The following is a 68,600-nucleotide window of genomic DNA, read 5'->3' as shown; positions in this document are numbered from 1 at the left end:
AAAGCCAGAGAGCCAGAGGTCTTCCATCTGCTGATTTACTCCCCAGATACTTGCAACAGCCAGGGCCCCCTTTATAATATGAGGAAACCTTTTCTTTTTAAAAATCTGTATTTATTTTTCATTTGAAAGACAGGGTGACAGAGAGAGAAGGAGAGACAGAGAGAACTTCCATCCACTGGTTACTCCCCAAATGGATTCAACTGCCAGAACATGTCAGTCTGAAGCCAGGAGCCAGGAGCATTTCCTGGGTCTCCCGCATGGGTGCAGGGGCCTAAACACTTGGACCACGCGCTGTTGCTTCCCCAGGCACTTCATCAGGGAATTGGATCAGAAAGTGGAGCAGCAAGGACACAAACTGGCACCCTATATGGGATGCTAGTACCACAGGTGTAAGTCATGGCTCTTTTTGTTTGAATTTTTTTAGACTTATTAATTTATTTGAAAGGCAAGTTTACAGGGGAAAAAAAAGAGGGAGAGAGAGAGAGAGAGAGAGAGAGAGAGAGAGAGAGAGAGAGATTTTCCATCCAGAAATACAGGCAGAAGTTCAGAATTCCCTCCTGGTCTCCCAGGGAGGGAGGTGAGCAGCCGGGACTCCAACTGGCTGCTTAAGCAGCTGAGGCACAGTCTAGGCTCTTTTATTTTTTTAAGATTTGTTTAATTTTTATTGGAAAGTAAGATATACAGAGAGAAGGAGAGACAAAGAGAAAGATCTTCTGTCCATTGATTCACTCTCCAAGTGGCTGCAACAACCGGAGCTGAGCCAATCCAAAGCCAGGAGCCCAGAGCCTCTTCCAGGTCTCCCACCTAGGTGCAGGGTCCCAAGGCCTTGGGTCATTCTTGACTACTTTCCCTGGCCACAAGCAGGGAGCTGGATGGGAAGCGGGGCTGCCAGGATTAAAACTGGCACCCATACGCCTGTGTCAGCCTGCACACATGCACTGTGGTTATGCAAGATGCTGACATTCAGGGAAACTGAGCCAAGGGAATATTGGCACTCTGTACTTTGCAATGTGTTTATGAATCTAAAATAATGCCCCTTACCCTCAAAAAAAAAAAAAAGAATTAAGAGTGAACCTAGTGTTGGGGAGATCTGTGCACTGCAGATAAGCAAGAATACAACAAGGACCAGGTCATGGCTCAGCAGGCTAATCCTCCTGCTCAAGCACCAGGATCCCATACAGACATTGGTTCATGTCTCCACTTCCCATCCAACTCCCTGCTTGTGGCCTGGGAAAGCAGTAGAGGACGGCCCAAAGGCTTGAGATCCTGTCCCTGCATGGGAGACCCAGAAGAAGCTCCTGGTTTCAGCTCAGCTCAGCTCCGGCCGTTCTGGTCATTTGGGAAGTGAACCAGTAGATAGAAGATCTTTCTCTCTCTGTATCTCCTTTTCCTGCCTTTCCAATAAGAGCAAATAAATCTAAAGTAAGAAAGAGAAGCAACCGAACCATCAAGCAAGAACACAGCAGTCCTGCTCCGGTACACTCAGATGGTGCTGGAATTCTAACAAAGACCTGACCAGGTACTGGGCACACATCTCGGGAACCGGATGTGTAGTTTTTTGTTGTTCGCTTCTGTGTTGTATGGAAGACAATGCAGAATAATGAGAGCAGTGTCTGACAGAACACTGAGTCTACACGTGACACTCCCAGCCAGGGTGACACACACAGCCCCAGCACACAGTTCTGCCTTCTCAGATACACTGCCTTGCTTCCTCAACAATACTGACTCCCTACAGGCTAGCTGGGGGTTCCTCGTTCTTTCTCATAAGCGCAACACCATTGCCATGGTAACTGTGATCCAAATATAGAAGGGTATGTTCTTTTATACCTGCGCATTTAGAATTTCTAAGAACTTTTTTTCCACTTTGCTTGAAAAGTACAGGGAAAGAGAGAGAGAGAGAGATCTTCTACCTGCTGGTTCACTTCCCACATGCCCACAAGCAACAGGAATGGGCCAAAACCAGCAACCCAGAACTCAGCCGAAGACTCCCACGTGGGTGGCAGGGATGCAAGTGCTTGAACCTGCTGCTCTGCAGGGTGAATGCTGCCAGAACGTGGTTGGGCAGTGGAGGGGCCTGGAGTTGAACCAGACACATCGGAGTGAGGTGTCGGTGTGCAAAGTAGCATCTTCACTGACATGCCAAAAGCTTGTTCCTATCTGTTATTTCAGGTTTTCTAAGAAACTAAGAGAGAGAGAGATTGGTGCTCTGTTGCTAGTTCGATCCCCAGCAACCAGAACTGGCCAGGCTGAAGCCAGGAGTCCAGGGCTCGTGAGCTGGACAGGAGATCCATTTCCTGACCCCATGGCTGCAGCCTCTCGGGGTCTGCATAAACAGGATGGCGGCCAGGACCAAGAGCAAGACCTGGGCCCAAAGCCCAGATGTTTAATGAGGGATGTGGTTGGCCTAACTGGCATTGTAACTGCGAGGCCGAATACCTACGTGATCATACACATTTTTAAGATATCACAGATTGTGGGCCCGGCGCGGTGGCACAGTGGTTAAGGTCCTCGCCTTGCACGCCCGGGATCCCATATGGGCGCCAGTTCTAATCCCGGCGGCCCTGTTTCCCCTCCAGCTCCCTGCTTGTGGCCCAGGAAAGCAGTTGAGGATGGCCCAAAGCTTTGGGACCCTGTACCCACGTGGGAGACATGGAAGAGGCGCCTGGCTTTGGCTCGGCTCAGCTCTAGCTATTGTGGGCACTTGGGGAGTGAATCATTGGACAGAAGATCTTCTCTGTCTCTGCTCTCTGTATATCCGCCTTTCCAATAAAAATAAAATAAATCTTAAAAAAAAAAAAGATATCACAGATTGTAAACGCAAGCCAAGCACGTTCCATGGCGCTGTGTAGCCTGCTCCGATTTGTGGATCAACTCCAGATTCTGCCAAAGCGTCAGTGACTCATTCCCAGGCAGATGTCTGAGCGCAGCTTACTCACGGATGGAAACTCCGGGTGCGTGGCTTTCCTCATTTGCAAAACAGGTGGCACACACGCCTCCCTCACGATCTTGTTAGATTCGGCACAGCACCCAGCACCTAAAAAAAAAAAAAAAAAGACATTGAGACATTGGAGGATTTATTTTTTTCAAGGTAATTTTTTATAACATCTGCTTCAGATGTCTTTTTCATTAAAAATCCTCCGCCAGCCCTCCACTGGACTCTGATGGAAGTGGCAGCCTGACCAAGGGTCAACCAATAGTTGGGCAGACATTGCAGAAAGCTTGGGTATGGAGCAGTGGACCTCTCCCAGGCCTCATTTCCGAGGATCTCATGGAGCCATCCCTCCTTGCCATGGCGGGGGGCAGGTGCTAGGGGACACCCCAGGACTCCAGGCCAAGCGGAAACCCCGCCCTTGGTGGCTCACACTGTGAGTTCAAGTGAGCAAGCTCACTTCCTGGATCCCCTGTTTGCTGTTCTAGAAAACTGAGGGGCCAAGAGAGGGGAGAGGTTGCCGCTGTGAGCCCTTAGCTCCGGACACGAGTGGGAGATGACCAGAGGCCAATGTCCACGCTAGGCCAGGGCTATTGGTGACTCGCCTAGGAGGCAGCCAGCCCCGGAAAGAGGTCCACTCACTCAGCTGCACCCTGATGGAGCTCCAACCGGGATGCTGGGTAGTGGGGGGTGTCAGGAGGCGTGGCCACGCTTCTCCGCCTCAGGCTCCTCCCCCTTTGCCCCCAGCACCTTGATTTGCACCTGTCTTGACACCAGTTCTTTTCCACACAACAACCTCAACACGCCCGGTATCTCTCACTTGCCCCTCCAACAGTGGTCTTCCTGAGCGGTGCTGGGCAATGCGCAGAGTTTGGGGGGGTCATTTCTGAACAGCACAGTAAAGGACGTTTTGTGGTTGAGGCTTGACCGTGGGATCCCTCCTGTGCCGGGTCTCATCCCCCACCCTTTGTCTGAGGCTTTGACAGAGTGGCAGGTGCCAGGAGGTGAGCTGTGCCCTCCCTGGGCATGTCCCTCGCCTCCGTGGCTCACAGGTCCCCTGACATGTGCAGTCACGCCCAGTCAGAATGAGATCACGGAGTGTCACATCCGCGGGTGAGAAGAAATGCTTTTCTGCTTCCCTTCCCCTTCCGGTCTTGAATTCTTTCACTCTGCGCCTAGGCACGTGCCCTTGACGCCGAGGGCATTCACGTAGGCGTGGCCACAGTCACCCCTGGAGAGGAACAGATGGTGTGGCGAGGCAGTGACGTAAGGGAGCGGGGCAGCGCGGCAGTCTAGTGGCCAAAAGTGCTTGCCTTGAATCCTAAATGGACGAGGCTTTGTGTCCTAGCAGCCCCGCTTTGCATCCCGTCCAGCTCCCTGTGTATGGCCTGGAAAAGCAGTCGAGGAAAGTCCAAAGCCTTGAGACCCTGTATCCCCGTGGGAGACCTGGAAGAAGCTCCTGACTCCTGGCTTCAGATTGGCTCAGCTCTGGCTGTTGTGGCCACTTGGGGAGTGAATCATCGGATGGAAGATCTTCCTCTCTGTCTCTCCTTCTCTCTGTATATCTGACTTTCCAGTAAAAATAAATAAATCTTAAAAAGCAAAAAAAGAATTGGTCCAGGATCGCTACCAGGACTCATCCACTCACTTAGCCAGGCCTCCCTGTGCACCTGCTGGGGCAGGACAGACAGCATCCCCGCCTTCAGGAGTCGACAGTCCAGCAGGGAAGCTAGGCAGCACACAGCATGAACCTGTCAGCACTGCCGTCTGTTACAAAGTCATGGGCACTTACTGATTAAGATGCTGGGTAGGATGCCCCCCTCTCCCACCTGGGCATACCTGGGTGTGAGACCCTGTCCTGCCCCTGATCTCAGCTCCCTGACAGTGCAGACGCTGCGAGGCAGCGGAGTTGGCTCAAGAAGCAGGGTTACTGCCTCGCCCAGCAAGTGGGAGACCTGGATTGAATTTCTGGTGATCCCAGGCTGTTGTGGGCATTCGGGGAGTAAGCCGGCAGGTGGGCTCTCTCGCTTTGGGCACGGGATGGGCATTGCGGCCCAGCCAAGTAAGCTGCCCTTGGAATGCCCACATTCCATGTGTCAAATTTCTGGTTTGAGTTCTGCCACCTCTGCTTCTCATTCGGCTTCCTGCTCACACGCCCTGGGAGGTCGTGCATGAGGACTCAAGTGCTTGGGTCCCTGCCAGCCGCGTGGGAGACCCAGCTGGAGCTCTGGGCTCCTGGTTTTGGACTGGCCCGTTCCTGGATGTTACGGGCATGTGGGCGAGTGAAGCAGCAGGTACTAGGTCTCTCTCCTTTTCTCTGTTTTCTCTGTATCACGCTGCCTTTCAAATAGAGGCGAGGAAAGTAAATAAATAAACTTTTTAAAGGAGTCATAAAATGTTGAGCAGGGTAGGCTTAGGGCAAGTGTTGGCCAACTACAACCGGCGTGCCAAGTGCCCAGTTCAGTGTGTCATTTGTTCTTGCACCCTAAAAATGGTTGGCACAGAGTCAGATGACTACTATGCTGTGGCATGCAGGCAGTATGTAAAAGGCAAATGCCAGGGTGTGTATACACAAAGTTCTATTGGTGCACAGTCATCTTGGTTCCCTATTTCACATCACTGTTTCTGTGTTAACACAATAGGGTGGGCCCAGAGTGATGGCTCAAGTGGCTAATTCTCCTCTTGCAAGCACCAGGATCCCATATGGGTACCGGTTCATATCCTGGCTGCTCTACTTCCCTTCTAGCTCCTTGCTTGTGGAATGGGAAAGCAGAGGAGGATAGCTCAAACCTTGGGACCCTGCACCTGCATGGGAGACCTGGAAGAGGCTCCTGGCCCCTGGCTTTGGATCAGCTCAGCACTGGCCACTGAAGCCATCTGGGGAGTGAGTCAACAGATGGAAGCTTTTATCTCTGTCTCTTCTTATCTCTGCAAATCTGTTTTTCACATAAAAAAAAAAAAGATTGGCAAAAAACACACAGTGCATCAAGCTAAAATAATGCCCAGTTTGCCCTTCTTCCACAGATCTCCCCCTCCAGCTTAGGGTATCTGGAGTGGTAGTGGTGGTGGAGTGTGGTGTTCTGGCGTTTCTCATTGACGGGGCTTTGGGTTTAGGGGACAGCCGGAAGCAGTGTGCGTGAAAGTGAGGAGTATGTCAGCCTGTTTCCACTGACTCCAGTGAGGCCCCCAGGCTGGCGCTGGGCACTTTATGAAGAGAGATTGGGGGCGGGGGGGATAACCGGTTTGGAGGCGAGAGCCCAGACAGCGCAGCCCAGGCTCCAGAGTGGGGTCCCTGGGCCGTGTGACACTGTGGCTGTGATGTCACGGCGAGAGAACATGATGAGAGGAGGCAATGACAGGACACAGGAGAGAGAAGGGGGCTGGCTGGTGTCCTGGGAGAACCGAGCGAATCCCTTCCCAGCACAGTGTCCCTGATGACCTCAGGCCAAGGATGGCCCAGGTGAGGGTTCCCAGGCCTCCTGGTGGGAGTGTGCCTGATGTGTTCACGGAGCTATGCCTGAAGCAGAGGGGATTCTGGGGCTGGTGGGGAGATGTGAAGGGACAGAGACGGGGCACCCATGTTTTATGAGCTTCCCTTTGCGGCTCCGAGGGAGATGGAGTTGCAGAAGGGCTCAGAGCCAAGCGAGAGATGGGTCCGACTCAGGCATTAGAGCTCACCCAGGTTGCAGGTGAGGACAGACGAGGGGGTAAGATGGGAACAGGGGCCCACCCCAGAAAGGAGAGGGGGAGTGGGGGCTGTGGGCATGAGTGAGATGGGCAGGCTCTGGACAGATGCGAAGGGGGAGCTGACAGTCTTCCTCACTCGCGCTCTCCTACACAGAGGGCAGCGTCTCCTGAGAAGCTGAGCCGCCCCCAGCTTTCCAGCAAGATGCCCAGGGCTCTAGCCCCAGCTCTGCTGCATACCAGCCATGTTCCGTAAGCTGAATGACGCAGTCTCACTCTCTGGCCTCGATTTACCTATCTATATAATGGGTCCATTAACAGGGCAATGCATCAATGAGATCATTGACCCAAAGCACAGACAAGGGTATCTAACATGCCAGGAGCCACTCCCCCACACATGGCAGCTCTGATCTTGAGGCCCTGCCCCCCAGCTGGGACTACAGGACCTGTTGGCCCAAGTCGTAGTCTCCTAGTGTCGGCTGGAAGGAAGCCGTCTCCCCATCACTCCTCCCCTCCTACACCCAGCTAGGCCAGTGCACATATGAAAGACAGCCTTGCCAGATCTGTTTCCTCCTTATCTGTAAGGTGGGCTTCCAAGATTCCCCTCCCAGCCCGCCAGGGGCCCCCCAAGGGTGTACCAGGTACCCGGCTCAGATGCCTGTGCTGGTGCCAGCAGTCACCAGCAGCACCAGCTACCTAGGTGTGCTGCCACCTTTCCTCCAGCATTTTGTTACAGCCTTTTTCAAGCTCTCAGGAACCTAGAAAACCACGCTTGCAAGAAGTGTGGGTGCAGCTGCCACCCAATTTCTATCATTAATGCTTTACTAAGAATGTTTGGCCACGCAAAAGTTGATGCTTCTATCTATCCATCCATCTTCCTTCTAATAATGAATGTCAAATCCTGATCCACTTCTGTGAATATTTGCAAAGACTGGGTTTATACTGAGTCCAACTTTAGTGCCGTTCTTCGTTCAACACATTCATTCATTCACCAGCCTCATCCTCACAGCTCCGCAACAGGCGTCAAGTGCTCAGGGTGGGACTCCCGCTTGACCTTTGCTTTCTAGGTGACGAGGATGAGGCACAGGAAGGCCAAGGCCCTTGGACTAGAGGTTGGAGTTTGGTTTGACCTTGGCCCATCAGACTCTGAAGTCCTGTTTCTTCCCATTCATGCCATCTCTCCTTCCTCAGACTGGGCCAAGTTAGCCACACAAAGGGTACTGCCAGCCAGAATGGTTAGGGTTTAGAATAGAGTAGTAACCTGGAATGGCAGCCTAATGGCTAAAGTCCTCACCTTGCACGTGCCACGATCGCATACGGGCACTGGTTCATGTCCTGACAGCCCCACGTTCCATCTAGCTCCCTGCTTGTGGCCTGGGAAAAAGCAGTCAAGGACAGCCCAAAGCCTTGGGTTCCTGCACCCGCATGGGAGACTTGGAGGAGGTTCCTGGCTCCTGGCTTCAGATCGGCGCAGCACCAGCTGTTCCAGCCACTTGGGAAGTGAATCATCAGATAGAAGATCTTCCTCTGTCTTCCCTCCTCTCTGTACATCCGGCTTTGCGATAAAAATAAACAAATCTTAAAAAAAAATTTTTTTTAATAGACCCATTTCTCTTCATTTTTTCAGCAATGTGCATTGATAAATTGGAGTATGTTAAAGCTGAAACTTTCTGTTCACTTAAAAATGCCACTATGAGCGTGAGAAGGCCAGCCTGAAAGCAGGAAAATATATTTACCATACATCCAGCAAATGGCTTACACCCAGCACACGAAGAGTAAATCCATTTAAAAATGGACCACCCAACAGAGAACAGAGTGAGACACTTGAACAAGCACCCCACAGAAAGGACACCCAAGCGGTCCCTATGCAAATGAGAAGATGCTCAACTTTGTTACTCATCGGACAAACGCAAATTCATACTACACGTTGTTGCTTCTACTCCACACCCATCAAAATGACTAAAAATAAAATCCCTGACAGTGCCAAGTGCTGGGGAGGGTGGGGAACCACGGAAATGTTCCCTCATGGCTGGTGGGAGGAGAGGACTCTGTGACCAATACCTGGGGAAACTCCTTATCAGTAACGACTACAGACAAGCAAGACTAGAACCCGTGACCCAGACATTCCCTGGTTCATCCTCAGCATGTGCATGTATCTATCGCCAACAAAGTATGTGTCAGGATGAGAAGGGGAGCAGCACTACTGGGCGCCAAGAAAGACAGACAGCACCAAAACGTAAGCAGGAGCACAGCAGCGGTGTCGCCACACCACGGACAACGCTTGGCAATGAGAAAGAATGAGGAGCAGTGCTGTGTCCAGCCCAGATAAATTTCACAATCCTGTTGCTAAGTGAAAAATGTTCTTCCTATCACATGCAAAAATAGGGGACGTGCAGCTACTGCGGCTGGGGAGGCAGTCTCGCTGTGGACTGGGTAGTGAACCCCAAGTCCTGTCCGAGTCAGTGCAGTGCTGTCTTCAGGACAAAGTGTTGGAAGGGCAGGAGGGATTTAGGAAAAAGTGATAAGTAAGGCTTCAGGTCTTCACCCCGCAGTGTTGACTGCTATGAAACGTTTATGTGGCCTGTCTTTTTTGTTTTTCTGTATATATATAAAATTTCCTAATGAAAAGGTTTGAATCATCTAAAATCAACTTACAATAGCAGGCTCATTGTAGCCGCATACAAACTGGGTAGACCAGATGTCTGGGATATGATGCTCATGAGGAGAGCCAGTTCGTTTTGTGTTGTTTTTTGTCTTCAATGGCTTATCTTTGTAATCTTATTTAGTCCTCACATCATAGTCCTGGGAGGTGGTGACTGTTATCATACCCAGTTGCAGATGGAAAAATTGAGGCACTGTGGGGTTAGCACCAGGAGTCTTCCAGTGTTATCTATGGGGGGTGTAGGAGGCTGAGCCTGTGGCCCTGGTATCCCATATGGGTGTCCGTTCATGTCCCAGCTGCTCCACTTCCCACCCAGCTCCCTGCTTGTGGCCTGGGAAAGCAGCAGAACATGGCCCAAGTCTTTTGAGCCCTCCCCCTACATTAGAGACATGGAAAAAGCTCCTGGCTCCTGGCTCCTGGCTCCTGGCTCCTGGCTCCTGGCTTTGGATTGGCTCAACCCCAGCTGTTGTGGCCATTTCAGGAATGAATCCATGAACAGAAGATCTCTCTATCCTTCTGTCTGTAAAATGTTAAAGATATTTTAGCGTGATCTAAGGAGCCTAAGGGTCCAAAATCCTTTTTCTGGTGAGGGTGAGTTCACTGCTATTTTTGTAACGACACTAGATACGCTTGCCCTCTCTTCTAGAAAGGCTACCTGGCCTGTGATGACATCACTACTCTGCTAGCACCTGACCTGTTATGACGTCATTGCCTGTGATGACATCACTGCTCTACCAACCAAGGTCATGTTTACATGAGCGTTCTTGTGTTTCAGTTCTCAGTAATACAAGATGCAGGCTACATGGGGGGGGGGGAGGGACCCTCAATGTTTTTAAAGTAAAATGCCTTAAAGTGAAATGTTTGGGAAACTCTGATGTTGCAATTTCGCACTTGCTTCTCTCACAAGGGAAGGCACAGATATTTTCAATTTTCAAACATCAGCCACACATTCATCAAAACCCTGAAATTGCCAAATTGCCTCTGCTTTCAGAACACCCAACACAGCTGCCTCCCGCGTTTGTCAGGCAAATATTTGTGTCTCCATTGCTCCCCGGCGGCAGTTCCTTTCGTAAGCCGTGTTTGGCCAGCCTGCCCTGGCTGTTTTAAAACACACACACACACACACACACGGGTTAGGAACCTTCCAAGCAGGGAGACCACCAGGACAAGAAAGTGCCATGAGGCTTATTGATGGATATCTGGACAGTGATTGGAGAAGGGTGGGTTTGGCTAGGAGCTGCCTTAGTTATTTTCTGAACTGTAAAGGAGATTGGAAGATGGGGACCAGAATCAAACGACAGAAAATACTCTTAGGCACACACACTCGAGCGGTACCGCCCCTACCCGATCTCCCCCGGTCTCTGAAACCCACCTAAGGATGGGACAAGTGAAACCCGGGGACCTTCCCGCAGTCGCCCTGGCGCCCGTCCAGACCTCGGGGCGGATCCCGCAGTTCTGGCATCAGCAGTGGCACCCACAGCGCAGCTGGTGCTCGGCCAGGCGGGTTCGCCGCGCGGCCGCGACCTGAGTCCTCACAACAGCCCGCGGGGGCAGCAGGCCGAGCAGCCCGTTTTACAGGTGAGAAAACCGAGGGCAGACCAGGTTGAGCAACCCGCCCTGGGGCGCGCGGCTCACCAGCAGAGCTGGGGCTATGTTTTCAGGGTGACTATGGGAGGACAGGGTCCGAGGAGGAGGAGGTTAGGTTTGGAGAGGGAGGAAACCAAGGGGCTAACCAGGAAAGAGCAAAGCAGGAGCGGCTGGAAGAAATGGGGACTCCCAGGGTGCGCGCACACCTGGGAATGGGGGGACGGACTCCTCCAGGGGCGGGAGGAGGCGTCTGCGCTTTGAGGTCCCCGCAGCTGAGGAAAGGGACGCCGGGAGGGGCTGGGGGGAAGGAGGGAAAGGACTCGCGCAACCTTACCTGCCCTCCCGGTGCTCACCTGGTGGCCAGCTTGGAGGTGTCGGCAGCTGCGGTAGTGGATCTTGCGTCTCCGGGCCCCCTGCTCGCACCCCGCCCTGGAGGTGGGGAGGGGGGCGGGTGGCAGACAGGTGGGCGTGGGGCGCCAGAGACCGGCCTGACCTGTGGGACCCGGGGCCCCAGCTGTCTGGGGTGTCCGTCACCTGGAAGCAGCCGAAGCTTCCGGGGCTGGGACGGGTTGTGGGCGGCAAGAGGCCTCAGCACCAGCAAAGTCATAAATACTGCGGCGGCGCTGGTCGCCAGGGGCCGGAGACGCGCGCGGGCAGCCGGCGCCCGGGAGGGTGAGCTGGGGACTGGAGGGCGCCTCTCCCCACCTCGTCCCAGCTCCCCGCCTCTCTCCCCACACCTCTCCGGAGGGTCCGGGGTGAGCTGGAGCAGGCGTGGAAGGGCTGGATAGTGTGTGCGCAGGGTCTGGGTTGCAGGTGATTGGGATCCGGGATGGTTTGGCGGCGGGTAGTGGGGCAGGATGAGGGCGCTAACAGCTGGAGGCAGTTCTGGGGCTGGGCAAGGGCGCACTCAGCGGGCAGGGTGGATGGGGTAGGTTTGGGGTTGCTGAGATCCACGGGGAAGGCTTTAGTTGAAAGTTAGAGGGCCAAGTGGCTTGCTAAGGAGCGGGAGAGAGGAGAAGGAACACCAGGAATGTCTTGAACCCCCACCTCCACCCCACTCACCTTTTCCAAACCTGCTCCGCGGGGCGGGGGCCAGGCCCCGGGGTTCCATCACATGCTGGCTTCCTTGCCGGCTGGTTCAGGTTGGCACCTGTGCTTGACGAGGCCGGAGGGGGCAGCCGCGAGTTTCGCGAGGTGCTGAACTGCCAGCGCCGGCCAACCAGCCGGCGCCACTCCGCAGCCGTCCTCGCGTTTGTTTTTCTCCAGCCATTGCAGAACCCACCTCCTCGCCTCCGCCGCAGGGAAGCCCTCCTAGCCTCTCCCTTCCCCGACCAGGGACTGACCGCCGTGCCAGATTTCCCTCCTCCTCCAGCCAGCCTCCTAGCCCCCTTCCTGCTGCTCCGAAGGAGTCTGCGATTTCATCAAGTCCTCATACACCCTGCTCTGCGCCCCCTGCCCTCCCCTACCACCATGCACCCCCTTTCTGGCTGGCATCGCCACTGGCCCTGCTGCTGGCTGCTCCTCCTTTCCTCTCTGGGATGCCAGGGGGCCCCAGACTACCCCAGCGCCATCCCAGAGCAAGTTCACCTGTCCTACCTAGGTAAGTGTCTCTCTTGGTGGTGGTTGGCTATGGAGGGACCTGGGAGTCCAGTGTGCATGGCGCCCTAGGCTGGGGGCTTCATCTTCCGGAAGCCTCTGCTATGCTCCTCTGGGACATGGGGTCCAGGCAGCTGTGGTTGCGTGGGAAGGGGCCACAGCGACCAGTCCAGAGTGAGTGCTTTCAGCCCTTCCAGAAGGGGGCTGCTGCTTGCGGGCCCTGTCTGTGGTGTCATTGCTCTGCCTCCCGCCCCCCCCGCCAGTCACGTGGGCAGCCCAGGTGGGCTCCAGACCCTAGATCGTCAAGGGGATGGGGGCAGGGAGAGCTGAGACTCTCCCACCCTCCACAGCCAGGCTGCCCATGGGTTTGAAGCCCACCGTGCCTGCTGTGTGGCACTGGGTGAGAGACTTGCCCGCTCTGGCCTTGGCCTGCTGGTGAGGGCACTGGAGCAACCACCAGGGCCCCTCGTGGTGAGGAACCGTGAGGTGCTGCCAGTGAGACAGCACGACTGAGCTGGCCTGTAGGAGCACGTGGGTCTCTGAGTGCCCTCGTGCTGCGCGGAGCCCCTGAGGACCTCCGAAAGATAGCGTGGGCCTGAGCCATGTCTGTGTTAGAAATGGAAACCAAGACGTCAACAACTCTGCTTTTGTTCCGTTGGGTAAAATGAAGCACAGTAAGTTTCTTCTGCCTTACCGTGCATGCTATTTTTGAAAAGAACCGTTTATTTGAAAGGCAGAGTGATGGCAGGAGAGAGGAAGAGAGAGAAGGAGAGAAAGACACTTCTGTCCACCGGTTCACTGCCCCAAATGTCTGCAGCATCAAGGCTGGGCCAAGCTGTAGCTGGGAGCCCAGAACTCCACTCAGGTCTCCCACGTGGCTGGCAGGGACCCACCTGCCTGAACCATCCTGTGCTGCCTCTTAGGGTACACATGGACAGGAAACTGGACTCCGAAGCAGAGCCGGACACACACCCAGGCACCCCGATACTGGACTCAGGTGACCCCCCCGTGGGTGCCTCTGGCGCGGGGCCCAACACATGCACCGGAATTTGAATTGTGGGTAGGATGGTAGAGGCACCTGCGGTCCTTGTATTGAAACTTTTCATTTCACACTCATTTAAACTTAGCAGAAAGGTGTCAAAAATAGGACAGAACCTTCTCGTCTTACCTCGCTCCCTCTCCCGTAATGTTAAACGGCTTAAGGTAACCACTGTGTCTACAGGCAGGAAACTACCCTTGGAACAATGCTGTTAACTGACCTAGCCGCCTTATTCAATGGCCACCGCTTAAAAGATGTATTCATTTATTATTATTATTATTATTTTGAAAAGCAGATTTATAGAGGGGAGAGAAAGAGGGACGGAGAGCGTTTCCATCCGCTGGTCCATTTCCTCCCAAATGATCACAATGGTTGGAGCTGAGCTGATCCGAAGCCAGGAGCCAGGAACTACCCCCTGGTCTTCCACATGGGTGCAGGGTCCCAAGGACTTGGGCCATCTTAGGCCTCTTTTCCATACCACAGGGAAATGGAGCAGCTGGGACACAAACTGGCGCCCCTGTGGGATGCCAGCTCTTGCAGATGGAGGATTAGCCTGTTGAGCTCCCATGCCGGCCCCAATTTCCATGAGTTTTTAACATCTGCTTTCTGTTCAAGAAACTGCATCTCCTTAGCCTGCGGTCATCTGCCAGGTTCTCATTCTCACGCTCCATTTTAAGATGTTGGTGTTTTTGTGCACCGAGCAGTCAGTTCCCTTATGGGGCTTGTATAAGGTTTTTCATGATTGCAGTGAAGTTACACCTTAGGAGCCAGACAGCCTGGATGTGGTGCTGGGCCCTTTGGGGCACTTGCCAGGAGAGGATTGGTCGATGTTGCCCACAGTGTAGCCTTGTATGCCGTGGACCCTGCTTGCTTAGCTCTGGTCTTGCTTATTTGGGACATGAGAAGATGACTTCTCAAATGCCAGGTCCCGCGGTTCTTGGCTGCCGCAGTAAGGGGCATGGTGTGTGCCCAGCGACAGCCTCTTTCTGCCTCTTTGAGACTACCCTGTCCCTCTTATTGATGATTTGCATTATGAATTCATGGAATTATTTTTTCCTCCATGGGTGGAAAGCTAAGCTTGCACTGATTTATTTCTGCTGCCCTTGGCATCCAGGCTTGGTCTCTTGGAATTCCATCAGATGGACTTCTGTGTTCTTTCAGCGAGTCATTCCTGCCCCTCGCCTGGGAGTGGCACGCTGTGCCATGCTCCACAGACCTCAGTAGGCAAAACGGGGCTGTACAGGAGTGTGTGCTAACATGCAAAGTCACATATCTGTATTACCCATGTCTCTGCCGAGACACTAAATGCCATGAAATTGATGCAGACACCTCTGATTTCTGTCCCTTGGCACCTGCAATACATTACTGGTGCTAAAACCAAAATCTGTGGATACCCAAGTCCCTTCTATAAAATGATGTGGCCTTTACAAAAGAACCCAGATACTTCCTTCTGCGTAATTTAAAATCACTGTTACAAGAGAAAGAGAGAAGAAAGCTAAAGAGCAAGCCATCTCTCAGGCACTGGTTCATTCCCTCCAGGTGCAGTGCTGGGACTGGGCTGGAGTCAGCAGCCAGGAGCCAGGAGCCAGGAACACCTCCCAGGTCTCTCCCATGTAGATGGCAGGAACCCAGTGAAGTGTGCCAACCGTGCCGCCTCCTGGGGCCTGCACTGCCTCCTAGGAAGCTGGTGCCAGGAGCCAGAACCGAGCTCCACATTGGGGCACTCCAACATGAAACGTTGGCACCTGAAGTGCAGGGCAGAATGTTGGAGTTCAATGAATCAGAGCGAGATGCCAAAGTGAGGGAAATGATTTTAATTTCTAGTCCAGGGGGCAACCTCTAGCCACAAGCAAGAAGCGCTTCAAGTGCAATAAGTGTGGGGTTTTTATAGTAAGAGAATCAAAATCTACGTGATAGTGAGCAAGTACATGATTAGGGGCTAAGAGTGACACAGAACAGAAAGCATGCGACAGGAATTTACAACGTGCAGGCTTGGGGTTCCTGATCATATCTCTTCAACGCAGAGAGTAGTAAAACAGCTTGCCTCCAAGGGAGCTGTCTTTCCCGTAAATCTCAAAATTCCAAGATTCTCCCTATCTCCTTTCTGCCTCTTGGTGTTTCAGGAAACATGAGCTTTTTCTCATAACAGGATGTAGGCGTTTCTTTGGAGATTCCAGACTTCCAGAAGCACACTCACCTTTATCATTAGCCCTGTCAGCAGAATGCCCATTCTCTTCCCATACACTTTAAATCATCTCAAGATGATTCCACAAGCATCACATGACGACACTTCCAGAAGCTCATGGAAGATGGAATGACAAGATGTCGATTTCCGGTGCAGAATTAGTTTTTGAAATTTCTGCGATTGGGCAGAGGAGTGTCTTTAAAAAGTTCAGTGGAAATGCATGTTCTGCTTTGAAAGGCAGAGTTATGGGACGGAAGGAGGAGTAGGAAGAGAACTCCCCCACTCACCGTTTATCCCCCAACTGGCCACAACAGCCAGGAATGGGCCAGGCTGAAGCCAAGAGCCTGAATCGCCATTTGAATTTCCCATGTGGTTTTGGGGCCCCAGGCACTTGGACCATCTTTTGTTGCCTTCCCAGGTACATTAGCAGGGAGCTGACTTGGAAACAGAACGACCAGGGCTTGAACCGGCACTCATATGGAATGTCAGTGTTGCAGGCAGTGGTTCAATTCCCTGTGCCTGATTTCAAATACTAGGAGTGGAGGTGGGGATCAAAGTAAAGTGTATTCCATTTTTCCATGGAGTCCCCTTGGACACTATCAATGCTATGTAAGCAGCTGTAACGATGTATTGTTGAGGGAGTCATGCCCTGGTGAGAAAGTCTGTGTGAGTTTAGCACAGATGTGATAGAAAATTTCCCCTCTGCAGTTTGCCATCTGCGGTTGCTTGGATCTGGGGCATGGACTGTCCCACCTGGTGTGTTGGTCCTACTGTGCGTACCAAGTAGGTTCTGGACCATCTGCCTGGCTCCCTGCGGGAGGCACCTGCTGCCTGGATGATAACATTTGTGCATAGCTTTTATTTTTTGTCTTTGGTTTGCTGTTTCCCTCTGGGATGCTGTGATGCTAACTGTTCTGTGATAGTGCTTGGTGCACCTGTTGCTACCCCGTGCTGAGCTCCCCCGACACACTGGCTTCCATTGATTATTTTTTAAGATTTGTCTATCTTTATTGGAAAGGCAGATTTATAGAGAGGAGAGACAAAAAGAAAGCTCTGTCTGCCGATTCACTCCCCAAGTGACTGTGACAGCCAGAACCGAGCCGATCCAAAGCTAGGAACCAGGAGTCTCTTACTGGTCTTCCATGCGGGTGCAGGGTTCCAAGGTCTTGGGCCTTCCTCTACTGCTTTCCTAGGCCACAAACCGTGAGCTGGTTGGAAAGTGGAGCAGCCAGGACACAAACTGGTAGCAATATGTGATCTTGGCACTTGCAGGTGGGAGATTAGCTGATTGAGCCATTGTGCCAAGCCCTTCCATTGATTGTGTGTGTGTATGTGTGTGTGTGAGAGAGAGAGAGACTCCCACCCTCACGCTGTGGGTAGCAGTCAGGATTACACAGAAGGAGACATCATCTTCCTCCTCTGTCCTCAGCTTCCCTGTCCCCAGTCTCCCTTCACATGACCCATCTCCCAGCCCGTTCCTCTAAGAAACCCGGCTCTTCAGTTGCTCGAGCAGCCTTTCCATATGTTCATAAAAAGTGGAATTAAAAGATAAGATTATTTGGATGTGCCAATTTTTAAAAATCATGCATTTTTTTTTCATAATACACATTAAATTTTGAAGACCCCAATATATGTATGACTTTAAAAAGTTTTATCACCCATCTTCTATTTTTAATTTCATTTTCATGAACTTTTCGAAGGAACCTTGCATTTCTTTTGCGCCAAAGAGCAGATCTCAGCATATTTCTTACTGTTTACTATGTCCAGGGCAGCTGACTGTGTGACTATACTGGTCCATACTTGGCTGTTTTCGTTTAATAATCTCTCCTGGAAATCACTGCATAGCAGTTTGGAGAGCTTACCCTCACTTTGTTTTTTTAAATTTTTTTAAATCTCTTTGTGTGGGTGTTTTTAAAAGTCGTTGTTCTATCTATGGGTACTGAGGCTATTAGCTTTATTTATTTATTCATTTTTAATTTTACTTCAGAGAGAGATTTTCCTTCTGTTGGTTTATTGCTCAAAAGTCTGCAACAAGCCTGGTCTGGGTCAGGCTGAAGGCAGGAGCCAGGAACTCCCATCTGGGTCTCCCACGTGGCTGGCAGGGATCCAAGCCATCACCACTGCCTCCCAGGGAAGGCATTTGCCAGGAGCTGGATGCCTGTGGGAAGAGGAGCCAGGACTAAGCCCTAGCCCTCCTGTTTGGGATGCCTGCATCCCAAGCTGTGTCTTACACCCAGTGCCCACCGCCCAGCTGCATCAGCCATATTTCTCAATTACAGCAGGTGCTGCCAGGAGCCATCAAAGGCAGGTGCATTTTTGAGTTGTTGGAGGAAGATCTGGGGCCCTGAACATAACTCTACACACTAGGCAGCCCGATTTTTGCAGTCTGATTTGGTTGCTAACATGGAGGAATCTGAAGCTTTCTCCTGGGATAGAGGAGGTCTCTGTGCACAGAGGCACCTGTGTGGCAGTCAGAGCCATCCCCTCGTGAGTAGTTCCTGTCATGCTGACTGAGAGGCTCTGCTGTGTGATGGCTGGCTTCGTCCCTGGTTGGCCTGCGGTCACCTGCGTTGGCAGCCCTTGAAAGGTCCCATGTGGAAGCAAAGCCTGCATGAGGACATCCTAACACGGAGGGTCCCAGCCATTTCCTGGCGCAATGCTGACCACATGGGACACTGCCCCAAGCGCTTTAGCCCTAACAGCTCTGTGTTTTTCTCCAGCAGCATTTGAGAGGCAGAAAGAGAGACAGAAGGTCCTATTTGCTGGTTTACTCCCCAGATGCCCATCATGGTAGATGAGGCCAGGCTGGGGCCATGGCTGGCACTGGGAGTTCATTCGGGTCTTCCACACAGGGGAGCGGTCATCACCTGTGCCTCCTAGCAGCTGTGTTAGCCAGGAGCCAGAGGCAGGATTTGAACCCCAGGCACCCCCATATGGGAGCCCGTAGACATCCACCTGCTATTGGTCCATTTTTCAGATGGAGAAACTGAGAACCAGAGAGGTGACTTGACTTGCCCAAGGAATGCAAATTTGGGGACTGTCAGAGTTGAGACGGGATCTGCCGCTATGCTACTATGAAATATCCTAGCTGCTTCTCTCCCCAGCACGCATGCGCACCTGCCTCACTGCCCTGCACCTCACTTCCACCCCCATTCCTTTCTGCGCAGGTGAGCCGGGCTCCATGACTGTCACCTGGACCACCTGGGTCCCCGCCGGCTCTGAAGTGCAGTTTGGGCTGCAGGTGTCGGGACCCCTGCCCTTCCGTGCCCAGGGCACGGCCAGCCCGTTTGTGGACGGGGGCATCCTGCGGCGGAAGCTTTACATACACCAGGTCACGCTTCGGCGGCTGCGCCCGGGGGTCCAGTACGGTGAGAGGGTCCCGGGCCAGGGCGGTGAGGGCAAGCTGGGAGATGAGGGATGGATTGCTGGACCCTGGGCGAAGGGCAGCCTGCTGTGGCTGATTCCTTTGCTCTCTCTGCAGTCTACCGCTGCGGCAGTGCCCAGGGCTGGAGCCGCCGCTTCCGCTTCCGAGCCCTGCAGCACGGGCCCCACTGGAGCCCCCGGCTCGCGGTGTTCGGGGACCTGGGCGCTGACAACCCCAAGGCCCTGCCCCGCCTGCGCAGGGACACGCAGCAGGGCCTGTACGACGCCGTGCTGCACGTGGGTGAGGCTCCGCACCAGGGTGCACCCAGGAAGGGGAGGGGACAGGGCCTGTGGGTGGTGTGAGCTGGGTGGGGGTCGCGGGGAGCATGCTGGCCCGGACCTGTGAGTGGTGTGAGCTGGGGGGTCACGGGGAGCATGCTGGCCCGGGGCCTGTGGGTGAGCTGAGGGTCGCGGAGAGCACGCTGGCCTGGGCCTGTGGGTGGTGTGAGCTGGGGGTCGCGGGGAGCATGCTGGTCTGGACCTGTGGGTGGTGTGAGCTGGGGGTTCATCGGGAGCATGCTGGGCCAGAGCCTGGGGCTGCCTACCCCACTAGTGGCCCTAGGCCATCGGTGGGCAAAGCAGAGCCAGGTCTGGTTCTCATTCTCCGCCTGCTCCCCTACCCGTCCCCAGGAGACTTTGCCTACAACTTGGATGAGGACAATGGCCGCGTCGGGGACAGGTTCATGCGACTCATCGAACCCGTGGCCGCCAGCTTGCCGTACATGACGTGCCCGGGCAACCACGAGCAGCGCTAGTGAGGCCAGCGGGCTGAGGGCGGGGCCTGCGGGGGCGTGGCTGTGTCGGGGCGGGACCAGGGCGGGGCCTGTGGGAAGGACTGCGCTGGGGGCGGAGCCTGCGGGGCGTGGCTGCGGCGGGGACGGGACCAGGATGGGACTGCACCGGGGGCGAGGCTGTGGTGCGGTGGGGCTCTGTTGGGGCGGGGCCAGCGGAAAGGCGGAGCCTTTGGGGCGTGGCTGCTGCGGGGGGCGGAACCTGCGGGCGTGGCTGCTGCGGGGGCGGGACCAGGGCGAGCCTGGGATGGGGCGGGTCCCGTGGGGGCGGAGCCGCGGCGGGGGCGGGATATGTGGGCAGGGCTGCGGGTGGGCGGGGCTCTGTTGGGGGCGAGGCCTGTGGGCGAGACATGGGCGTGTCCTTTCGGGGAGAAGCTGGGGCTGAAGTGGAGCAGGTGGGCGTGGTGCCCTCAGCCTTTCCCCCCATCTGCCTCCTGTATTCCAGCAACTTCTCCAACTACAAGGCTCGTTTCAGCATGCCTGGGGACACGGAAGGCCTGTGGTACAGGTGACGCATGGGCCTGACATGGAGGGTGGGAGAACAGAGGAGATCCCTGCACTCTGACCTCTGCCCTCTGCCCTCTGACCTCTGCCCTCTGCTCCCCTCACCCCCTCCCAGCTGGGACCTGGGTCCTGCCCACATCGTGTCCTTCTCCACCGAGGTGTACTTCTTTCTCCACTACGGCCACCACTTGCTAGAGAGGCAGTTTCGCTGGCTGGAGAGTGACCTCCAGGTAGGCGGGGTGGGGAGTGGGGAGCCCCAGCAGCCCCTCAGTCCCCCCCGCTGCCCTCCCCATCCCTTACTCAGGGCCTTCTTTTCTAGGAAGCCAACCGGCAGCGGGCAGTCCGGCCCTGGATCATCACCATGGGCCACCGGCCCATGTACTGCTCCAACGCTGATGTGGACGACTGTACCCGGCATGAGAGCAGGGTGGGGACCCCTTCCCCGGGGCAGGGGTGGGGGCTGCAGCAAGCCCCCCTCACTGCCCGGCTCCTTTCACCCAGGTCCGCAGAGGCCTGCGTGGCAAGTATGGGCTGGAAGACCTTTTCTACAAGTATGGTGAGTGATGCTCTCCACTGCTCCCAGACACCACAGCCCCGAGCCCTGAGCCCCCGACCTCAGGGCCCTGACGCCCACTCACTCTGTCTCAGGAGTGGACCTGCAGCTGTGGGCTCATGAGCACTCATACGAGCGGCTGTGGCCAATCTACAACTACCAGGTGAGGCACGCCCAGGGGGCTGGGGTCTGTGTAGTCGGGACCCCCCCCACACCGGGTCTGGCCTGGTGTGATGTCCCTGCCCCCTTGTTCCTGTGTGTAGGTGTTGAACGGCAGCCGTGAGGCACCCTACACCAACCCCCGAGGCCCTGTCCACATCACCACAGGATCCGCGGTGAGTGGAGTTGGAGGGGGTGCAGAGCGGGAGGGATGCCCAGTCGTGTGTGCATTTGTTTTTGTTAAAGAAATGTTACCTTTTTAAAAGATGCATTTATTTATTTTTTTAAGATTTATTTGTTTTTATTGGAAAGTCAGATATACAGAGAGGAAGATCTTTCGTCCATTGATCCAGTCCCCAACAGGCCTCAATGACTGGAGCCTCTTCGGGTCTCCCACACGGGTGCAGGTCCCAAAGCTTTGGGCCATCCTCGACTGTTTTCCCAGGCCACATGGCAGGGAGCTGGATGGGAAGCGGGGCTGCCGGGATTAGAACCGGAGCCCATATGGGATCCCAGTGCATTCAAGGCGAGGACTTTAGCTACTAGGCTATCGCGCTGGGCCAAAAAAATGTTACATTATTTTGTTTATTTTCATTTTATCTGAAGGGCAGAGACAGACCAATGGAGACAGATTTTTCCATCCGCTGGCTCACTCCCCCATATGCTCACAGCCAGGACACCACGGTCCAGTGTGGGTCTCCCATGTAGGGGGCAAGGGCTCAAGTGCTTGGGCCATCACCTGCTGTGTTCCAGGGTCTGCACTAGCAGGGGGTTGCAGCGCAAGCAGAGTAGCCTGGACTCAAACCCGGGCACTCCGGGACATGGTGTGGGCACCTCGAGCGGTGACTTCACTGCCTGCCCTGATTGTGGTAGGCCGGCCCCGGGGCCTCGGCTTTACACAGTGGCTCTCACTGAGCTCTCAGCTCAAAGACTGCACGCTCCTGTCACCAGGCCCACTGTACAGATGGGAAGACAGAGGTTCAGACGGGATCCCAGGTGTGCTCAGTGACAGCGTCTGAGGGTTCCCCTACTGCTATAAAAAAATAACTATAGCATTATTTTAAAAACTTTTTATTTTATTGGAAAAGTGAGAGAGAGCAAGAGGCAGCAGAGGCAGAGAGAGAATCTTCCATTTGCTGGTTCACTTCCCAGATGCCTGCTGACAGCTGGGCCGGGGCTTGGCCAAAGCCAGAAACTGGCAACTCCGTCAGTGTCTCCCATGCGGGTGATGGGACTAAGTTATCTGAACCAACACCTGCTCCCTCCCCAGGGTGCACATTGACAGGAAGCTGGATCTGAAGCGGAGGTGGGACTTGAACCTGCGCACTTCCAACGGGGCTGCGGGTGTCCGCAGGGGCATCTTAACAGTTGCGTGGAGCATTTGAAAGCCTTCTCTGCTAATCCAAATGAGGAATTGTCTTGAGAGAGATGTGTCACTGTGTCACCCACTATTTACAAATTGATTCCCAGCCTCAATGGCCCTCAGAAATACCTGGGCAACTTGGTTCCAGGGTCCCGCCCTGCCGGAAGGACTGCCTGTCTGGACTGGACACCCCTGTGTGGGTGTCAAACCCTGCTGCTTGGTCATCAGCTTCCCTCCCAAGCCCTGCCTACAGGGGCCTGCCCATTTCCCCTTGGCTTTTCATTTTGTTGCGAATTTCAAAATTCATTTCTGACCTACAAAAAGGTTCCAAAAGCCACACAGAGACCTCCCAGGGCCCTCACTCCATGTATCCCACAATGTGACCGTGTAGCCTCGTTGGCTTTCGTCTCCTACCCCTTTCTCCATTTTATTCTTACTTTCATAAGATAGGCCGCCCTCTGGCCCTATCTGTATTTCTCAAAAATGCCCCCAAAGCCGTTCTGTTCCATCGCTACAGCGTAGCTATCAACTGCAAGTAGCTGAGCCTGGGTATGCCAACGTCATCTCTCTCTCTCTTTTTTCTTTTTTAAGATTTGTTTTATTTTATTGGAAAGGCAGATTTATGAGAGAAAGAGAGACAGAGAGGGAAAAAGTCTCCCATCCGCTGCTTCACTTTCCAAATGGCCACACAGCCAGAGCTGGGCCGATCCGAAGCCAGGAGTGCTCCCCGAAGCTGACCGCGCTCCTCCCCGCAGGGCTGTGAGGAGCGGCTGACGCCCTTCGTCATCCTCCCCCGACCCTGGAGCGCTGTGCGCATGAAGGAATACGGGTACACGCGGCTGCACATCCTCAACGGGACCCATGTCCACATTCAGCAGGTGTCCGACGACCAGGTCAGCGGCCGAGCAGCCAGGCCCTGCGTGTTCTGCAGCTGGACATGTCCCTGGCCAGGATCTGAGCTCTTTGAGCATCGGTTTTCCCATCTGTGAAATGGGGTGGTGATAGATGATTATGTTTAAAGTGCTGAGAACCCTGGGGGGCAGGGCTTGGTCAGCTCGACAGGGGAAGGGACACCCTGGTGGGGGAGTGGGCCCAGGACAGTCTGAGGTGTGTGTGGTAGGGGAAGCTTCCCGCTGGGTAGAGCTGGGCGGTGGCAACTCCTTTGTTGTTTTTTGTCGTTGGCATTGTTAAATGAGTGTCCCGGAGCACCTGCCTGGCGCCCAGCCCTGGACAAGCTGCTGGAGCCTCAGCAGCACTTGTCAGCCCCACGGTGGCCCCACAACACCCCACGACAATCCTACACCCGCAGATTTTTCTTTCCACTTCACAGGAGGGCTCAGAGAGGGCACAGTCTGCTGCAGGATGGCAGGCCTGGCGGCTGTGCCCCAAGGGTCGCTATTTGCAGTGCAAATAATTCCCACTTACTCTGTTGGGAAGACCTGGTACATTCTCTGGTGACCCCGTGTGGGCTGCTCCCTAGGAAGTTAAGCTTCCTGCCCCAGGACACAGCAGGGAGGGAGGCGCCAGGAGGGCCGGCCCCTTCCCCAGGGCCTGACAACCCGCAGGAGTCCAGGAGAGCACCCGGACATTGAGGTCAGCCTCTCCACCTTTCTCTGACTTGGTTCCTTGCAGGATGGGAAGATCGTGGACGATGTGTGGATAGTGAGGCCCCTGCGTGACCGGAAGCGGTACCTCTAGCGACGGGGGCCGCTCTCTCGAGGAGCCCTGTGTCCTGATGCCTTGGCAGGTGTCAGCACTGCTGTCATCGCCACTGAACACCGCCCAAGCATGCCCTGTGGCGGGCCGGGACGACCGTGCAGGAGGGCAGGGCCTGGGACCACCCGTCAGCTCACTGCAGTGGCTCCCTGGACTCGCATTTCTGCTGGGGGAGCTGCCTGCCAGGCCTTGGGGTCCCACAGGTGGGCGCAGCCGGCAGGGCAAACATGGCTTGCCAGCAAGGGATGCTCACGGCTTCTTTACCTGGACCTGGCCCTCAGTGCATGAAGCCTGCCTCCTACCTCAGTGGCTCTCGGAGTAGCTTCCCAGGGGCCCCCTTGTGCCTCAATTCCCCAATCAGGACCTCACCGACCGCTGTGGGCCACCTCACAGACCTCTTCTCTCTCTCCTTCTCCGTTTCATTTACACAGCTGTGGTTCTGGTAGCACCTGCTGGCCAGGTGGGCAGATACCCACAGGAAGAGGAACAGCTGGTGTAGAGGCCAAGAGACAGAAAGGGGAAAACTTTGCCAGAGCAGACAGAAGGGCAAACTCGGGGCCACACTCCACACTGCCCAGCGCAAGGCAACGCGACTTTGCCTCAATGAAGGCCAGGCTCTTGCCAGGCAACCCCCATGTCCTGTTGGGGGGTATTCAGGGACAGGCCCCTGGTGACAAGCCACCAGGGCAAGGAGGGTCAATCCAACCCCGCACAATCACATCTGGCAGGTCGGGGGGTGGGGGGCACCCTGCACAGCCACTCCAGGGCAAGGGGAGGCTGGAGCGGGCCAGGGCCAGACACTGGGTCCAAACCCCTGTGTGACCACTGGCAAGTCGCACAGCCTCCTCTGGAACCTTTGGACGGGGTCGCCTGGGGATTAAATGAGATCGACAGCCTCCCTGTTGTCCTGCCTCCTGTTTGTCTCACGCCCCACCCCTACTCAGCTGGTGAACCCTACCTAGCTTTGACCTTTCTCTCTGCAGCCTCCATTCCCCACTTGCCTCGTCCATCACCCTTTTCCCACCTGTCCCGGGGCTCCTGCTCCCTCTGCACCTGCACAGTTACGTCCCCGGCCCTCCCAGCAAAGCATCTGCATCCCAAGACCTTGGGACCCTGCCTCTGACATACCTGTGTCCCCTATCAGAGCCCTGGAGGAGGCAGGCGAGAGGCCCACCCCATTGCCTCCACACCCTCACCCCTGCCCCCGCCACTAGCGCTCCCCGCTCCGGCCACACCCTCCCGTCCCCCCATTGGCTCCTCTCTCTGCCTGGTCAATGCTCCCCACTTTGCTCAGCCTAACCCCCAGAGAGGCCTTCTCCTCCATCTGCCTTCCCCAGGCACTGTTTCCTCAGAGCCCTGAGCCCCTGCGATCTGTTTCATTGCTTGTTCTCTTGTGTCCCAGTTTGGGAGTTCTAGGGCAGCTGTTTGGGAGCTGCAATGAAGTCCGTGCTTGGGGTGTTGGCATCTGTTATCCCAGACCCGATTAGCGCTAGCCACTACCCACCTCCCCCCACCACAGCTTCCGAACCAGCTTCCTGCTGCTGCCCCTGCTCACTTTAGAAGGCAGCTGGTGAGGGTTCAAGGCCCCGGTCTCTGCCTTCCCACCCGCGGCGGAGACTCAGCTGCAGCTCTGGGCTCCTGGCCAACCTCAGCTGTTTGCAGCATCTGGGGAGTGAATCAAGTGGAAGAGCTCACCTTCCATGTCTCTGCCTTTCAAATAAAATGAAAATAAGTAAACATTCAAAAAAGAAGAAAAAGCAAAGAAGGGGGAGCTGGTGCGTGGCACAGCAGCTTGAACCACTGTCTGGGACACCAGCATTCCATATGGGCACCAGTTCGAGTCCCAGCTGCTCTACTTCCAGTCCAGCTCCCTGTTAAAGTGCCTGGAAAACAGTGGAAGATGGCCCAAGGACTTGAGCTGGTAAAACTCACCCAGGAGGCCTGAATGAAACTCTAGGTTCCTGGCTTCAGTTTGGCCCAGCTCTATCCGCTTTGGCCATTTATGAGAGTGAGCTAGAAGTCGGAAGATCTTCCTCTGTGTCTCTCTCAGGATACTCTTCAGGATGATGTCCCTCTCCTGGGGTGTGCCGTGGGCTGGGTGTGGGGGCTCCAGAGCTCTGGGGCTCTGCCTGCTGACAGATTCCCTCACAAAGTGGCCAGTACACCTCCCCCATCACAGGCCCTGAGAATTAGGGCAGGCATTGAGGAGACATTGAGTGCAGTGGTTAAGCTGCCTCCTGGGTCCCCTGCATGCCCTATCAATGCTAGGTTCAAGTCCCGACTCCTCTTCCAGTTTCCACCTCCCATGGGACATCTGCATGCGCTGGCAGGCAGCAGGTGACAAATGGGTCAGGAGTCGGGACTTTGGCATCCATTTGGGAATTCCAGCTCCTGCCTTTGGTCTGGCCCTGTCCTGGCTAGGGAGTGAACCAGCAGGTGAAAGCTCTTTATCTATTTGTCTATCTGTATGCCAAATAACTTTTTAAGAAATAGATGAAGACTGGGCCCAGTGTAGTAATGTAGTGGCTAAAGTACTCACCTTGCGTGTGCCGGGATCCCATATGGGTGCCAGTTGGTACCCTGGCTGCTCTGCTTCCCATCCAGCTCCTTGCCTGTGGCCTAGGAAAGCAGTGGAGGATGCCCAAAGTCTTGGGACCCTGCACCCATGGGGGAGACCAGAAAGAGGCTCTTGGCTCCTGGCTTTGGATTGGCTCAGCTCTGGCTGTTGCAGCCACTTGGGATGCAAATCAGTGAATGGAAGCTCATTCTGTAAATCTGACTTTCCAACAAAAATATAAATATTTATTTATTTAAAAATTAAAAATAAATATATTTTTAAAAATAGGTGAAGACTCCACCCGGTTTCCCTTCAATCATGGTGACCTGAGTTAGGTACTGTCGTCTCAGCCACTTGGCTTGCTGTTTGAAATCTGGAGAATTTTTCCAAGACGTTGTTCTGGGGGAGATGGCTGCAGTGCGCGTCGCCGGCCGTGCGGGGGCGGCAGAGCGCAGTCAGTGAGCCGGGCGACCGGAGTTGCTGGTGGATGCGCAGCGAAGTGGGGGACCCTGGGCAGGTGGATGGAATTCCTCGGCTGGCCTCCTCCCAGCAGAGAGATGCATAGCGGTAGCTGCTTGTTGTTGATGCCACATGGCTGGGCCCCACACGCCTCCTGGGGCCAAGAATCAACTTCAGCCTGACTCAGCTTTCTCATGGGTGTTTAGGGGAATGGATGCAGAGCTGGAAAAATCCCTCTGTATTGTTCTGCCATTCAGTAGGTAAAAGTAAAAACATAAAAAGAAAATCTTACAGTTAATCACATGGAATATTAGTGATATTTATAACCTTGTTTTTAAATGGCACAAGGTTATTAATGTGTGTCTCCAGTCTCATTCAGGGATTAAAAGGTAGGGGCACGTGTTTCCATGGGCATGGATGGGGTTTGTATACCTTGCCCGGCAGGGGAGACACCATGTCTGGGCGGGGACAAGCATTTGCCAGAAGGCTGAGCCCCTCATACTCCATGCCCCAGTACCAGCCAGGACCCTGGGGGATTGTGGAGTAAGCAGTTGATGGCTGAGACAGTGCCTGCTGCCTGAACCCAGCTCCAGTTCAGAGCTGAGAAGGCTGTGTGTGTGGAGTTGGTGTAAAGAGAAAAGATGGACCACTACAAATTCAGGATCACAATGGACAATGCAAGAAAAGCTGCCCCCTTTATATCTACAGAAGCAGTCATGGTCAAGTGGGTGTTTCCAAGGGTAATTGTGCCATTTGCTTCACCTTAAAGCAGTACATTATCCGTTCTGATCCTTCCGTCAGGAGGTTCTGAACAGACAAATCAATCAGTAATGCATTCCTACTACCTTCTTCATTTTACAACTTTATCTTATCAGCCAAAGGAGAAAATGCATCACAGAAGGAAAAACCTAAAGATCATAGACCAAAAAAAAAACCCCTCAAACCCCGTCCATCCCTGATTCCCACCACAGCATGGGCTAACAACCCTAGATTAGTCTAAAAGCATGTTTTACAAATGTTAATAAAGACGTTCTTGAGCTCTTCCAGCCAATGGTCAATGGGGGAGGGGGGCAACTGAAACAGCAGGAATTGTTCAACACCTGGTTACTGACGCCTTGTTAGCAACATCAATTCCCAAGCTCATGTTGTTTGTAAAACCCAACTCAATGCCTCAACAGATTACACAACTCTCAGCAGGTGGTCGGGTGATGGGGGCGGCGTCCATGCAAAGGGGGTGGAACCACCTTGAAATGGTTTGGGGAGTCATCCGCCAGGCCTTGCCCATGCTGCAGGCATGTCCTCACAGCCCTGGCAGCAGAGGAGCAGTTCTCTTCACACCTTCGTGTCATCCACACCCACTGCAACCGGCTATTTTCAAGAAAAACAAACAAACAACAAGGTACCTAAGTGTTCCTGCTAGGTGGGTGTCAGGTTCGCGAGCCCCAAAGGAGGGGATCCGGGGATGCTTGAGAAGCCGCAAGAACACGTCCTATTTAATGAAAAAGGTGGGAGGGTGACATCATCTTCAGATCAGTGAAATCCACAGCATTCCAGAACTATCCAAGCCACTTGGACAGAACCCTCGGAATACGTGCACATGGAGACTGTGTTAATATGAGGTGGCGGCTCCTCACCCCTGGGTACTAGGATGTGTGCAAAGTCACAGGCGGATTCCCCCTTTGTCTCTCCCCTTCCCCCAGGAACAACAAGAAACAGCAAATTTGGAAGCAATGAATTCACCCAATTTTCCCTAAACCTAGATCCTTCCCACCCCAGTCAAACATGCAATCGTTTTTTTTTAAAAATAATTACTTGTTTTTTAAAGCTAAGTATAAGTGTATTTTTGTCCTTTTTTGTGTGTTTTTGGTGCTTGATTTTCTTGACACTTTTAAAACATGAAGATCAGCTAGCGTCGGGGTCTCAGGCCCAGGCAGACTGGCCTTCAAAACCCATTGCGGGGTCTGAGATCCCAGACAGGCCGCCTAGTCCTCAGGCGCGGGTTAATCATCAGAGTGCGATGGAGGCCAGAATTCAGCCGGTGCAAGCAAAGCCCAAAGCCGGCCGCCTGACACGTGGGACGTGAGGAATCCATGACGGACTTGCACACTCCAACTCCTGATCACAGCTGATCAGTGTTTCCCAGTCCTTTCCCTTTAAGACGCGCAGTGGGTAGGGTTCCAGCCCTGGCACCTTATCCAAATTTTCCAATCCCTGCTTCGCATTTTCGTCCCGACGGCCTCTGATTGGACGATCTGCACCAATCGGAGGCTGCAATGAGCGCTCCCGCAAGTCGAGCTCCGCCCCCGCGCAGGCCCCGCCCACCTCCCGGGTAGCGCCGTTGTTATGGGGACAGGTGGGCGGCGAGGGGAGGGGGCAAGTCCCGGATGTTCGTTGAGGATTCAACATGGCGGCGGCGGCGGCCGCGGTGGCGGCGGCGTCGGAGCGCTGAGGGCGGCGCGAGGGCGCGGAGTTCCGAGCGGAGCGGCTAGGCCGCGAGCGACTGCGGCGCCGAACCGGTAGGACAGGCGGCCGAGTGAAGGGTTTTGGGGTGGGCCGGGGGACTGGGGGCGGTGGGAGAGCGTTTTATTGCCAGGAGGGGGGCGGGGCCGCCGGGGTCAGAGTTCACTCGTGGAGGGAAGGGTCCGGGCGGGGAGGTCGCGGGGTCAGCGCCGTGGGGAGAGGGACGGAAAGCGAGAGTGGACGCGAAGGTCACGCCAGCCCGGGGGGCGTGGCGAGCGAAGTTTGAAATTGGAAGTGGGGGCGCGTTCGAAGGGATGGGGGGCGAGACTCGGCAACGGAGGGGTGGGTGGGTTCCAAGTGGACGAGAAGGGAACTTGTGCCCGGAGGGGTCAGAGGTCACAGCCACAGGGTGGGGAGCTCCGAGATTGCAGGCCGCAGCCAGCGAAGCGGATTGAATGAGCTTTAGGTAGAGGCGGGGTGAGGGGTGACGTTTTTGGGTAACCAAGTTGGAGAGTGTCAAAAGTTAGGACTGACGGAGGTGGGCAGCTCGCCAGGGAAGAGAGACAGGGACATCCAGGAGAGAGGTCAGGGGGCAGTGCCCTCTCCCCCAGGTCAGGGGAAGAGGGGACCGTGCTGTGTGCCAGCCCCAGGATTCCTGCTCTGGGGCTGGAACTCGCAGCCTGTCCGGCCGGCCCTGAACGTGTCAGGGCGTTAGTTAATGGGTAACGAGGGCTCACCCAGCCTGGTCTTGTAGGTTCCCCGGGGCTTGGTTCTTGCCCTACCACTCTCCCCCGGAGTGTATGCCGGACGTAGACCCCACTGTGTGTATGCCAGATATAGACCCCACTGTACAGCTAGGAAATGAGACAAGGAGGCTGAGAAAGCTGACAAGGCAGGGGTACGGATTGGGAGCTGCTTCTGGATGATTCCACAGCTCTGGCCCCCCAGCCACCGCATCGTCCACTCTCCCTGATCTGTTTCTGGAACTAGGGGGCTGGGCTGGCCGGGCTCCTCCCTGGGCAAGAACGAATTGTCTGCCCCGGCTCCTCCTCCTCTTCCACGGGGTGTGAACTGGGAGGGGAGTGTCCCGTGGGCCTAAGGGAGTGGGGTGTCTGTGGGTGGCCCAGAGTTTAGAAAGGAAGTTGGGGCTGCTGCTCCTGGGTTCTCTCCTGAGACCCCAAGCTCCCAGCTGGAAGCTGCCACCCTCCCCTGGACCTGTAGGTCGTGGGTTTGGGGCTCCTTGCTGCCTCTGCTTGGACCCCTGCCCCCGCTCTGCCCCCAGGCACACACACACTCCCTTCTCTGCTCCCTGTCCCTGTTTATCTGGGCACCTGTTTGCCGGGCGTCCACCTGTTGGAATGTATGTGCTGTAAAGCAGGAAGGAGCTGAACTGCCCTTCACACACCCAGCCTGGAGAGGCTGCTGCCCAGCTGTGGGTGCCTGGGTGCCGATACGGCTAGTGGAGGAGACCTCTGGATCTTATGCTGTCACTGTTCCCCCATGCCACCTGCCTGAAGCAGACTAGAGCCAGCCCCTGGCTGGTGACGTGGTCCTCATGGAGGTGGGGGAACAGATCCTGTGAGACCACACTCAGGAATCTGGAGGGTCCCCAGAAAGTGGGAGCAGCAGGCAGGAGCTGTGTGTGTGTGTGTGTGTGTGTGTGTGTGTGTGTGTGTGTGTGTGTGTGTTGGGGGGAAGGAACCTGCACCTGCAGAATCCAGGCAGGACCTGAGGGGCCACAGCCTGGAAGGGGCTGTGGGATGGGAGCAGGGCGGGGGTGAGGCGCTGTGGCTGCACAGCAAGCTGCCCGGAGAGTGATTTAGTGAGCTAGGGCCAGCTCAGGCCTCCTGCCTCCCAGCCCTGCCCGCCTCCCTGCCTGCTGGCCACGTGGGTGTCTCGCTGTCCCCCTGTCAGTGCAGCAGGTATGGGAAGTTGCTGTGGGGATGTCCTTGGGCACACCTGGCCCGAGGCTGGCTCACACAGCTGGCTGCCACTCTGGTCAGCCCCTCTGCTTCTGCCTCCTGGCTTTCCCTGAGAGCTCCCTCTTCCCCCAGCCCTCACCCGAGCTGGGTCAGGGAGTTGGCGTGCTGCCAGGCAGCCCTGTGAGGCAAAGCCCAGCCCCAAGCCTGGTGGCGCCAGCTCGTGCAGCATCTCGGCGTTTGGCATAGATAGAGTGGAATAGGGCCTTGGCATTGGAGACCCATATTCAGTTTCCTGCCTCGTCCCTGAGCAGCCATGGCACCTTACACAGGGGTTTCTCATTTGCCAGTTTGTCATCAGGAGACATTTTCGACTTGTTGGGAAAGTAGAGCTTGTAGTACAGTTCAGCACCCGTGCATCAGCTGGGCTGGACCTCCCCGTGGGCACAGGCAGCACAGCAGGGCTTCCTTGCCCTCCCACCCTCCCTGCCAAGGGTATCCTCTCTTGGATATGGCAGTCAGTGTTCCTCCTCGGTGCCCCAAATGTTTCTTCCCCTTAAATGTATCTGTATCTCAGAGCCACAATTTCCGCTATGGCCCTGCACGGTGGTCCCCGAGAGCTGTGCCCAGCGCTCCCAGGAGCAGGTGTCTGGCCTTTGCATCCTCTGTCGGGGGGTGTGTTCCAGTTCCAGTGGCAGCCCCCGACCCCGGCGTCCTGGCAGTGTAGTCCCTGGAAGGCTGTGGGACAGCTCAGGTGATGGGTTCCTGTGTCGCGTGCAGTGTAGGCCTGGGTTGTCTCTGGCTCACAGCTTTAGCCTGGCCTAGCTCTGGCCTTGCGAGCATTTAGGGGAGTGAGCTGACAGATGGGAATTCTGTCTGTTTTTCTGCCACTCAAAAAATTTTAAGTTTTCGAGATTTATTTATTTTTATTGGAAAGGCTATCACAGAGGAAGAGAGACAGAGAGGAAGATCTTCCATCTGCTAATTCACCCCCCCAAGCGGCCTCAATGGCCAGAGCTGAGTCGATCCGAAGCCAGGAGCTTCTTCCGGGTCTCCCACTTGGGTGCAGAGTCCCAAAGCTTTGGGCCGTCCTCGACTGCTTTCCCAGGCCACAAGCAGGGAGCTGGATGGGAAGTGGGGCCACCGGGACACAAACTGGAGCCCATATGAGATGGGCCTCCCACTTGGAGGCAGAGAATTAGCCAGTTGAGCTATGTGTGGGTCCCCAAGTGATGACTTTTTTAGATGCCTGCTGAGAAGGTTTGCACTGGACTCTTCCTGCCTCAGGGTGGAGAAGCCAGTGGTTGTCCTTGGGGTGCTTGTCATGTGGCCACAGGGTCACCCTCACCTGTGCTCTGCACCTTGCTCTTCTGGTCAAGGTTGGACCTTGGCTGTTTCTGCATGTGGGTGTGTGTAAGCCCCGGACAAGGTGTGGCTTTCCCTGCTGGGATTTCTGTTACTGATTGGGTCACACAGGAGTTATCTACTCGCCCTGGGCTGGCTATGCAGGAAGTTTCCTGTGGGACTGTAAGGTGCCCTGGAGAATGTTCTGGAACATGTTCCCTGTGTCCTATGGCCAGTTTTTGCTGGATACGCCCTTGCAGCAGATACACTAATTCCGGCCTTCCCTGATGTAGCTGGGCAGAAAGTGGCCCTCACTAAAACTCGACCATGAAGTGTGAGGGCTCGGGGACACCCTTCCGTCACCACACCTCTTACCAGGTTTCTTGGGGACAGCCAGCAGCCTGGATCACCTTGCCAGGGCTGCCTTGGGAGAAAGCGGGCTAGGAAGACTTGACCTTTACCCTCCAGGGCACTGGGACAGCGACTATGGCTCTGACCCAGTTCCTAGGGGTGTGCAGCCTTCCGGTGGCCACGTTTCTGTAGGCCGCTTCTCAGGAGTCCTTGAGCCCCAAGCTTGTTTGGGCCTCAGGCCTCTGTACCCTCTGCGCTCTCCGCCTGTCTCGTTCTTGTTCTGTGTCCATGCTGTACCCTCCCTAGGTTGGGAGTGAGAAAGCAGAGACCCAGAGAGGCCCGTGACCTGTCCGCGGTCACACACAGGTGAGAGACAGACTCGGGACTCCTCCCTGGGTCCCCTCTTCAGACAGAAGTCCCCTGGGGACCGTGGAACCTGGATGTCTCAGGGCGCTGCATCCCCCTCCTTCGGGCTCGCCTTCGCCCCCTGCCTTTCCTTGTCCTGAGGCTTGTGGCCAAGTAGACTTCCGAGCCAGACGCCCCTGAGGGGTGTCCCCAGCAGCTGTTTGTCCCATCACCCAGGCTGGGAGGCCGCAGGTGCTGCCGGCAGGAAGCTGTCTCCTTCCAAGTTACAGCCAGGGAAATGGGACCCTTCCTGGCCTGGCCACCGCCGGGACCAGGCCTCATTGTCTGCCAGATGCGTTGGCCGGAGCAGGGCAGGAGGGGAACTCCGCTGCTCCCAGGGGAGCCAGCTCTGACAGGCACGGGCCCTGGGGCTCTCTGCGCCTGCCCAGGCCATTGTCCTGCCTGGGCACACAGTCCATTCACATCCCTCAGCTGCGTCGGCTCGGGCCCTCCCTGCACCCCACCAGCCTCACCCGGTGAACCAGGCCCTGCAGCACGCTTGTGGGGCTTGAGGCTACAAGGAGGCCCCAGGGGAAGTGCTCCCTGATGCCTGGCTTCCAGTGCTTCTTGGGAGCGCTGGACTTCGTAGCTGGACGCCTTCTGTGCCCACGAGCCTCACGAGACATTGCTAACTTCTGTGTCTTGCTGCGTTCTCATTTTGAGTAGACACATGCTTGCTGCTTGTGCTCCTTACCTGTTCCCCTAAGTAGTAACTAAAAACTTGAGCTTGGCCTGGAGGGCATCCCAGGACGGTGAGGCCTGCTGAACGCCTGCCCACGTGGACTGACTGCCCTCCAGCGTTCTTCCCTCCGGAGTACCCCCGCGTCAGGTTGCACACACCCTCTCAGGTGGCTGCTGCGGGAGCGCCCCACCTGCCGCCTTGTATGCCGGTGTCTGCTGCAAACAGGACTGCACCTGCTTGGTAGTGCAGCTGTGGAACATTCTAGGCGTGGGCTGTGCGTCTGTCATGTGTGCCTTGTTAGCTCTGCCGGTTTATGCTTCCAACACCAGTGCGTGGTGGCAGCAGGTTGCCGCCACACCCTCACCGCCTCAGACCGGCTGTGACCTGACTCTGACTTGGCAGCTGGGTGAGTGACACATGGTCCTCTCTGGTCCCACCCTCAGTCCCCGCGGAGTGGTCCATCTTCATCCTGTTTTGAGAGTCGTCATTTCCTAGTCATTTTCCTGTCTCTACGAAGGGGCAGTTAAGGAGGCGCAGGCAAGCAGGCCCCCTCATAGGCAGCTAGTAGAGGCCTGGGGTTCCAGCACAGGCCGTCCTGGCATCGCTTGGGAGCTCTCAGCCTGTGGGACCGTGGGTGGTCCAGGGCCTGGACCCTGGGTCCAGCCTGGTGGCTTTCTCACTTCACTGCTGTGGACGGGCCGTGCTGGGAGCCCACTGCTGCTGCGGTGCGCCTGGCGCTCAGCGCTGACTGCTGGGAGAGCCACAGGCATGCTCCTACCTCCGTGGACTGACTGGCTTGGCCGGTCAGCCCAGGGACAGGACTATTGTTAGCAGCTTTTATTACAGAGGGAATGGAGAACCTGGAGACCTGCCCGGGGCAAGGGAACCAGCCGGCCTGGGGTTTGGACCCCTGAGTCTGGCTCCTGACTGCTGAAGCCACTCCCTCTGCCACACCCAGAGCCCGGCCTGCTTTCCCAGGCTCTCCTGGCCTCCCTTGGCTCTGCCCCCCTCCTTCCTTGGAGTCTTCATTTCAGGCAGGGTGGAATGGGGCTTTTGAGGGCACAAGCAGACAGGTGGGGCACAGGGTGAGGTCCTCAGGTGGGAACCCCCCCGTCCTGGACCCGCTCTGTCCCACACTCAGGGCACCTGGCCCGGCCCTGGCAGTGCCTGAGAAAGCAGGGCATTGTGCACTGGTTTCGAGCTCACTTCCCAGGTCCAGTTTCACCACTCCCACAGGACAGAAGGTGACCCAGGGAGATGCCAGTGCTTCCCTCTGCCTCCCCGCGCCCTTGCTGCCCCCTTGAGCAATGATCGAAGTTGGCATGGGAGAAAGCAGGACAGGAGGGGGCGGGGCTCTCGCTGCTGCCCTGGAAGTCTTGTCCAGTTTCTCCAAATCTCACAGCAGCCAGCACCATGTATACGTGCATGTGTGTGAATGTGTGTGTGTGTGTGTGTGGTGTTTGTAATTGCATGACTGTGTTAAACCTGGAGAATTGACATACTGTACCTGCCAGCCCAGTAGGGAGTTGTAAGCACCCTTCTCCCTCCCTGGATGGACAGAGCAGCCCAGTGGTACTGGCCCCACCATGACTCTCGTCCCTGGTGGTCATTTTACCCTTGCTTCCCCTGATTGTGCCACCATCAGGTGTGTGTCCCTGAGTTAGTCTTGACCATATGTAGGTGGAATCTTCCAGCACACCTCTGCCTCAGGCCAGCTTCATCCAGTGTGCGTCTGCATCCTCCATCCACGTGGCTGTGCCACCTCTTCTGTCAGGCCATGCTGTGTTTTTTCTCTGTCTCCTGCTGGCCTGGGCAAACATTCCCTGTGGGTCTCCCGCATTTCCCCAGGGGACACAGCCAGGAGGGCACTGCTCACGCCCCACGGCTCCCCACAGCTCCCCACGGCTCCCCACGGCAGCAGTGCCTGTGTACATACCGGCAGTGGCGGGGAATTTGTGGCGCTCATGCTGTTTCCCTGTCTGCGCTCTGCGATGCCAGGAAAAGGGTGGGCATTGACAGGCCGGTTAGACCCCCGTCGGGACATCCACGTCTCCTCTCAGAGGCCCGGCTCCTCTGCTGGTGGGCAGCGGCTGACTGTGCAAGTCATGTCACCTGTCAGAGAGCTGAGTCCGAGTCCTGGCTCAGCGTGCTCCATGCTCGGGCTGTTGTGGCGTTTGGGGAGTGAGGAAGCAGTTCGGAGATCTCGCTCTGTCTCTCTGCATTTGAGGAAAAGATAGAAAGTGGGGTCCCTATTGCTGCCCTTTTGAGCATCACCTGGTGCCCCACTGTTCCTTGCCTCTGCTGGGCCAGGCCCCCTGACCTCCTAGACTGCTGTCGCCCCCGCTGCCACAGTCCGCCTGCAGCAGGGGGAGCCCTGGCACCAGGTGGGCTAGCAGCCAACAGCCCTCTGTGGCTCCCTCTCTTCCCAGGGCAAAGTTCCTATGCTGCCTCTCCATCCTCCCCTGCCCCACCGTTCCTGGAACATTCCAGAGGAGTTCTTCCTCTGAGCCTTTGCTCTCTCTGCCCTCTCCGGTAGCACTCTCCACTCTCGCTCAGCTCAGGCAAGTCACCCCGTGGGACCCTGTCTTTCCATTTCCCTCCCCTGTCCCTACACCCTCTCCTCCCATCCTGCCTTGATCTTCTTGGCAGTACTTGTAGTGTGCTGTGGTCTGGGGTGGGTTGTTGGATGTGTCCTGTGCCCTGTAACTTAGGATGGGGTGGGAGTGGCACGATAAGGCCCTGCCAAGTCTCTGTGGTCTGGGCCTGACATCTGACAGTCTCAGTGAACCCTGGCAGACAGACCAAGCAACCAACTGGGCATGGTATGGAACGGGGCCTGGCCTGGGCAGGGTGGAGGTGCACTGGAAGGAGGGGCCTGCAGACCCTCCTCTCCCCCTGCAGGGGCACACTTGGCCCAGGGCACTGATGGAGGAAGCCTTTCTCTTCTCCCTGCGTTCTGGATGTCAGCCTCTGCAGAGCGAGGCTCTTGCGGTTGGCAGAGCCAGCCCCATGTCCTGCCCCAGCACTTCCTGGGGCCTAGTGTACAGATCGAGTGTTTGGATTTTTCTTTTCTTTATTTTTTATTTTTTTATTGATTTATTTAATTTTTTTTGGAAAGGCGGATATACAGAGAGGAGGAAAGACCAGAGGAAGGTCTTCCATATGATGGCTCACTCCCCAAGCGGCCGCAACGGCTGGAGCTATGCCAATCTGAAGCCAGGAACCAGGAGCTCCTCCAGGTCTCCCATGTGGGTGCAGGGTCCCCTGGCTTTGGGCCGTCCTCAACTGTTTTCCTAGGCCACAAGTAGGGAGCTGGATGGGAAGTGGGGCTGCTGGGATTAGAACCGGCACCCATATGGGATCCCAGTGAGTTCAAGGAGAGGACTTTAACCACTAGGCTATCACTCTGGGCCCTGTTTATATTTTTCTCATGAATACTCCTGAGTGCTGGCCTCTTGTGGCACTGAGTGAGTAGCCCCCTGCTGCCTGTCAGAGAGCTGGACACCTGTGGGTGAGGGCAGGTCAAGGACCAAGGCGCCCTTGCTCTGTACCCGGGGCTTTCTGAAAGCTGCTTCATGGGGAAGCTAACTGAGGCTTTGTGTGTGCCAGCTGGCCGTCTGCATAGTGCTCACCGGTATCCCAGGGGTACCCACATGCACCCAGCAGCCCATCTCACAGGTGTGGAGAGCGAGCGTGGCCCTGTGGATCTGGGGGTGTGTCTGGGTTCTGGGGGTGTGTCATGGGAGCTGTCCTGGCTTTTCCTTGGGTTGTCTGCCTTGCTTGTTTTTCACATGAGCCACGATGTTTCTGTTTGTTTGCTTTAATTTTGGAGTCAGAGAGAGAAAGAAAAAGAATGGAAGAGAAGGAAGGGTTAGAGAATGAGCCCCTCCATGTCATGGTTCAGTCTTCAAATGGCGGCGGGAGCTGGCTGGACTGACGTCGGAGCCGCGAGAGGAGCAGGAACCGCTTGCCGGAGCCTCCTCCGCTGCCCTCCAGGGTTTGCAGTACTAGAACGCTCGGGCCAGGAGCTGGGGACTGAACCCAGACAGTGGTTTGGGGTGTGGGTGGTGTGACATCCCAGCTGCTGGGGCAGGCACCCACCACTGCCTTTCGCTTTTTGATGACTTTACATCTAGAGACTGAACCCTGGGCAAGACCCTTCACAGTTCCAGCTGTCGGTTGGCTGTAATCTCTGTTGTGTTTTTTGATGAACAGAAGTACCTGGTTTTAAATAGTCAAGTTTACCACGCTCTTCTTTCTTCGTTCCTTCACTTGTGGGTGTCTGTGCTGCAGGAGGTGGGCGTCTAGGTTCACACTCGGCGTGCATGCTGGTCAGCACTTGGCCGGCCCACTGCTGCCCTGCTGTGAGTCCTGCCCTGTCCTGTCCCCACACAGGCACCTCCCTGACCTGGTAGCTCTAGTTTCTAAGTCTTGCTTGTGGGCACAGCAGTCCTCCTCCTGCTTGTCCTCCAGGGGGTCTCGGCCATCACCCGCTCTCTGCGGTTCTCTTTGTCACACCTGGGGGCGTGGCACTGCTCAGTTCTCTCAGGCCTTTCCCAACTCCTCGTGGGTTTATCCCAGTTTCCTTCGTGACAGGACAGGGTGCTCTGCTCCCATGTGTGTTTGCTCCCAGGTTTCCTTGCGGGGTGCATCTTTCCTTGCTGGGGCCGCGCCCATTCCCTGTTCCCTGCTGCTTGCCTGGCACCACCCTGGGCCCTACTGCAGGGTGGGCAGGCTGCCCAGAGAGGAGGCTGTAATTTTCCTGAACGATTTCAAGGGCTAATTAAAGGTTTTCCCTGACTAATCAGCTTACAGTTTAATTATCAGGGAGCAAGCTCAGGGATGTGGCAGGCAGCGCAGCTGGGGTCTTCCCACAGCATGGCTGCAAGAAGCCAGGCCTGGCTCTGCCCCTGAGCATGGCCAGACCTGGGGCTACACTGCCCTCCCAGTGGAGGGGGACTCCCATCCCCATCCCTGTCAGTGCTGGGGTGCAGGCAGCAGGTCCCTGCCCCTTCTTGCATCCTTTCAGGCCTGTCCTTGTCCAGGCAGGGCTCCCACCCAGGCTGTCCAGCAGGTGTCAGCCTGGCCCTGCCCCCTCTTCCCTGTGCAGTGCTCCACCTCCTTCCCACCCCTGGTGCGGGGTGGCTTGGCTGGAAGGACAGTGCCCTGGGCAGCCCTGTTGTGGCCCTGCCACAGCCGGTGGTGAGCCCTGAGCCCCTTATTAGCGTCCAGTCACAGCTGTGCGTCCACTCACTTGCTGTGCCCACAGTGGAAGTGCACTGAGGGTACTCCTGACCTGGACCCTGTGCTTGGGCACCCAGGAGAACCAGGGGTTCAAGCTAGGAGGCGGCTACAAGCCGATATTCTCCTGGGGAGGTCTGAGTAAGGTGGAGCCTTCCTAGGGGAATTGAGGGACCAGATCTAGATGTATGGTTTCTGGGAATTTGCAGAGGGGGAGGGGTGCAGAGATGGCGGTGCCAGGCCTGGCTTCATTCCTTGCATTCCTCAGGGGCCCCAGATCCTGGTAGCCCTAGGTGGGGGAGGGGACCAGCGGGACAGGCCTCTGGACATTGGCTGCTGCCCATTGCACTGTTTTCCTTTACGGCCTCCCTCCTGGGGCGGGGCCGAGCCCAGACCTCTTGAATCCCTTGCTGGGCTGGGGGGCTGGCAGGGAGCAGTTTTCAGGCCCCCCGGTGGGTGATGGAAGTGGCTCAGAGTCAGGTTGGAGCCAGGTTAGAAGCACTGGAGTCAGACTTAGGTGGCTGAGGGGTGGCCTGTGTGAGGCACCTGAGGCTCTCTGGGAGAGAGCCGTCATTACTGCCCTGTCTTCCTCCTGCCCCTCCAGTTGGCCCTCCATCTGCGCCCCTCCAGTTGGCCCTCCATCTCCACTACATACACACACACACACACACTCTGCAGCTGCCCCCCGCCCTGGTGTGGAAGCTCCCAGCTGCAGCCACAGAGAGGTGGTGGTTTCTGCAGGCTGAAGCCCTCGGGTGGAGAGCTTGCTGATGTCACCTTGGGCCTCCCTGGATGCTCAGGATTCCAGCACACATCCTAGTCTGGAGACCTGTTCAGATGGCCACAGCGCGTATTCCCTGATGTGGCTGTAGGACTGCCTGCCAGCCAGTTGTTTACTTCTGCACAGTTGTGTGAACTGCTGCAGGAGAGCCTTTCGTACATATAGGTGAGTGATAGCTAGGGTTCGCTGAGCACCTGCTTTCGGCTGCCCGCTCTGGGAAGGATTCCCCCAGCATCCTCTCCCAGCTCTGGACTTCTTGCAAGGCCCTGAGTCCCTGCACTGGGACAAGAGGTACAGCTGTCCGCTGTCCCTCCAGGGCTGCTGCAGGGTGGGGTGAGCCATGCAGCTACTGGGGGCGGCAGTCCCAGGCTTGGGTTTAGCAGTCAGGGTTCAGAGGTGGTAGGGTCAGAATTCTTTGCTCTCCTTTCCTTCTATAAAATGTACACTTTTGTGCTCTGGAAGAGTGGACTTGCGTTCAGAAGCAGCCCCCGCCACTGCCTGTCCCCAGCTTGAAAGGGGCCGTGGGGTTTGTCATCCCACCCCAGACTGTCTCACCCCGGTCCACTCACTGTGTCACCCATGGGAATGCCCATTTCATCTTGGTCTGGCTACACTTGACTTTGACCACAAAGGCCCATCCTTCAGCTGTTCCACGAGCTGCTTGTTGCCTGTCTGGGCCTACCTGGGTGTCTGTGCTGGAACCATTCCTGGGGGCTCTTCCCCTGCGGGTACTTCCTGTAAGTGGGATTGTAGTCTAGGCTCTGGCTGGGCCTGAATCAGGTTGTTTCTTCTTTCTTTTGCCAACACTGTGTCTGAGCATCAGGGCATACTTCTAGTTAACTTATAAAATCAAGTGAACTAAGTGAAAGAAAATATAGGTAGGTAGGTGGGTATTTGGCCAGGGTGCCGCTGGGATCCTGCATCCTGTGTCAGAGTGCCTGCAGTTGTGGCCTGGCTTCCTTGTGCTTCAGCAGCTCCAGCTTCAGGCTGCTGTGTGCCCCGGACGCAGCGGATGGCGGCTCGGGCACCCCCGTGTGGGACCTGGTGGACTTTCTTGACTCTGAGTCCCAGCTGTCAGGGCTGTTTGGGGAGGGAACCTGCTGGTCAATAATCTTTCTAAATAAAAATTTTTAATTTTAAGATTTATTTATTTTTATTAGAAAGCCAGATCAGATTTACAGAAGGAGAGAGAAAAGATTTCCTGTCCACTGGTTCACTTCCCAAATGGCTGATCCAAAGTCAGGAGCTTCTTCTGGGTCTCTCACATGGGTGCAGAATCCCAAGGCTTTGGGGTGTCCTCTTCTGCTTTCCCAGGCCACAAGCAGGGAGCTGGATGGGAAGTGGAGCAGCCGCTGCCCTTGTGGAATCCCAGAGCTTGCAAGGGAAGATTTAGCTGAGCCATCCTGCTGGGCCCAATTTCTCTAGATAGAAGAATGGATCGAAAGAAAATTCTCTCCTAGTGAGGCTGACCCCCAGGCCCACGGCTGGAACTGCCCGAGCCTGCGAGCTGAGGGCTGTGCATTGGCCCAGCTACCTGTAAACCGCCTTCACTCACTTTTGGTCCCAGCTGCTGCTTTGCTTGAGCTACAGCCTCCAACTGAAAGGGGCCTCTTTTCCTGTGCCCTCTGCCCAGCCCTGCTGCCCTGGGCAGCTTTGTACCAGGCTGTGGTGACTTTGTGATCCCTGGAAGCCTATGGTGAGGCCCTTTGGCCCTGGGAGCCATGGGTCTCCAGCTGCACCCTCCCTCCACTTCCTGCCCCAGAGCTCCATGCCACCTTCTCCCTTCCCTAAACTCTTCCCCATTCCTCACTTCTGTCCTGGCTCCCCAGCTGCCCTCTGGAAGAACATGCTGTTACTTTCCGTGCCTCCCCACTTGTGAGTTGGCTCTTCCCTGGCAGCAGGTCCCCACCTTCCCATGGGGCCCGGGACTGACTGACCACTGTCTCCAGTTTCTAGGACAGTGCCTGCTGTCCCCTGTTGAGCCCATTGGAAGGAGCTGTTGAGTGCGCCATTGAATGAAAAGATGATACGGTTAAGGGAGTGAACTTGGTAAGAGTCTGACCCACTGTGGGATCCTGGCCCTGATCTGGCCCTGTGACCCCGGGCTGCGCCACCCCGTCCCTGCCACACTTTGCTGCTGTGTCAAACAGCACATTGGCAGCATCTTCTCTGCACCTGGGTTTGTGCTAGCGTGGCATCTGCACCTGCTGCTTGCAGCTGGCCCCACTGCCCATTCTGGGGCCCTGGCACGGGACACTGTGAGCCAGCCGCGAGCCATCCCTGCCCCAGGGGCACCTGACCTGACCTTTAGCAGTAGCTGCTTCTGCTTTGTGCACTGACTGTGGTGTGTTGGGGCAGCGCTGGCGAATATGGACTGGGCTGGCCCCTTGGCAGGGGCAGTGGGGGAACTGAACAGGACACCAGAATGGGGAGCCCCAGGGTCGTGGCCTGAGGCTGCGGGCCCTGAGACTGTGCTGGCCTATCCTGGTGCTTGCAGCAGTAGCCACAGCCTACAGGAGAGGGCAAAGGCAAATGCGTGTGCCACACGTGTGTGCTCCTGGGGGAGGGACAGAGGCTGCGGGGTATGCCTCCACCATCAGGAGCCCCGTCTGGCGTCTGCAGGTACAGAGGTGCGTGGCAGCGCTATGGTCAGCCTCCTGACTGACCCCACCCAGGCTAGGCAACAGGACTTGCTGGTCCTCCCTGCCATGCTCCACCAGAAACACGGCCCCTTCGTCCCGCTCGCTGTTGTCTCATGTTTAGTAAATTATGAATGATCTCAGGAGTTCCCAAGAGAATGAATTACAGGGCCCGGCAGCATGGCCTAGCTGCTAAAGTCCTCACCTTGAACGCGCCAGGATCCCATATGGGCGCCAGTTCTAATCCCGGCAGCTCCACTTCCCATCCAGCTCCCTGCTTGTGGCCTGAGAAAGCAGTTGAGGATGGCCCAAAGCCTTGGGACCCTGCATCCATGTGGGATACCCGAAAGAAGTTCCTGGCTCCTGGCTTTGGATCGGCATGGCATTGGCCAGTGCGCTCACTTGAGGAATGAATCATCGGACAAAAGATCTTCCTCTCTGTCTCTCCTCCTCCATGTGATGTTTCAGTATAGACTGAGTGGTATTCCGTTTAGTCTGCGGGGTCTTTGTGGTGTTCCCTTGTGGTCCATATGGTGTTCTGACAGTTGCAGACACAGGCGTAGTGTAAGAAGCAGTCCTGGGTCAGTGCCCAGGGCTGTCCCCAGTGCCATGGCATCACAGCAAGATCTGTCACTGGAACGGCAAGGTGCAGGAGAGTCCACTCCAGGGATGCCCCTGCCCAACCCTGACTTCTGCTAGCCACGGGTCTGTCCGGTTCTGTTTTTTTTAAGATTCTGTGTAAATGGAATCACCCCGGGCGTGCCCTTGAGGAATGTGCTGTGTTCACTCAGCAGTGGTCCCTGGGGATCCGTCCAGATCCCTCCAGTCCGTGTGTATGTGCAGAGAAGTTCTCAAGGTCTGGGCACCCCATCCCCATCAGAGGCCATCTGGTTACTTCTGGCATTTTGGCTATTAAATAAAGCTGCTGTAAACGTCCACGTGCAGGTTTATGTGGACATGGGTTAAGTGTTTTGTTTGGGCACATGTGTCGCCGTACGGTGGCTGGTCGTGGGTGGCTGCACAGTTCAGAGCACTTGCCTCATTGCTCTTGGAGAGGCAGCCGTTGTGTGTCCCCCTACAGTTGGCGAGGCCCGTCTCCCTGCACCCTCCCCAGCGTGTGGTCCTATCACCGTTTCCACTTTGGTCACTTCTTGGGTTCTTGTTTGTCCGTCCTCTGATGGCCTGTGCTGTGGAACCCTCTTTGGCACGTAGATCTGCCTCGTGTCTCCTCTGTACCGAGGCCCGTCTCTCTGTGTCTCCCCTGCTGGCTTGGCTGTGTGCTGCTGTGTCCAGGCGTTCTCTGGACAGGGCACACACACTTGCTCCCCGTCAGGAGCTCCAGGCATGTTGCAGGACAGGCCTGGTCTGTGTCGCTGTGTTGGTCTGTTGTAGATTGTGTTTCTCATGTCAAGTCAGAGACACTCTGTGCTCTGTGTGTGTCCCTCAGGGTCTCCTAGTTTTATAGTCCACACCTAGGTGCAGGATCCATGGTGAATTTTGTGGGAGGGTTAGGGCAAGCCATTGCCCAGAACTGTCTGTTGAAATCTTGGCGCCTCATTCTGCAAAATCTGTTGCCACATGAAGTACCACTTTGCAACCTGCTAGGAGGGTTTATTCAAAACAAACAACAAAGCAACAATGAAGAAGGGAGAAAGGCTCCTTGCTTTCATCGGCCACCGTCAGGTGAGCCAGGCTGGACGGGGCAGGTGCATCAGGAGCTGTGGGGAAAGAAGTGGCCGGATGGGATGCATGCTGTCCTGCGGATCTGCTGCTGGCACTCCCACGGGCTCTCGGCACTGCCCAGGGCACCCTGCCCCACCTTGCCAGGCAAGGCACACAGGCTGGGATACAAGAGCCAAGCCTGTTTCTGTCTCTCAGCCTTTCAAGTAAAAATAAATAAATTTTATTTTTATTGGAAAGGCAGATTTACAGAGAGGAGAGACAGATTTTTCCATCTGCTGGTTCACTCTCCAAAGGGCTACAATGGCCAGAGCTGAGCTGACCCAAAATCAGGAGCTTTTTCCAAGTCTCCCAGATGGGTACAGGGGCCCAAGGCTTTTAAGCCATCCTCCTCTACTTTCCTAAGCCGTGAACGGAACTGAATCAGAAGTGAAGCAGCTGGAACATGAACCAACGTCCATACAGGATCACAGCGCACCACGGGTAGAAGTTGAGCCTGCTACGTCACATAGTGCCAGTGCCCCCCCCCCAAAAAAAATATATTTAAAGACATAAATGTTTACAATTTTTTAAAAAAGATTTATTTTTATTGGAAAGTCAGATATACAGAAAAGGAGGAGAGCCAAAAAGGAAGATCTTTCATCTGCTGATTCACTCCCCAAGTGACCACAACAGCTGGAGCTGAGCCAATCCGAAACCAAGAGCCAGGAATCTTCCAGGTCTCCCACATGGATGCAGAGTCCAGGGGCTTGGGGCCATCCTTGACTGCTTTCCCAGGCCACAAGCAGGGAGCTGGATGGGAAGCGGGACCGCTGGGATTAGAACCAGTGCCAATATGGGATCCTGGCACTTGCAAGGCGAGGACTTTAGCTACTAGGCTATCACACTGGGCCTGAATGTTTACTATTAAAACACAACACAACACACACACACACACACACACACACACACACACACACAGCAGCCAAGTAGGTCTATTCCTGGATTTCCTGTTGTGTCCACTGACCCATCTTTATCCCCAGTGTCTTGAGTGCCTTGGCTGGGGTCAGGCCTGATCTTTAGGTGAACCAAGTCTTCCTGCTTTCACAGAAGCTGCCAGAGGCCTTGGTGGGGAGCAAAATCTTGCGATGGGCCCTGGCCCCTCCCTCCCTCGTCCCTCTGGGCCTGACTCCTCTCCAGCTGGTCCTTGTGCTTGGGCTGCAGAACTCAGGGCGACCCTCCCCTCCCTCTCCTGGCCGCCATTCCAGCCACTTGCACTGGTACTGCACCCATGGCGCTCACACCCACTCCATTCAGGCCCCCGTGTGAGGTGGTGGTCTTCAGCACACAGGTCTGTCGTCAGCGCCAGCCTCCCTGCCTCACTCCCCCGAGACTGGGGCCTCAGCCCCCCGCCCCCGCCGCCAGCCTGCATCTGCATGAGCTGCCCATTCTGTTTGTGCCAGCTCTGAATGTAAGTCCCCAGGACAGGGAGCACAAGGACTGTCCCAGCTGAGCAGCGCTTGGTGGGCACACGTTGGGTCAGCTTGTTGCCATGGGTTCCCTAAGTGGTGCAGGTGACTAGGGGAGCATGAGAGTCCCGGGGCCTGCTGAGTGGGTTTCCAGCTGGAAAGGGTCCAGGTCAGATTAGAGTTACAAAGGTCTGTCAGAGCCAGCAGAAACAGCAAAGGCTTTGAATGGCCACTTAGCGGAAGAGGACATGCTGATGACTGCTACCGATTAGGGGACACCCAGGCTACTGAGTAGAGAAACACACATGGAACCCGGGCTGTGAGGGCTGGGACCCCACACCGGAAGGTACGTGGTGGCACCAGTGACTGCAGAAAGAAAGCTTACACTGCCACCCTCCCTCCCTAAGGAGCAGCGCTCTGGTGGTTGTCACACCTCAGCCTCCCTTCGTGAGCCTGCATCTCCCTGTGTGTCTGGCAGCACCCTTGCTTTGTTTTGCCTGGGTGTGGGCCGTAGCTGAGTGCAGTCCTGGGACATGTGGTTTGGCTGCTTGAGTTAGGCATCCGTGTTGATCCTTAGCCCGTGCAGCTGTAGGTGCTCCTCCTCCTCCCCGTTGGAGCCAGTGGACCACAGGTGTCCCGCCAGGCCCTGTGCACACACAGTCCCAGACACAGGCTCCCGCCACTCCTGGGAGAGCACTGGTCAAGTTCCCAATGCCCTCCCCTTGATTGGCTGCCACCTCACTCCTCCTGAGAGTCAGTAATGTGAGGGAGCCTGGCTGTTTTGCGAAGGGCAAAGTGTGGGTGTGTGTGGTGTCCTGCCCTGGTGTTATTTTCCAGTGTGCATACGTGTGGGCATGGGTGCAAAGGGCACCCTCTGGCAGGGGCTGCCTCTGGGCAGAGCTGGCCAGGGCGGAAGGAAGCTGTCCTGCCACTGTTTACGCTGCTGTCCCCTGGGCTTCAGAGTTCTTTAGGGACAGAGGGAAAGAAAAGGGAAGGGCCCATGAGCCTCCTGGTGATGCAGCCTCTCCCGCCCTCCTCTGGGGACCTGGTTTCCTGCAGCCAGCCAAAACTGCCCAGTCCTCCCCCTCACCCCCTACTCCCTGAGCCCAAACCAGCCAGGCTGGTTCTGGCAGCTCCTCCACCTGGCTGCTTTCTTGGTGTCCTGCCCCCGCAGGGGAGGAGTGACCTGGGATCTGGGACTTCCGGAGTCCCCTAGACCTGCACTCCCAAACCCATGGTCTGGTCCGGCCCCTGCTCGGTGGGCAGATGCAGGCCTGGTGGTGGTAGGTGGGCGTGCCTGTCCCCTCTGGGAGATAACATCTGCCCTTAGAGATGAGCTGTGCTGGGGGTAGGTGGGGCCCAGGCAACTTTCCACCTGCCCGCCTGGGCCATTTGTTCACCTGTGCTTTCTGGGCTGAGCCATCTGCAGGCATGGTCACTGTCACTGCCTGGGCCTGACCCCGGGGGCGTCCATTTAGGATGTCAGCAGGCCGTGGCCAGAAGGTCCTGTTCACTGCTGGGTGAACCTGGAGCAGGCCTGGCTGCTACCTGCTAGGAGCTCAGCAAGCAGACACCATAGGCAGTCAGGGGCCAGAGGAGGAACTTGAGCCAGCCAGGCATGGTAGGGAGGGTTTCCTCTGTTATTCAGCCTCCTTTTCCCGTGGCATCAGGTCGGCTACCCCCCAGCGCACAGGCCTGCCCCGAGTGGCCCCAGCTTCTCTCGCCTCTACTCCTCACCCAGCACAGGTCCGGTGCTAGTGAGGGGACCTCTCTGCTGAGGCAGGGGCTGCTGTTGAGGTCCCCACCTGGCTCCTCCCTCTGTCCAGGCCACCCACCCGGCTCCAGGCCCAGGCCCCACCCTTTGTGGGTGGAAGCCATGGTCCAGCCCACTGCTGCTGCTGAAGCAGGGCTGCCTTGCCCTTAAGCCAGAGCTCAGCCCATTCCAACTTACTGCTCTTGCAGCTGGACGCCTCCCTGCCCCTCAGGAAATCGGGAAGATGGTGGAGGTGAGCTGGTCAGGCGCCCAGCACGAGCGCCAGACTGGGAGGGGGACAGACCTGCAGCTGGTCCAAGGAACCCACATGAGCACATGTGAGGGCCACACCTTTCTTGGGGCTGGAGTCGGGATCCTGGCATTGCCATGTGTGCTGTGTGCCTGGGACTGGCCCCGGGTGGGTACCTCTCCGTGGGAGTGTGTGCTGGGATCTGCTGACCCACAGTGCTGTGGGGTTGTGGGCACTCTGGATTCTTATGGCCCGGGTTGTGTGAGTTTTGTAGTCTGTCTTTGTGTTGCAAGTGTGTCTCTGGTGGCCGGGCCATCCTGGGATGGGTTAATGTCTCCGAGGATGGCTGAGTCACTTGTGATGTGGCTGTGAGTCTCTGTCTAGAGTCCCCACGTTTCGGGGCAGTTTGTGGGTCCCAGGACTCCCCATTGCCCAGCCCTCCTTCCACACTCCCTCCTGCCCACAGAGGCCTCTAGCCAGGTCTCCTGGCATGACCTGCTGGTACCCATTTCCTGGAAGCAGGGACTGAAGCTCCAGACCTACAGTATATGGGGTATTGACTCCTGGTACCTGCTCCCAGACCCCTACTGCCGCCCCAAGTATCCAGGACTTTGTGGGTGGAGAAGAGCTGCGGGGTCTCAGGCTGGCCGTGGAACTGGAGCATGTGGGTGTGCAGCAAGTGTGCACCACGCAGTGAGGGCCGTCTGCACCACAGGCTGGGGTCTGTGGGAGAGGGGAAGCGTGTGTTGTGGCATCGGTTACAACATGGCCTATCTCCCTCCATCTGCTGTTGGTAGGTGGTAGGGTGATGGGCAGTGTGAAGGCATGGGTTCCAGGCCCAGGGAGGGGCCCCACAGCCACTCTTCTGCCTCATTACCCCGTCTGCCTGGCCTCAGGGGGGCCTGAGTAGAAGCTGATCTGCTGGCCCGCCCTGGTAGGCCCACCCACGCACCTTGATGTGAACTCCACTCCCACCCCGAGGGTGAGGGGCACCAACAGTGCCCTGTTGTGCCTGGCCACATGGAGAGGCTGCCAGAGGAGCCCTGGCCTCCAGGGGGAAAGGTGCTGGGGCCATCCTGGGACAGCTGTGTAAGGGAGCCATCTCCTCACGAAGCACACTCTGGGCTGTGCCTCCTCATTGGATAGCGCTGGGAGCACAGATGGCAAAGGCATCCCTTGGTCTGGCCCTCAGGGGGCTCCTGCTCGGTGAGAGGGGCGCCCCATCCCAGCACATGAGAGGAAGACTCACTGGGACAGCGGGGGCAGGGCCTTGACTTGTTCCTTCACTCTGTGACCTGCAGCTGGCCTGTGGTGAGGACCCAGAGTGGGGACGTGGCAGTGGCCAGGAGAGACAGGCCCTGTCCTCGAGGGCCTGTTCATCCGTTGGCAGACACAGATCATAATGAAACAACCACACAGACCAGTGTAAAATTGCAGCTGGCACAGATGGCCCCAAGGAGGTGAGGACCTAGCAATTTGAGGGAGGCAGAGGGGTCAGAAGGTGAGGGAGGATGTGTTTCAGAACGCAGGCCGAGGGCCCTGGCTTGCACCGAACCCGCACCAAAGGATTTCGCAGGATGGCTGCCCAAGGCCAGGACGCACCCCGCCACCCATCAACCCATCTGTCCTTTAAAGGGGACTGCTGGTTCTCTAGAGGTGTGCCCTTGGATTTGCCTCTTGCCAGTAGCCAAACCAGAAGTAGTGGAAGTAGTGGCCACTTCCTCCAGCCAGCCTGGGCCACGTGGCTGGGTGGCCTCCCTGCCGCCAGGCACTGGTGGCAGTGCTTGGGGCACACCAGGCTGTTTGCTAAATCACTCAGTCCCTCTCAGACCTCAGAGTCAGACATGAGGCAGTGAGGGCCAGGCCTTGGGGACTCAGGCCTGCCTCTGCCGTATTTTCCTCCCGCTCCTGTGTCTCATCAGCAGTGGCTTTGTTCCACTAAGCACCTGCTGTATACCCGGCCTTGCGAGGTGGCAAGGGTCCAGCAACAGCTGCCTCCTCCTGGGGTGAAAGGAGGGAGGCCAGCGGGGTTGCGGTGCCCAGCCAGGGCAGAGGCAGGAAGCCGAGGGGCTCTTGCTGTGGGGGCCCAGGGCTGGCCTCCATGAGGGTGAGCAGTGAAGGAAAGCAGAGGTTTTAAGGCCCTGAGGCCAGCACAGAAGGAGAAGGCCCACATGGCAGGAGTGATCACAGCAACAGGGCAGCGGGTACATGAGGTGGCCAGGCCTGACCAGGCTGGCAACAGTGTTTGAGCCCAGGGCCAGCCTGGCAGGGTTCCGTGTTGGTGTGTTGTTTCTGGACACTCCCTTCTTCCTGGGACTCTCCGCCCTGTTCCTACCCAGTGTGCCTGTCTGGGGTCCTTATTCTGGGATGGGGGCTAGGGAGTCGACAAGGCCTTCTCTGTGGGGCCAGGTAGGTGCTTTGGAGACCTGGTGCCCATCCTCCACTCCCACCATGCAGGCAGAGGTGGCTGTGAGGACAGCGCCTGTTCAGAGCATCCTGCGCCGGGTGCTGCCATGGGCCCTGGAGAGAAGGCCCCTGGAACAGCCTGTGCCAGGTCCTGGGGCTGCTTGGCTGAGCCCCAGCTACCCGGGAAGTCCTCTGCTAGCCCTGCCCAGCCAGGACCTTCAGAGCCTGCCCGGAGCCTACCTGCCTCTGTCTCTGCAGCTCCTGGGGGTGTGGACATGCCGGAGTCAGGTCATGGCTCTCTGTCCCCCCCAAACCCCCACCTCCCAGCCTCTGTGGGTCCATCCCACTCCAGGGCAATGTTGTAGGCCTCCCCCGCAACCCTTGAGGGCCCTCCTGACCTGCCCTGTTACCCCCCTGACACCTGTCTGCTCCCTGCAGCCCCATTTAGCCTGCACACCTGGCAGCTTTCCTAACGCACCTCCTTGGTGACTGGAGGCTGGTCTGCAGACAGTCAGCCCTCAGGAGGCGGTGTGCATGTGTGTGTATCTGCCAAGGAGGGTGCTGGATGTGGCAGTCCCATAGCCTGGGGGGCTCTCTGGGGAACTAGATCAAAGCCCAAGAGAAGTGTGGATGGGAGCGGGGTGTGGGGGAGCAGTGTGAGGAGCCTACCCATAAGGTCCAAACACCAGCCCAGAAGGTGGGGTGATCTGCGACCAGAGGTGCCTTCCTGGGCTGGGAGGCAGAGACCATGGCGGAGGGCGAGTAGGGTGCAGTCTGTATGCCCATCCTGGTATAGGGATCATCCTGGTAAATGTGGTAGGGTGGCTGTGACCAGCCACTTCCCCTGCTCTGTCCCGCTCGGGACTTAGACCACCGGAGACAAGCAGGTTAGGAATGTGTGTTTATTCAGCCCAAGTTCCAGGTTTATAAAGGTCTAAGAAAAGGGAGAGTAAGAGGGCATTTTCAGGTAATCCATTCACCCAACAATGACACTGTGATTGGATGAAAGGCATGCCTAATCCTGTTACCTTCCAATCATATCAGAGGTCACATTCTACATACAGGGTTGAAGGTCACACCCTAGACCTAGACGGGGCAGACAAGCTCTAGGTCACGCCCACCAGGTAGCCGGCAGAGACCCGGGCATGATTCCCCCGTGTCCCGGGGCCCAGGGCGCACACACTGGCACATTGCAGCAAGAGTGACTGGGAGGAAGGGGTGAAGAGGTGATGAAACTGGAACAGCAAGGCAGGGAGGAGGGAGCCACATGCACATGAGCGGCCGGAGAGTTCGAAGGCCCTGAGGTGGGAACCAAAGTAGCCCAGAGGGAGGCCCGTGGGACTCAGGGGCCGCGGGTGGGCTTGGGGAGGCCACTGTAGGGTGTAAGGAGTGGTTGACTGTCATCCCAGATACCTCCAGCTAGTGGCCTTTGTCAGGACGCACATGTTCAAGCTGGGGGTCAGGACAGTGACTCCCACTGGACTGCAGGGAGTCCATGAACTGCTCTGCTGGCCATCCTGGTGGCTGGCCATGTCAGAGGGCTGTGGGGGGGCACAGAAAGGGAGCCTCTGGAAGGCCCGAACGGAAGAGGAAAGACAGGGCTTGGCCTGGCAGACGCTGGGGTAGGGGAAGGGAGGAGGATGACCAGGATGACAGTGAGACCGGTCAGGCAGCTGAGCTCCAGTCCTCTCCTTAGCGGGGTACCCTGGATGGACCAAGGCTTTGCCATCTAGGATTTGGGGTCACGACACCTGCCCGAAGGTTGGGTATGCGCCAAAGATGGACTTGCCCACAGAGTAGAGCCCAGCCCCCACTGCTGCCCACAGATGCCACTGCTGCCAACTCCGAGAGCCGGTGGGTCACTATCCCCTAGAGTGGACGGTCCACTTGGCCCCCCAGCTGGACTCCTGGCAAGTGCACTGTGGGCTTAAGGAGTGAAGGACTAGAGGGTGGCACCTACTTGGTGACACTGTGGCTTTTTAATGGTGACATTGAGCACGTCTTTCTGTGCCAGTCATCAGTGTCTATGTCTTCTGGGACACCTGGTTAAAAAAAAAAACAAAAAAAAAAGCTCCAAAAAGTAGCAGCTGCCTTCTCTTTTAGCAGAGGGGGAGACTGGAGCACAAGGAGCAGGTCGGGGAGGCTGGGCTGCTTACCCGGAGCTCCCCAATGCAGACACAAGGCCGAGCTGAGTGCGAGTTGCCTACTGCAGTGGGAGTACCCCGCCCCTGGCCTGCATCCTGGCGGGCCCTGGCCGGTCCAGCAGTCTCTCTCCCTCCCCCAGGCCCACCTCTGGCTCTGGCCTGCAGCAGTTTCTGGTCAGGGAGCTGGAGGGTTTACCGCAGCCTGGGCGGGACCTGGGTGGGGCTCCAGCCTAGTCATTATAAACACGACCAGTTCCTCTGTTTGTCCAGTCCTCTGTGTGGTGCCCAGAGGAAAGGGGCGGCCCTGGCAAATATCCGGAGGTGTGTCCTTCCACCCCCTTCCCCTGCAGGGTGGGCCACATGCTCCAGGGGGCCAGGGTGGCTTGGGGACTCACGGAGCCTTTACTGGGCAGACTGCACCTCCAGTCCCACCTGGATGAGTCCGAGCTCCTCCCACCCTCCCGTTTCTGCAGAGGCCCTAGGAGCAGCTCTAGTGCCCCCGTGTGGTGGGAGGAGGGAACCGATGGGCAGGATCCTGTGTTCAAGGTGAGCAGTGGGACTGGGCACACAGAAGACCAGAGAGTGGACATGGGGCACAGAGCCGCAGCATCGGAGCAGGAAGCTGGGGAAGCAGGAACTATGGGTTGCAGGGGTGTCCCTAGGATCTGAAAGCTGGAGGCAGGTGACAGAGCAGGCCAGGACCACCTGCTGGGCCCAGATGGATTCCCTGAAGGGGGATGGACAGTGTTCAGGCTGACTGCCAGCCCACACACAAACACTCTGAGCCCCAGGGCAGACAGGGAAACTGGGCCAGTTGGGGAGGTCTGGCCAGGCCCGGCTCTGACCACCCTCTGGCCTCTTGGGACCAGTTGAGACAGGTTGGCTGCTGGTTCCTACCATCCTCCCACGGGCCACCGCTGCCAAACCTGTCCCCTGGCTGGCTGCCCGCCTGTGGATGGGCCTGCCTCTGGGTTGGAGCTGGCCGCAGCCTCCCTGGGCTGTTCCTGCAGGAAGGGAACTAATAGGGGAATGCCAGTTGCAGCATGGGGGTCCTCATGCCAGGTCAACTGGCTGTCAGCCCTGTGCCAGGCATCATACCAGGCACTTGAGACCAGCACCCCCCACCCCCAGCACATTGACCCAGGCCTCTAGCCCTCTCCTGGGCAGCCTTTCTGTCCCCTCCTGCTGTCAGCTGGGGGCAGGGCTGTGGGGCCCTCAGAGGAGGTAGGCCCTGGGGCGCACTCCGGGGAAGAAGAATGAGTGAAAACACCTTTTCTTCCTGTTTCACAGATGAGTCACCGGAAGCCCGCAGAGGAGCCTTCACCTGCCTGAGGGCACCTCCAGCCCAGCCAGCATCCAACCAGGTGCACAGGGACAGCAGGGCTGGGGCCACCCACAGGGGAGCCCTCCTGGGAACCGTGCCAATGATCTGCCTGCACCCACTGGGGCCCAGGGTGGGTCCGTCTGGGTCAGGGGGTCAGAGGCAGAGAGAGGTTGTTGCTGGAGTCATCTGTCAGCCTTTGGGTTGTTTTTCTGGGCTCCCCATGGGACCGCACCATCCACACACCACCCCTACGACTGACCTCCTTGGTTAAACTTTCTTTATTTGCAAGAGTCATGGAGAGATGTGTCTGCTGGTTTGCTTCCCAAATGGCTGCAACAGCCAGGCTGGACCAGGCTCAGGCAAAGAGCTGGGAACTCCAACTGAGTCTCCCCCATGGGTGGCAGGGGCCCAAGAACTTGGACTATCTTCCCCTGCTTTCCCAGGGGCATTGGGACAGAGCTGCGTCGGGAGTGGAGCTTGAACTGATGCTTGTCTGAGACGCTAGTGTCTCAGGCAGCAGCTTTACCCTGCACCCCCAGCTCCAGTGCCCTGCCTCCTTTATCAGCTTCTGTTGAACATGTACTCTGGGCCTGTGCTGTGCGAGTGCCTGACCCAGCAGTGTGGCAGGGCGGGTGCCTGCATGGATGGACTGCATGTGACAGGGGCTCAATAACTGCTTGTTGAGTGAGGCTCTGAGGATCTGGTGGTGTTCTGGAGCAAGGGGTGGGGCGGGAGGAGCTAGCCAGAACTGAACACTGAGCACCAGCAGTGTGATGGGCCAGGGCCTGGCCAATGACACAGATGGACTAGTGATGGGGTCTGTGCTAGGCTGGCAAGTGCAGGCCCACAGCTGGCTCCTACCAGGGACGCCCACTGGCTTGGGATGCAGGGATGGAGGGACGAATTGTGGGTCATCTTACTTGCTGTGCTCGGAAAGGATTCCCTAGTGTTCGGCCAGCTGAAGGGGGCGTGGGCCGTGGGTGAAAGCCACTGTGGGAGGTAAGGAGGGAAGGATGGGGTGACAGCAGATGCTCAGGGTCCTCAGGGGCCAGGGGAGGGCTGTGAGCAGAGGAGGATGGGACCTGACCCAGTGTTCACAGGAGGAACAGGTGGACCGAGGACCTGGGAGGAGGCTGCTGCCTCTGACTGGTCTGGGTGGAAGACAGGCTTGGATGGGCAGAGGGAAGGAGGGAGATGAGTGGGCAAGTGTCCACAGGCCAGTAACCCCTGCTTCCCCACAGCAGGCCCCAGGTCGGAGCCCAGGCCTCAGCCTTCAGGGTTCCGGGGTCCTGGCACCATGTTCGGGAAAAGGAAGAAGCGGGTGGAGATCTCGGCGCCATCCAACTTCGAGCACCGTGTGCACACGGGCTTCGACCAACATGAACAGAAGTTTACGGGGCTGCCACGCCAGTGGCAGAGCCTCATTGAGGAGTCGGCCCGCAGGCCCAAGCCCCTCATCGACCCTGCCTGCATCACCTCCATTCAGCCAGGTGCCCCCAAGGTATGCCCCACTGTCCACTGCTCCCCTGGCCTGCACTGACCCCCAGAGCACCCCCAGCCTATAACCCCATGCTTGACCCCCACCAAGGGCAGTCCCCCTCTATACTGATCTCCCCACACTTCAGCCCCAACTCCCCTCCTCAGGTCTGGGCCGGCACTACCTCTGTACCCACTGTTCCCCAGGCCCAGTTGCCCAGGCTCACCTAGCAGTGTCCCCTCCAGCCCTGCCCTGTGCCCTGTGTCCAGCCCTGTGCCACATCCCTGTGCTCAGGACCTTCCTGTCAGCAGTGGACACCTATCTCCTGACAGGGCTGGGGTCGGGGAGCCCAGAAGAGGCACTAGAGCCAGGCCAGATCCAGGCAAGCTTCCTAGAGAGAGGGGAGACCTCAGGTGGACCCTAGGGCTCTGAGGGTCGAGGAGCTGGGCTCAGCGCTGGGGAGATGACTCCCAGGAACACTGGAGGTGTACTTCTCCCTGAGCCAGGTACCGGGACCAGAGCGGAGCCTTGTTTCCCAGGCCATGCTCCTCACCCCATGCCACCTCCCAGTGCCATGGCTGCCTAAGCTTGGGGTTGGACCTTGCCCCCAGGGCTGTGGGAATACTGAAGACGGCCCGGGGAGCCAGCAAGCTGTTTCTCTCGGGGTGGGGATGGGTGTGCCCCTCTGCACACTGACTCAGTGGTACCTCCTGTGCCCAGCCCAAGCCCAGCAGGGAGGCCAGGGAGTTGACCACAGACAGTGCTGTCCACATTCAGTCTGGCGATCCCTGCAGGCTCTGGAATACTTGACTTGGCCACTGCTTAAAAAGCTGGAGACTTCATATCCTCACACAGGGTTTGGACTTCTCGGATGACCCAGCTGGAACCCCCTGGCAGCTGCCCATGCCACCCGCCTCAGCTCCCAGCCAGAAGGAAGGGGCAGCGTGTTAGAGGGTGCCTCGCGTCCTGCTGCCCACAGGGGCTGAGGTGCTGGCTTACCTTGGCTGCTCCTCTCTGAGAGAGCCCTCAGGCCCAAAGGCCACTTGTGCACTGCACATGTGCACGGCTCACTTCTGAGGCTTCCCAGCTGGCGGCCCACACTCAGGAGGGCACAGCCCCTGGTTTCCTGGGCAGCCCTTGGCTTCTGCCTGCAGGTTTCCTCTTCTCCGCTCAGCCTACTCCCTGGCACCTTCAGTGCGCCAGGCACTGTTCTAGGCATGGGTGGAGCAGGTGCAAAAGGCTGCCCTCCCAGCACGTGGGCTCTGTGTTGGCAGCGTTACGCACTGGAGGAAAAGGGATGGGATGCGCCAGAGGCTGCAGAGATCTGCAGGAGGGCAGGGAGGGAGCCTGGGGGACGCCAGGCTGGAGGTGACGCTCCAGGCAGTGGGACTGGCCAGTTCAAAGCAGTGGGGAGGCTCACGCCTAGAACTGAGGGGGTGAGAGCCCTGGCGGCTGTGGCTGAACAGGGACGGGGAAGCAGGTAGTCGCCATCACATGCCTTGGGCTAGGCCTTCCTGTCTCCCTGGACCCAACCCTCTTCCACCAGGAGGGCAGAGAGCGTGGCTTGGGGGTGAAACCCTGGCAGCCTACGGGGAGGAAGCCTGGCCCCGGAATCATGTGCTCTGTAGTTACTCAGGGCTAGTGATTGGGGACTTCTCTCCCAACCTCCATCCCACAGGGCAGGGCAACAGCCTGGCTCCCCTCCTGCAGCCATCGTGGTGGGGAAGGGGCTGCAGAGGTCCCCTTGGTGCTGCTCCCCCACCCCCTGCCCAGCCCATCATCACTCCATGGCATTGCTTCATTGTGTCTCTGTCTTGTCTTTGTGTGTGTTGTATTGTCCTGTCCCTGTGTCTTGGATGCACGTCCTGTGTCCCCCTCCTTGCTCGGCCCCCACCCCGCCATTGCCCGGGACCCCAGACCATCGTGCGGGGCAGCAAAGGTGCCAAGGATGGGGCCCTCACGCTGCTGCTGGATGAGTTCGAGAACATGTCGGTGACACGCTCCAACTCCCTGCGGAGAGACAGCCCACCACTGCCTGCCCGTGCCCGCCAGGAGAATGGGGTGCCAGACGAGAGGGCCACGGGGGTGCCAGCGGGCCCAGAGAAGGCGGGTGGCCGAGGCCGGGCACCCGGCCGCAGTGAGGCAGGGGGCGGCAGCGGTGACAGGCGGCGGGCGGGGCCAGAGAAGAGGCCCAAGGCTTCCAAGGAGGGCTCAGGGGGACCCCAGGAGTCCTCCCGGGACAAACGCCCCCTCTCTGGGCCTGATGTTGGCACCCCTCAGCCTGCCCCTGTGGCCAGCGGATCAAAGCTGGCAGCTGGCCGGCCCTTTAACACATATCCCCGGGCCGACACGGACCACCCATCCCGAGGTGCCCAGGTAATAAATAGTCCCTTCCCTTCCCACTCCAATTCCTTTCCCTGATTCTCACCCACCAGCTCCTGCCCACACCCGGCCCTGCGTGTGTCTCTCATCCCCACCACCCATGTGTCTGTGCCCTGGCTCGGGGAGCAGAGCTGAGCCCTGCCCTCCACTCACAGCCACCTCTCTCTTCTGTTGCAGGGAGAGTCTCGTGATATGGCCCCTAATGGGCCATCCTCAGGTGGTCGCGCAGTCCCCCAGTCCTCCTCCCGACCTCCCACCCGCGCCCGCGGCCCCCCTAGCCCTGGAGTGTTGGGTCCCCACGCTTCCGAGCCCCAGTTGGCCCCTCCGGCCCGCACCCCTGCCGCCCCCTCTGTGCCCGCTGTCCTGCCAGCCCCAGGCCCCCCAGGCCCCTCTGGTCCTCCTGGCCCCCGTTCGCCACAGCGTGAGCCACAGCGAGTGTCCCATGAGCAGTTCAGGGCAGCCTTGCAGCTGGTGGTGGACCCTGGGGACCCCCGCTCCTACCTGGACAACTTCATCAAGATTGGAGAGGGCTCCACGGGCATCGTGTGCATCGCCACCGTGCGCAGTTCCGGCAAGCTGGTGGCCGTCAAGAAGATGGACCTGCGCAAGCAGCAGCGGCGCGAGCTGCTCTTCAATGAGGTGGACAGGCTGCCCCGGGCTGGGCTGGGCCCCCTCCACCCTGGCCATCTCTGCCCATGCTTAGGGTTCCTGCTTCTGCCCACCACACATCTCTGTCCCCAGGCCTGCCTCTCCCTAAGTATCAACCCAGGATTCTCCCTTGGGGACTCTTTCCTCCTGATTCCCCCATCCTTAGGCCAGAGCCACAACTCCCCGGTCCCCCTACCTCCAGCCCCATCTTCTCCCCTCTTGTCGGACATCACCCAACATCCCCCACCCAACAGCCTGGGACTCTTCCTAGCAGCTGGGCCTGCCCGTTCTGCTCCCTGGCACCCTCAGGACAAGGTCCTGCCTACCTTCCCCTGGTCTCCATCTTGGCTTTGTGCAGCTCCGGTGCTAGGGAACTTGTTCCAGAGGTAGACCTTGGCTCATTCCCCAGGGAAGGTGGTGTGAGGAGTATCCCCAGTGCCAGTTCCTCCTTCCTGTCTCAGCCTGCTGCCTATGCCACAGTGCCCAGTTTTGTGCCACAGGCGTCTGCACAGCGTGCCCCACTCCCCCAGCCTCCCTAGCAGGTCCTTCTCACACCTGAAATTCTGTCTCCTCCTCTACCTACCTTATTTATACCCTTTAACCTCACCCAGCACCTGCTTCTCCATCTTTCCTCCACTCCGTGCTCCAATTCCTCCCTTCTTCCTTCTCCCATCACCAGCCTGGGGTCACTCAGAGACCAGGCTAGGCCTCGCTTGAGGTTAGGGTCAGAACACATCGTTGGAGACCTCAGGCTGACTTGGAACTCAGCCCTGCTTTTGGGGGTGCAGGGAGGCAGTCCAGGGTGAGCCAGGGCTGGGGATAGAAGCGGGCCTGGGCTGGAGAGGGAGGCGGGAGGCCTGGCTGAGCTGGCCTGCACCCATGGCCAGGTGGTGATCATGCGTGACTACCAGCACGAGAACGTGGTGGAGATGTACAACAGCTACCTGGTGGGCGACGAGCTCTGGGTGGTGATGGAGTTCCTGGAGGGCGGGGCCCTCACTGACATCGTCACCCATACTAGGTACCGCCCGGCTGCTCCCTGGGGTGGGGCTGGGTCTCCCAGGACTGGTGCGGGGCCTTTCTGCCCAGCTGTTCCCCCTGTCACCACCATGCAGGATGAACGAGGAGCAGATTGCGGCCGTGTGCCTGGCCGTGCTGCAGGCCTTGTCCGTGCTCCACGCCCAGGGTGTCATCCACCGGGACATCAAGAGTGACTCAATCCTGCTCACGCACGACGGCAGGGTGAGGAAGCAGAGGGCAGGCGGACACTCAGGCCTCCCAGCCTCTCCCCACTGCCCTCCCCTGCAAAGGGAGGTGCTGAGCCCAGTGAGTGAGTGGCTGGGGCAATGGGCAGTTGCTCTCCTGCGGTCGCATGAGCAAGGGCCCAGGTCACCAGGGGTTGCATTGGTGCTGCTAGGGTGTGAGGGATTTGCCATTGATACAGGATGCTGGGAACTGTAGTCCAGGCCTGACCCGAAGGGACAGGCTTCTCCCTCCATGAAAACCAGCTCCCAGCCTAGCACCCCAGGTGGCTCTGGGCCTGTCTCCCATGTTTTGGACAGAGATTCTGAGTCTGGGGCCAAGGATGAACTGCACAGTGCCCAGGAGTCTGTTTCTGACCCAGGAGGATGTAGGTTCTATGGGGAAGGCCCTGGGTGGGGTCCAGGCAGGCTGGGGCCTCCCCCCAACCAGAGGAGTTGACGGGGTGGCAGAGGGAGAAAGCAGCCTGTGAGACCCCAAGGCATGGCTGCAGGGGGGGCCGGCGGCGCAGCCCCAAGAGTCCGAAGGCCACAGTGTGAGCCCTAAATGCCAGCTGAGCAAGGCAGGGGCCTGTGCTCCCAGCTTGGGCCTAAAGACCCCTGCCTCCAGGGAGCAGGGCCCAGGACTCCAGCTGCCCCCTCGTGACCTATGCCCCGCCGGGGCAGGGGCAAGTGAGGGAATTGCTCAGTGGTCTGGCCATGGGCCAGCCTGACCTCCAGCTGCTCCATGGAGCCTGTGTGTGTGAGCCCCAGGCATGAGGCAAGTAGACAGCTGCCCACCCTCCACCCTGGGCCAGCCCTCTGAGCCCGCCGCCTCTGCCCCGCTGCAGGTGAAGCTGTCAGACTTCGGGTTCTGTGCCCAGGTGAGCAAGGAAGTGCCACGGAGGAAGTCCCTGGTCGGCACCCCTTATTGGATGGCCCCAGAACTCATCTCCCGCCTGCCGTATGGGCCAGAGGTGAGTGTCCCGGCAGCTCAGGACCAGCCCAGCTGCCTGGCCCAGAGACCACAAGTGAACAGGCCGTGGCCACGATGGCCTATGATACTGTTGCAGGTGTTTTCAAGCAAGGGCTGCCCTGCCCTGTCAGGGCCAGGAAGGTGGCCACTCAGAGGCAGGATTTCCACCCAGGGATGCTGTGCAGTGCTGAGAAGGGGCAAAGGCCACAGACTCCACCCACCCCAGCCACCCGCCCTTACCCCCTCCCTCAGCACCACTATAAAACCGGAGCCCATCAGGACAGGGGGCATCACACTAGGCAAGCAGGCAGGTGTGAGAGCCTGAGGGGATAGTGTGGTACAGGCTTTCTGCGTGGAAGCTCGGTCCCTGGAACTGCGACTGTCTGAAGGACGGGTTCCAAATTCAGCTGGTGCCCTCCTGCACCCCATTTCACTGCAGCAGGTGTTCCCCGGCAGGATCCGAGGTGACCCCTGGCAACTCGAGGACGTGTCTCTGCAGAGTTGACTGATGGGCTCAGCATGGATCCTGTGCTGGTTCCTGAACTGGTCACTGTGTCCCCTGACCACTGCAGGGGCTACATGCCCATGGCCTGAGGGCTGGAGGAGGTTTCCCCAGAGGGGACCCCAGCGTGGGAGGGGGGACAGCACCCTCCCCAAGCCTCGAGGAGGCAAAGCCAAACCTGAGGCCTTCCCTCCCTGCCCCCCACAGGTGGACATCTGGTCACTGGGCGTAATGGTGATCGAGATGGTGGATGGGGAGCCCCCCTACTTCAATGAGCCCCCCCTCAAAGCCATGAAGATGATTCGGGACAACCTGCCACCCCGGCTTAAGAACCTGCACAAGGTGGGCCCTGTCCTGCAGGGGGCGCTGCCAGGGAGTGGAGTGGGGGGTGTGGGACTGAACCCAAAACCTGAGCATACAGTGTTTCCTGGGCCATTGCTGCCACCCACACACCCAGGCCTAGGCTGGCCTGGCTGCAGGCATATGGTGAGGCCGGGACAGGGTCTTCCTGGCCAGCAGTCGCCTGGTGGGCAAGGGTGCCTCCGGCGCCTTCACAGTCCTGCCCAATGGGGAGGAAATAGGCCAGGGTTGGGGTTGTCTTCATGTTTACTGCCAGCCCTGGGCCACACTATAGACAGCTGTGACCTCCTTGTTCCTATCTGGGAAGTGGCTGCCACCAGCTCGGCTGATGGAAGAGGGCGTGCTGCCTCCTGTCCCACTGACTGTCCCCTGCCTGCCCCACAGGTGTCGCCGTCCCTCAAGGGCTTCCTGGACCGTCTGTTGGTGCGCGACCCAGCGCAGCGGGCCACAGCAGCTGAGCTACTCAAGCACCCGTTCCTGACCAAGGCTGGGCCGCCCTCCAGCATCGTGCCCCTCATGCGCCAGAACCGCAACAGATGAGGCCTGGCACCTGGGCCGAACCAAAGAGCCCCTGGGGTCACACTGCCCCACCAGAGGCCAGCGGGGGGCAGCCCCGCACCTCCCTGCCTGGGGCGTTTGCAGGGGGGCCATGGGGACCCCACTACTGAACTCTGGTTTTCATTTTGTGACTTTGCAAAAACTACAGGGCCTCCTGGAGCAAATGAGGCCCTCAGGACCCCTGCCTCCCGGGACAGGCCCTGCCCGCATTCTCCTGGCCGAGGAAGGACTGGCGGCCCACCACCACTGGAACCCCGCCACAGGGTCGCGGGGGGCTGCAGGAACACTAGGAATGAGGCGTGTGTGTGTGTGTGTGTGTGTGTGTGTGTGTGTGTGTGCGCGCGCGCATACAGCAGTGTTCACGTGTGCACACCAGTATATCTGTGTGTATACACTAGTGAGTACATGTCTGTACACTGTGTGTATGCTGTGTGCACACGTGTGTGCATGTGGGGTGGGGAGGCAGCTCCTCTGCCCACCAGCCCGTGAGGTGGGCGTGTCTGAGACCTGGCCCGACCCCCCACACCCCACCCCCTGAGCCACTGTGGGGGCCGATCATGAATGTCTGACGCGTGGCCTTCTCCCCAGCCCTCTGTGCCCGTCTGGCTTGATGGAGGGACAGGTTAGGGCCTCCGCCCAGCCAAGCCCCTGTAGCCAATGACTACTGCACCCAGACAGTGCCACCTCTTTTCTAGAAGTCTATTTATATTGTTTTATAACACTCACACCCTCCTCCCGTGGGGATGGATGGTCCCCTTGTGCTGGGTGGCAGCGGGACAGAGCCCCTGCCTGGAAAACTGGGTTCCTGCCCTGGCCACCCTCCCTTTCCCCTCCCCTATTCCCTCCTGTGCTAGTTTTACAATTAAAACTTTTTCTTGTTTGGTGTGGCTGTGTGTGGTGGAGAGAGGCCCTGCCCACCTGAGAGCTCTTAGGCAGGGGGCACTGACAGCCCAATCCCCGCCAGGGTCTGGTGAGACAGATACCGTGGGCAGGTAGTGCCCACCCCCCACTCCCTGGGACGGGCAGGGACAGAAGCAGCCAATTGGGCCACAGTCCTTAGACTAGACAAGCCAGTTGGCCAAACCTCTAGTTTCCTGGAAATTCGGCACATTTGTCTCATTCTGTGGGTGGGAGCTGACCCTGGCAAGTGGAACTGCCCAGGCTGCCAGCAGGAAGGGCCTCTGCCCCCAGCCACGTGGGCCTGTGTCAGATACTCACCTGGGCAGACCGTCACTGACCCGAACAACAGTAGCTGTGTAGGGACACTTGGAGGCCGAGCTGGAGTGGCTGTATTGGGGGTGGGATGGGACGAGATGCCAAAATTGGTGATAAAAGAAAGGGAGCAGGAAGAGAACAGAATGACCCCCCTCACCCCCCAAGAAGGGATCCTTTAGCCCCAGAGGGAGAGGGGCTTGCCAGTACCCATGCACGGGTTGTGCATGTCCAGCGCATCCGCAGGGATTCTCCACCATCGAGTCAGAAGGAAGTGTATCGGGCCCTTGCCCTGCTCCCAGCACAGGCTGTTGCATGCATGGGACCCCACAGCACCATGCCCAAGGGCAGCTCAGGTGGGTCTCTAGTTACAGAATGCTGGGGGAGCCTGAGTGCCTGGCACTTGGTGAACTGGGACTGGCAGGAGGTCTCTGCCACCCTGTGGCTGGAGGAACTAAGGAGCTGCTGGCATTCCCTTGGGCTGGGCAGGCACAGGGAGCCACTCTGCCCCAATTGTACCAACAGGCATGGAACAAGTGTCACAAGGACAGGGGGCAGGGTGAGGGAGCACCTCACACTGGCCAGACCGGGTGGTTCCAGGAAATAGCAGCAGTCCTGGAACTTGTTGGAAATGCAAATTCCCAGACTGAGCCAGGAACCCTGCCGTCGCTGGGCGAGGACTGCCATGTGTTTTTGTCAGCAAGTCTCCTAGGGAACTTACACCTGCTAGAATGTGGGGATTCGAGATCCGTGCTTTCTCCCCGCCACCTACATATACCAAGTCCTGGTGTCTTCTCCCTTGGCCATCCTGCTGCCTGACCCTCCGCCATGGAGGGCAGTTACCACCACAAGCATGGGGTCCTGAGGCCCTCAGGCAGACCTGAACTTACCCTGGCAGTGCTTAATCAGACAGCCATGCCCCCCGCTAAGGCAAGGGAAGCTGGGAAATGGTAGTCTCCCTTGCAGATGACTACTGCACATCTAACAAGATTTCTCCATCCTGCTGTTCCCCAGATAGACACCTGAGTCCCCACCCCAGACCCCGGGAGGCAGGCAGTGGGGGAACCGGGGCTAGCTCCCAGCTCCCAGCTCCTCCTCTGGAGAGCGAGTTATCAGAGAATTATGCTGTCGGTGTTTTAGCAATTTTTTTTTTAATCTTAAGAATCTTTAAAAAAGAGCTGGAGGACTGCTGAGTTAAATTTCCCTCTTTCATTGTCTCTGTCTCCACGTCTCTTGCAGCCTCCTGCTGAACCATGCCTTTTTTGTTTCTTTGTTCTGCTTTATAAAGTTTATTTATTTATTACCGGAAAGGCAGATTTTCATAGAGAAGGAGAGACAGAAAGATTTTCGTCCACTGCTTTACTTCCCAAGTGGCCACAATGGCCAGAGCTGAGCCAATTTGAAACCAGGAGCCAGAAGCTTCTTCTGGGTCTCCCATGTGGATACAGGATTCCAAGGCCTTAGGCCATCCTCAACTGCTTTCCCAGGCCACAAGCAGGGACCTGGATGGGAAGTGGAGCAGCCGGTATACAAACTGGCGCCCATATGGGATCCCAGCCCATGCAAGGGGAGAATTTAGCCACTGAGCCATTACACAGGGCCCTGAACCTTGTTTCAACAGGGAGCCAAAGCCCAGGGTACAATACATGAGTAGTTCCAGACACCACGAATTGTAAAGGCAGCCTCCCCCAGCTCCCAGCTCCCCTCCCCAAACATGCTGCCCTGGGTCCAAAGTCCCATGTTTCTTCTCAGGAAGAAAATCAGATGCCCAGTGGGTTATGTCCTCAGCCCCCACAACACCCTTCTTGCGAGTGTCTCCGTAGCCATGACAAGCAGCCTTGCTCCTGGTGCAGGATGCCCTGGAATAGCGCCCTGGGTGAATTTACTGGCAAAAAGGACAGCTGTGAGCTGAGCCCTACACGGGGTCTGCCAGAGGAGACAGTGCCTGCACCAAGAGTTAGGATTTAAGTCCACTTCTGCCAACTTCCTGAGGCCCTTGTCTTTGGGCAAACAAGCCTCTTCATGCTCTTCCGGCCCCCTCCACTGCCCCTTCAGCTGTCTTCATGAACCACTCTCTACTCTCGGCTGACCTTCAGGGTCCTCCTGTGACTTGGACCACCCCCCGCCACCGTCTCTCTGGTTCCCTTTCTGGGCGCCCTGCTTCATTCCTGCCTCTCTCGCGCCCCCTGCAGGAGGAAGTTGGCCACAGCCCCTCAAAGTTCTGCAATCCACACTAGGGGTTCCTCTCCAAGCCTGGCTGCACCTCAGCAGGACTGGGCCTTGTGGAAGCCCACCCACTCCTGAAGTGGGAGAGCACCAAAAAGGCCCAGAACCCCAGTCCAGGGAGACACCCTGATTTGGGGACCCACAGGGAACAGAACTGCTCTGGGCACCTCCACTCAGCCAGGCTTGCAAACCACCCTGAGTGCCAGATGGTGAGGGGAGAGACCTGGCAGTTTCCGGAGCTCCTCCCCGCCCCTAGCAGGAGCGAGCAGTACCCGAGACACATGCTTGGTCAGTAGCAGGGCTGTGCCCTGTGCATAAGTGAGCCTAGGGTGCAGGTGCAGGATGACCAGCACCAGGATAACCCGGTGGTTATAAGTACCCCATATGTGTCCCAAGTATTGCCTTGTAGGAGATGAACAATGAATGCCCCCACTGTTGCTGGGCCGAGGCAGACAGCCTGACCACAGCTCTCTAACCCAGAGCAGAGACGCAGCCAACTGGACTTCCCATTGCTCTGGCTCCTCCTGTCCTGCTTCCCGGGACTCTGTGCTTGCCTCCGAGGGGATGAAAGCTGCTGGGATGTAACCAGGTGAATTGTACAGGCTGACTTACAAACTGGGCGGAAACCCACATTGTATCCGAGGCCCTTGGGGAGGTCGGGAGAGATTTTAAGGAGAGGGGATCTGGGGTCACCCAGCTGACAAGAACCTTCCTGGGAGTCAGACACCAAGAGCCAGGGTCCTAACCTGGGCTGTGCTTTCTGGGGGGGTTGGGGAGGGAACACTCAGCCAGTTAAGAACAGGAACATGTGACCCAGGCTACTGGGGCTCCCATCCCAGCTCCCCCGCTTCCTGGATGTGTGACACTGGACAAGTCCCTTCAGCTATCCATGCCTCGGTTTCCACATCTGCCCAGTGGATATAACAGGGAGACCCGCCATCAGGTGTGGATCTGGCAGGTACACACACAGCTTTGGCCCACAGCGAGCACCCCTTTGTGGCTTTGGTATTTTGGTCACGGACATGGTGACGCTCCACAGCTTTGCGAGTGCCCAGAGCTGGTGGTGAGCTCCAGCCTTGCACACCTAGGGACCCCTAGACCTGTCCACTTTGGAATGCTGGGCACTTGGCTCCTCCATGTGCGCCACTTGATGTCCACTCGCTGCCACCCCTGGAGCTCCCCCCACACACTTTCATTGTCCCACATTCACTGCCAGCAGCCTTCTTGCTGTTGCCTAAGCAGCCTAGGCTGGAGCCTGCACCTGACCAGCTCCTTTGTCTTCTCCAGGTGGCTGCTCAGAGGCTGCCTCCTCTAAAGGGAATGCCCCCTGCCCGCCTTCTTCCTTGGCCACCACAACTACAGCCTGCCAAGTGATCACTCCTAAAAATCCAGCCGCCATCTGGGTCTCCCACGTGGGTACAGGGGCCCAAGCACTTGGCCCATCCTCTGCTGCTTTCCCAGGAGCATTAGCAGGGAGCTGGATCAGAAGTGGAGCAGCCAGAACTCCAATATGGAATGCCACTGTCACAAGTGCAGCTTAACCCATTGGGCCACCACGTCTGTCCCTTTCCTCAAAGCCCAGGTCTGGCCCCTGAAGACACCGAGAGTTGTGTGTGTGGTGACCAGAACAGAGGGCATGGCAGATCCTCGTTGGCCCTCGTTGCTTTACACAAAGTGTGGTGTCTGTTCAGAGGAAGAGCGGCTCTCAAGGTGGGGGTGGGGGTGCCCTTTCCTCTCTTGCCCGTCTGGGCTGCCAGCAGAGCCCCCAGCCCTGAGGCACACACACTGCTTGTGTTTACACAGATGACAGCCTGGGAAGGCACTTCAGAAAGTTCTTTGAACTTCAAAAGACATTTCATAGGAAATCAGAGGTGCAGAGAAAGAGCCCCCATCTTCTGATTGACTCCCTGAGGCCTGGGCAGAAGCTGGGAGCCAGGAACTACCGCCAGATCTCCCCTGCAGGGGGAAGTGTGGGGAGCAAGGACCCGAGCTCACCGCACAGGAGCAGGAAGCCAGAGTCGAGTCAGGAGCCGGAGCTGGGATCAAACCCAGTTACACAAATACAAATGCTTATGTCCCAGAATTTTTTTTTTTTTAAGATTTATTCATTTATGGAAAGGCAGAGTTACAGAGAGAGGAGACAAAGATCTTCCATCCGCTCGTTCACTCGGTTGCAATGGCTGGGGATGGTCAGGGTAAAATCAGGAGCCTCCTCCCTCTGGGTCCCCCAGGTGGGTTCAGTGGCCGAAGCACTGGGCCATCCTCCGCTGTTTACCCAGGCACAGCAACAGGGAGCTGGATGGGAAGTAGAGCAGCTGCGATTCCAACAACTTAATCTATAGCACCATGATGCCACCCCCTGCATGGAATTTCTTTTGTATATATATATATTTTTTTTATTATATTTTTGACAATCTGTACATAGTTAATTAGGGTAAAAAGTTCAAGGGCAATAGGAAAGTGGGTAAAACTATTATTTCCATATTGTTTCCTTCATGTTTAAAGGGGGGTATTAAGGGAGAAGTCCCACCCAATTTCCCACCCTCCCCAGATCTCAGTTGTAGGGTATGCTCCGAGGTTCTTGCTCAAGTGGTTTTGTTAGTTCACCAATTATGAATCACTGCCAATCTTGCCACTCCAAACGACCTCAGGCATGGGAATTTCTTTTTTAAAAAAAAAGTTTGCGGGCCCAGCACGGTGGCTTAGCAGCTAAAATCCTCACCTTGAAAACACCAGGATGCCATATGGACATCGGTTCTAATCCCGGCAATCCTGCTTCCCATCCAGCTCCCTGCTTGTGGCCTGGGAAAGCAGTCAAGGACGGCCCAAAGCCTGGGGACTCTGCACCCATGTGGGAGACCTGGAGGAAGTTCCTGGATCCTGGCTTCGGTACAGCACCGGCCATTACAGCTGCTTGGGGAGTGAACCAGCAGAGGGAAGATCTTCCTCTCTGTCTCTCCTCCTCTCTGTGTATCTGACTTTCCAAT

The 68,600-nt window shown here is 57.3% G+C and overlaps 2 protein-coding genes across 3 annotated transcripts; both read left to right on the top strand.

The window, feature by feature from the left end:
• Window positions 1–12,332: 12,332 nt before the first annotated feature.
• Window positions 12,333–24,173, top strand: ACP7 (acid phosphatase 7, tartrate resistant (putative)). The gene is made up of 12 exons (XM_040976617.1): window positions 12,333–12,462; window positions 18,850–19,050; window positions 19,164–19,346; window positions 19,736–19,859; window positions 20,342–20,404; window positions 20,516–20,630; window positions 20,720–20,827; window positions 20,902–20,956; window positions 21,049–21,116; window positions 21,217–21,288; window positions 23,231–23,368; window positions 24,108–24,173. The coding sequence occupies exons 1-12, from the start codon at window positions 12,333–12,335 to the stop codon at window positions 24,171–24,173; spliced, it is 1,323 nt and encodes a 440-aa protein (XP_040832551.1).
• A 5,446-nt stretch (window positions 24,174–29,619) lies between these two features.
• PAK4 (p21 (RAC1) activated kinase 4) lies at window positions 29,620–63,056 on the top strand. 2 transcript variants are annotated; one of them, XM_040976339.1, is made up of 10 exons: window positions 29,620–29,723; window positions 54,001–54,074; window positions 55,279–55,535; window positions 57,429–57,887; window positions 58,071–58,532; window positions 59,429–59,562; window positions 59,657–59,783; window positions 60,631–60,756; window positions 61,465–61,599; window positions 62,002–63,056. In XM_040976339.1, the coding sequence occupies exons 3-10, from the start codon at window positions 55,332–55,334 to the stop codon at window positions 62,155–62,157; spliced, it is 1,803 nt and encodes a 600-aa protein (XP_040832273.1). In that variant the 5' UTR covers window positions 29,620–29,723; window positions 54,001–54,074; window positions 55,279–55,331; the 3' UTR covers window positions 62,158–63,056. The 2 variants fall into 2 exon arrangements, with proteins under 2 accessions (XP_040832273.1, XP_040832272.1); XM_040976338.1 differs by lacking the exons at window positions 29,620–29,723; window positions 54,001–54,074; window positions 55,279–55,535 and having other exon boundaries at window positions 56,963–57,887.
• Window positions 63,057–68,600: the final 5,544 nt, after the last annotated feature.

This window comes from Ochotona curzoniae, unplaced genomic scaffold, assembly GCF_017591425.1.
Source record: "Ochotona curzoniae isolate NIBS_2020 unplaced genomic scaffold, NIBS_Ocur_1.0 contig_2699, whole genome shotgun sequence".
Taxonomy (NCBI): Eukaryota; Metazoa; Chordata; class Mammalia; order Lagomorpha; family Ochotonidae; genus Ochotona; species Ochotona curzoniae.
This window is presented reverse-complemented; position numbering and strand designations above follow the sequence as displayed.

Excerpts from the sequence above, each read along its gene's own strand:
- ACP7 (XM_040976617.1), top strand. The coding sequence starts at position 12,333 with ATGCACCCCCTTTCTGGCTGGCATCGCCACTGGCCCTGCTGCTGGCTG. Across the intron at positions 12,463-18,849 it reads AGTTCACCTGTCCTACCTAG|GTGAGCCGGGCTCCATGACT; the intron begins GTAAGTGTCTCT and ends CTTTCTGCGCAG. Across the intron at positions 23,369-24,107 it reads AGCAGGTGTCCGACGACCAG|GATGGGAAGATCGTGGACGA; the intron begins GTCAGCGGCCGA and ends GGTTCCTTGCAG.
- PAK4 (XM_040976338.1), top strand. The coding sequence starts at position 57,006 with ATGCCTTGGGCTAGGCCTTCCTGTCTCCCTGGACCCAACCCTCTTCCA. Across the intron at positions 58,533-59,428 it reads GCGAGCTGCTCTTCAATGAG|GTGGTGATCATGCGTGACTA; the intron begins GTGGACAGGCTG and ends ACCCATGGCCAG. Across the intron at positions 59,784-60,630 it reads TGCTCACGCACGACGGCAGG|GTGAAGCTGTCAGACTTCGG; the intron begins GTGAGGAAGCAG and ends GCCCCGCTGCAG.